Source organism: Zingiber officinale, chromosome 6B (genome assembly GCF_018446385.1).
Source record: "Zingiber officinale cultivar Zhangliang chromosome 6B, Zo_v1.1, whole genome shotgun sequence".
In the NCBI taxonomy this organism is placed as follows: Eukaryota; Viridiplantae; Streptophyta; class Magnoliopsida; order Zingiberales; family Zingiberaceae; genus Zingiber; species Zingiber officinale.
Genome location: NC_055996.1, coordinates 129,019,856 through 129,090,603, shown reverse-complemented (window position 1 = coordinate 129,090,603; position 70,748 = coordinate 129,019,856). Strand labels below are relative to the sequence as shown.

At 38.8% G+C, this 70,748-nt stretch overlaps 6 protein-coding genes across 7 annotated transcripts; 1 reads left to right on the top strand and 5 right to left on the bottom strand.

The window, feature by feature from the left end:
• Window positions 1–15,100: 15,100 nt before the first annotated feature.
• Window positions 15,101–17,519, bottom strand: LOC121991522 (auxin-responsive protein IAA17-like). The gene is made up of 5 exons (XM_042545515.1): window positions 16,975–17,519; window positions 15,992–16,221; window positions 15,588–15,729; window positions 15,357–15,418; window positions 15,101–15,162 (listed from the first exon to the last, which is right to left on the bottom strand). The coding sequence occupies exons 1-5, from the start codon at window positions 17,445–17,447 to the stop codon at window positions 15,101–15,103; spliced, it is 969 nt and encodes a 322-aa protein (XP_042401449.1). The 5' UTR covers window positions 17,448–17,519.
• A 13,619-nt stretch (window positions 17,520–31,138) lies between these two features.
• LOC121989491 (formin-like protein 16) lies at window positions 31,139–35,016 on the bottom strand. Its single transcript, XM_042543575.1, has 2 exons — window positions 33,518–35,016; window positions 31,139–32,651 (listed from the first exon to the last, which is right to left on the bottom strand). Exons 1-2 carry the CDS (start codon window positions 34,690–34,692, stop codon window positions 31,346–31,348), a joined length of 2,481 nt encoding a protein of 826 aa, XP_042399509.1. The 5' UTR covers window positions 34,693–35,016; the 3' UTR covers window positions 31,139–31,345.
• Window positions 35,017–36,142: 1,126 nt separating this feature from the next.
• On the bottom strand, window positions 36,143–42,903 carry LOC121989492 (pyrophosphate--fructose 6-phosphate 1-phosphotransferase subunit beta-like). Its single transcript, XM_042543576.1, has 17 exons — window positions 42,603–42,903; window positions 42,335–42,496; window positions 42,099–42,220; window positions 41,654–41,707; window positions 41,414–41,520; window positions 41,211–41,316; window positions 40,705–40,768; window positions 40,279–40,367; window positions 39,616–39,747; window positions 39,315–39,485; window positions 39,091–39,206; window positions 38,608–38,719; window positions 37,962–38,046; window positions 36,952–36,996; window positions 36,799–36,867; window positions 36,570–36,704; window positions 36,143–36,480 (listed from the first exon to the last, which is right to left on the bottom strand). Exons 1-16 carry the CDS (start codon window positions 42,787–42,789, stop codon window positions 36,628–36,630), a joined length of 1,698 nt encoding a protein of 565 aa, XP_042399510.1. The 5' UTR covers window positions 42,790–42,903; the 3' UTR covers window positions 36,143–36,480; window positions 36,570–36,627.
• A 4,833-nt stretch (window positions 42,904–47,736) lies between these two features.
• Window positions 47,737–51,347, top strand: LOC121989490 (endoglucanase 7-like). The gene is made up of 6 exons (XM_042543574.1): window positions 47,737–48,473; window positions 48,557–48,769; window positions 48,859–49,059; window positions 49,178–49,432; window positions 50,306–50,743; window positions 50,891–51,347. Exons 1-6 carry the CDS (start codon window positions 48,267–48,269, stop codon window positions 51,122–51,124), a joined length of 1,548 nt encoding a protein of 515 aa, XP_042399508.1. The 5' UTR covers window positions 47,737–48,266; the 3' UTR covers window positions 51,125–51,347.
• Window positions 51,348–51,681: 334 nt separating this feature from the next.
• Window positions 51,682–64,365, bottom strand: LOC121989487. 2 transcript variants are annotated; one of them, XM_042543572.1, is made up of 12 exons: window positions 64,094–64,365; window positions 63,946–64,008; window positions 62,303–62,444; window positions 61,924–62,220; window positions 61,664–61,817; window positions 60,618–61,589; window positions 60,273–60,511; window positions 60,122–60,195; window positions 57,768–57,876; window positions 52,106–52,134; window positions 51,938–52,026; window positions 51,682–51,859 (listed from the first exon to the last, which is right to left on the bottom strand). In XM_042543572.1, the coding sequence occupies exons 2-11, from the start codon at window positions 63,996–63,998 to the stop codon at window positions 51,960–51,962; spliced, it is 2,136 nt and encodes a 711-aa protein (XP_042399506.1). In that variant the 5' UTR covers window positions 63,999–64,008; window positions 64,094–64,365; the 3' UTR covers window positions 51,682–51,859; window positions 51,938–51,959. The 2 variants fall into 2 exon arrangements, with proteins under 2 accessions (XP_042399506.1, XP_042399505.1); XM_042543571.1 differs by having other exon boundaries at window positions 51,682–52,026.
• Window positions 64,366–66,336: 1,971 nt separating this feature from the next.
• LOC121989488 (UDP-glucuronic acid decarboxylase 2-like) lies at window positions 66,337–69,467 on the bottom strand. Its single transcript, XM_042543573.1, has 6 exons — window positions 68,761–69,467; window positions 68,223–68,370; window positions 67,973–68,052; window positions 67,782–67,865; window positions 67,623–67,697; window positions 66,337–67,037 (listed from the first exon to the last, which is right to left on the bottom strand). Exons 1-6 carry the CDS (start codon window positions 69,388–69,390, stop codon window positions 66,693–66,695), a joined length of 1,362 nt encoding a protein of 453 aa, XP_042399507.1. The 5' UTR covers window positions 69,391–69,467; the 3' UTR covers window positions 66,337–66,692.
• Between the last annotated feature and the right edge of the window lie 1,281 nt (window positions 69,468–70,748).

The window sequence follows — 70,748 nt, the reverse complement described above, 5'->3', positions numbered from 1 at the left end:
AGATTTTGAACTCGATTTTAGAGCATTTTCGGGCATCTTCAATGCAAGGTTTATGAAAGGTTTGTAAAATCTAAATAGCTGAATAAAAAACCTTGAACCATTATAGAAATGAGGTTTGAGGTTTGTAGTTTAAAAGCAGTAGTGAAAACTCAAACCTACTCTTTTATCTCGAAATTAATGCAATATGCATGAAATCATGTAACTCATGCTATGAATTGGATCACAAAAAAACATATTTAGAGCTCTATCCAATGGATATATTTTAATAAGCTTTCATATTATTAATGTGACATATTGAGATCATTAAAAAAAATTCATTTAGAATTTTAACCATTAGAAATACCCTAATCATGCTAAGTTTCTTGGGCTTAGCATCTTTTTAAATACACATAGCCCAACCTCCTCTTTCTTTGGACCCAACTCAATTGGTTCATCCCTAATAATCGTAAATTATTATAGAGTATCAATTTATTAGAATTCATATTTGTTTTCTAAAATATTTCTTCCTTCATCCACTATTACATCAAACTAGATTTAATTAATTCTCAGCCCCCATGGGTTTAACTAAATTGGTAAGTGGTTATTAGTTTGTCACATAAGGTCCAGAGATCAAATTTCGGGGCTCATGGGACGTCAATCCTTGCAACCCTCCTCCCCTTTCCATTTGTCGCTTAGTTATCATAATTTACCTTCTTCGTATTGGTTTTGAGACGAGTTGACGAGGATGCTGGAGGTGAACATAATCACCTTTGGACATATAGATCTAACCAATTCTCTTTATTTAAATTGAACCAAAATAATTTCTCATAGAATTTCTCTTCTAGTTGTGAAATTATGCCCATTGTAATTTTTTAAAGCTCATAATAAAACTTGTGACTATAAAATTATGATTACCACATCGATTGTCTGGTAATAATTAATTATAATTTTGTCCGTTCAATTAGATTAAAAAAAACTTAATTTGGTTTGAGAGTGTAAAGAGAGTATTTTAGAGAATAAATATTCATTTTAATAAATATCAACGTTAAATATTAGTTTTGAATATTTTTTAAATTTAAGTATGATAAATTACTATTTAAATTTATAAAAAGAAAGGCACATGTAAATTATTTCTGTGTCCAACGCGTTTGGATAATTTCATCATCATCCCAATCATTAGATGATAACTGATTATATTAATTAAGTGAGATATCAATTTAACTAAAAACGACTTCAATTGAGTTAATGTGATTTTTAATTAATTAATGGTAGTCAAATATCATTAACTCAAAATGTTTAACGATTATAAAATATATATTCCCATCGAGCAGCCACCTCTGTATCCTTCCCATGCGGTCCAATTATTCCCCTTGCTTCTAGCGGAAGCTTTCTTGCTGAGTTAGTTTCTTCGACCTTGATCTCCGTTAATTCTTGGCAACCATAGCCATCGCACTTAGTTGCCAGAACTGTCCTTAGCCCGATAGATGAAGACGAGGGTGATGTTAGATATATGGAAAAGGAAAAGATAAATGAAGCGTAGAGGAAAGAAATTTTATTGTGCATAGGGGTGTTAAAAATAAATCTGATCTGATAATTTGATCCAAGTCGATTAAAAGAAAATCAAATTCGGGTTAGAAATCTTTGAATTCGGATTCCAAGGATTTTGGGTTGAAAATTTTCTCATTGAATTCGGATTCATCCGATTTGATTTAACCTGAATTTAGGGTTTAATCACTTAGTGAGTACTTTTTAGATAATTTTATTTTAAAATTTAAGATGATTTTATATATAGTGATGCGGATAGATGGGGATGGCTTAGATGTAATAAGGAAGGGGAGAAAGGGCAGTTTGGTCTTGCTCCTCTCCGCTGCCAGCCACTAGGGAGAGGCTCTCTCCTTCTCAAGCTCTCCGTCGGCGCTCCCTTCTTCCTCTCCTCTACCCGCCATTACTCCGACCTTCTCATTACAGTCGGCCTTCTCCTCTCGCCGGCAGTCACGACCTTGACCCGAGAGTCGCCTCTCTTCAGTGTTCCCAGCGCTGGCCATCTCCAGCGAGGCCACCCCTGCTTCTTTACCTTCTCCTCGTCGATCCAGGCCATCGTGAAGAAGACACCTCACGTCCTCCTCCTTTGTCAGTCGTCACCTGCCGGAACAGAGGCACTGCTTCTCTTCTTGTCGGAAATCTCCTTCGGCGTGGGCTTCCTCGTGCCCGACCAGCACGATAAAAGTGTACACAGATGGTATATTCACTGCCGCCGACGCCAGCCATGTCCAGCAGCCGCCGACATCACCCTGCAGTGGGTGCCGCCTCCGGCCACAGCCGCCTCTAGCAGCCAGCGCCTCCGGCGTCCAGCGTCGTCACCCTCCGGGTCGCCGCCGTCCAAGGGTTCAGGTATCGTACTATGCATATATTCCGGCCTGCGAGCCGAGAGCGTGTCCGACCTTCGTGCCGCTATTGTATCCTGGCCTGCGAGCCGATGGAGTTCGTGCTGCTGTTGCATTCCGGCCTAAGAGCCGAGGCTGTAGTTGGACCGTGCGTCGTCTTACGGATCCATATCGCATCCGGCTTTGAGCCACCGGAGCCAGCTACTCACCTGGTGGACCTTCACCTACTATTCAAGGTCGCGGCGACTCGATCAGCTCATCCAGCCATCCGAGGGCGCCCCCTCCCCCCGGGCCAGGGTACGTTACCGTACCTTTCCTGCATTTATTTCACTATTTTGTTATTAGTATTCGGCTGCTTATGTATTCGTGGGATCCGCCTCGAGCACCGAGGTACCAGAGACCAGGGTAACCTGGTGGTCGCTGGCTGCAGGTACGGTTGACCGGAGGATTTCTGACGACTCGGTCGACACAGGAGACAGCTCTTCAGCCGGGTCATGGGGATGCGGTCAACCTTCCATACACGTCGTTTCGACAGGTCCGTCTTCTCAGCTCCCGAGAGGATCATATAGTAATATTAATTTAGTATAATAATGATAAAATATTGAAATAAAAGTAAAGAATTATAGGAAAAATAGTAAAAAAAATAGTTTTGAATTGAATTTTCGGATTATTCGGGTCAGGTTTGAGTTGATCAAGTTCAGGTTTAAGGGTTTCGGGTTCTAGTCAGTTCGGGTTGGAACTTAAAAAAAAATTCTAACCCGAACCTGACCCAATCCACCTAAATTAACACCCCTAATTATGAATGAAACTTTAAACTCACATTGAATTTTAAGATATGTGTTGGGTTCGGCGCAACGGAAGACATATATTGATCATGGATCTTTTCGTGGTATATATAGTTTTACACAAAAGTAGCATAAAAACATATCTTGAGTCCTCGATAGGTGTGAATGATATCACAGACAAATAGACAGATAAGAGCCCCACGTGTGACTCCTCTAGCGGTATCCACGCGCACTAGATCACGAACTTGACACGATCCGTTAGGTGCTAACCTCTTGAATCGACAAAGCCTTGGAAACACTACGATCTCTTCCTGAACGAAGAAGAAGTTGACGAGGGAAACTCGGAGAGAATCAATCTCTTCTTGCATTTTTCCGAGAATGACTACTTATAGCCTCCAAGGAATACGAAGAGTTAAGTTCTTAATAAATTCATCATTTTTTATCTTCATTAATTAGGAAGATGAAGAGTTATAGGCTCCATAAATTCTTCATTTATAACATTCATTATAATGACTCTTCAAATTCTTCATTAATTATCATTATGATGACTCTTCGAATTCTCCATTAATCATCATGTTTATGGCTATTCGAATTCTCTCTTCTTTGTATCAAATAAATCTATATTTGATCTTGATCTCGACTAGCTTCCGATACCATTGTTCATGTCTACTTGTTATGCGTGTGACCCACTAGGTTTTATACACGAAGGCAGTGTAAATCCATACACAAACTAAGGTAACCATCTAACAACAGTTTTTAGCCACCAAATGCGATAAAATTAACATCAGTCATAAACTGTAAACAATCATAAATCGATTACTATGTAATTCGATCTCTTCATCTAAGCCTGTATCACAATTAATTTGATATATTATGCATCATTACCAAATTAATTGTTTTACTTGATTTTTAAGATATAATAGACTCCTCTTGAATGATAAATCATTCCTCCCATAGCCATGGATTTCGAGTCACTAATATCTCTATCAAGCGGCCAGGATGTTAACTCCTAATCCAAGAGAGCGATGAATCCTCTATTGACTCAACACTATTCTCTTTACGCTTTGTCATACACCCAACTACCGTATTAATCACAATCCAATTAAAGATTGCTTTTAATGACGTCAAAGCACATAACTCCACACATAGAATAAATGAAGGTCTCGAGTCAAAAGATCAGTTACACTCGTTTATAAGAGGAATAACCAATGATGTTTAATATGTGGTATCCTCTTGAGCGGGTCGTGTCCAGTGTACCTCTAAACTCAAGGCACCCCCAAGTACAACTTGGATATTCATCCCTCGGTCTATCTCGGCCTAGTTATACTCAACGTTGATTTAGATATCCATGCCCCCCCTAGATATCTGTCCGATCAAGGACTATTTTTAGATTAATATACTCATTAATCTGTAGGACTTTATCATTAATTATATACGTATAGAAAAGTAAATAATTAATGATAAATACTTGACTTTATTAAATAATTATCCACAAAATACATAAGGAGTGTCTTGACATAGAAGTGCACACACTAACAATATGTTGGTTGATTTATATTAATTCATAAGCATTTATGTCGTGAACAAATATATGGGGAGAAACTCTCTCTCACGCGTGGACATGCATGAGTGTAAACCAAGGTCTATATCTCACGTGTAATCATCAAGTGAAACAGTTGACCATTAGTGGTCAACGATTGACATTTTCAACTCAATGTGTAATGACGATTCGCTAATTTTAATGTTTGGGTACTCACTCAGCTCTACCTCGGAGCACTGGGGGACTCATAACCTCGAAGCACTACCGGAAGGAGGAATCTACTTCAAGAAAATTATGTCAAACACGTATGGGAGAATCAGATACAAAAATCTGATTGTGATTTGGATTTTGAAATTTAAACGTTTGTATTTTTTATATAGTTTTTCAATTCAATGGAAACAACATAAGGAATTTTTTTTTATCAATTTGTTTTGCCCTTCATGGTATCAGAGCTCTCAGTGTTTTTTTTTTTAATAAAACCCTAATTTCTTCTCTCCCTGCTCCCCATGCCACTGATCAAACTCAGGTGACCATCCACAATTCTGTCAATCCGGCCTTCCCTCTCACCCTCATCAATATTTTTCATCAAAATAATGTTAAACTTACTTCTACCAATTCTATCTCATAGAAACTACAGATTACAACTATCCTCATTAGATATGATCTCTTCAAATTTCTTGATAGTTCTCACCCATGACCACCACCCACCACTTGTGTGAATGATGTTAACATGCCAAATTCCAATGAGGTATAGTGGCTAGCGCATGAGGTGTTGCCATAATGAGGTCTGGGTTCAAATTTCGACAAAGTCGAAGTAAATACCTCCCTTATGTGCTAGTCACTATTCCAAAGGCTAGTAACCGCCTGTGATTTACCTCCTCCGTGTTGGCCTTGGGATGAGTTGGCGGAGGCGCTGGCGGTGAGTGTATTCGCCTTTTTTGCCACAATGTTAAAATGCCAAATTCGAATTAACTTCCTTAGAATCAACAGGACAAGCTTTTTTTTTGGTGTTCTTGTGGGCTCCATCTCTTCTCCTCTAATGCCTCTCATTCAAGAAGCAACTACCTCTCATGATGCTTGAACTATTCTTGCTAATACTTATGCTTGTCTGTCTCATGACCACATTAAGCAAATCAAGGATTAGCTTAAATGGTGTGTTAAAGGTGTTGGGTTGTATACCCGTTACAATCGTCAAAAGCTCTGTTTCACACTTCTGAGTTTGTGACAGATGCACAAATACGACTTACAAACAAGTAGGTTTGAGCAGATAATCTCAAGCTGTCGGCTATAGCAAGCCGAGCCCTGCGCCGAGTTGATACGTCGCCTTCTTGAGCGGACACCGTGAGTTGTTGCCCGTTCTTCATCGAGAGTCGAAGTTTGATGCTTCCTAGATACCGACTGGATGCCGAGAGCTGCAACACGAACACTGAGTGGATGCCGAGTCCAGCAGAATGATGTCTCCTTAAAACAGATTCGTCCCCTCCGCCGTGCTCAGAGGATTAGGTGGACGTCTGTTTCCCAGGATAAAATGACAGGATCACGAGCACAACCGAGCACTGGTTGTCGTGACGATCTGAACTATACCTGAAAACTCTCACAGATATCTACTGGGCAAAAGATGCACAGTAGAAAAGAAAGAGTACTTAGAGGGGATTCTTGCTCTCAAATTGTTTTGCTCTTAGACAAGAATGGTGGAAAACGATCACAAAGCACTCATGCTCTACTCTGCTTTAAGTCTTCTCCACCTTATATAGACAAGAGTGTTGCAAGCTCGTGGCTTGCATGTTTGTCAAGCAAACCACAACATGGCTGCTTCACAAGACCACACCGTTGCTTAGTTTCCAAGCCACAACGTGGCTTCTTCTTAGCAAGGCAAGCCAATGAATCATGCAACCATAGGTGCTATGCATGCAAGCCAAACATGTGGCTTTGCTTCCAAGTGATACACGTGGTTTTGCATGTGTCAATTGAGCAAATGAAAGCGACACATGACCTTTGCCAAAAATGAAAGAGACACATGACCTTACTTGGCAAACTTACGTGGGCATCTCATGTCCCGATTAGTTTGTATGAGTATTCCAGGCCTTGAATTCTCACTTCTTTTGCTCGATTTAATCGTAAAGCCGCTCTTTCGTTGTGGGACTACAACCCACAAGTCACGCTTCCATTCAACGTTTTCCAACAATCCCCCACAGGAATGGAAACAAAGATTTGTGATAGTCTTCAACAGTTGAGTCGAGTATAGGATATGTAGGTGTAACCCTTTGAACCTTCCCTTGTAAACTCTGTTTGCTCACTGGCAGATTAGTAGACGTGATGCCTTTGAACTATTCGGCCGTTGGTGTAAGCATGGACAGATCTTACCCAAGACTCTCCCTGATATAGGTTAGGTCTTATGAGTGTGTTCGTTCTTGGCCATGAACACGCCTGGTTCTGTGAGAACTTCTAAGACTTGAGCCTCAAATTCTCTTCGAAGCGACCCCACTTCTTTCTCACATAAGTGATCCCTCAAGAGTTGTCATCTACTCTTCTTGATGGTTAAGTAGAAGAACATCTTCTGCTGCCACCGCTTGAAATTCACTCCTGTGAACTTTTCTGGCTTTCCCCCATGATTGATTCGCACATTCCCAATCGGGGCGGAGGAGGCCGACACATGTTAAGCCTGTTGCATCTCAACATTTTCTGCCGCCATGGCAACAGGACAAATCTGTTTTAAGTTTTGTTGGGTTGTATACCCGTTACAATCGTCAGAAGCTCTGTTTCACACTACTGAGTTTGTGCTAGATGCACAAATACGACTTACAAACAAGTAGGCTTGAGCAGATAATCTCAAGCTGTCGGCTATAGCAAGCCGAGCCCTGCGCCGAGTTGATACGTCGCCTTCTCGAGCGGACACCGTGAGTTGTTGCTCGTTCTTCGTCGAGAGTCGAAGTTTGATGCTTCCTAGATATCGACTGAATGTCGAGAGCTGCAACACGAACACTGAGTGGATGCCGAGTCCAGCAGAGTGATGTCTCCTTAAAACAGATTCGTCCCCTCCGCCGTGCTCAGAGGATTAGGTGGATGTCTGTTTCCCAGGATAAAACGACAGGATCACGAGCACAACCGAGCACTGGTTGTCGTGACGATCTGAACTATACCTGAAAACTCTCACAGATATCTACTGGGCAAAAGATGCACAGTAGAAAATAAAGAGTACTTAGAGGGGATTCTTGCTCTCAAATTGTTTTGCTCTTAGACAAGAATGGTGGAAAACGATCACAAAGCACTCATGCTCTACTCTGCTTTAAGTCTTCTCCACCTTATATAGACAAGAGTGTTGCAAGCTCGTGGCTTGCATGTTTGCTAAGCAAACCACGACATGGCTGCTTCACAAGACCACATCGTTGCTTAGTTTCCAAGCCACAACGTGGCTTCTTCTTAGCAAGGCAAGCCAATGAATCATGCAACCATAGGTGGCATGCATGCAAGCCAAACATGTGGCTTTGCTTCCAAGTGATACACGTGGTTTTACATGTGTCATTGAGCAATGTCATTGAGCAAATGAAAGCGACACATGACCTTTGCCAAAAAAGAAAGAGACACATGGCCTTACTTGGCAAACTTACGTGGACATCTCATGTCCTGATCAGTTTGTATGAGCATTCCGGGCCCTGAATTCTCACTTCTTTTGCTCGATTTAGTCGTAAAGCCGCTCTTTCGTTGTGGGACTACAACCCACAAGTCGCGTTTCCATTCAACATTTTCCAACAAAAGGTTCATAATCAATTTCAAAATATATGCAATTTATTAAATGTTGTTTTGATGAATACTTACATGAAAACTTGATTAATCAGAACTGTCTCAATACCATTCTCAGTCCTCGGCCTATTCTCTTCCTGTCACAGCCAATATAGCAATTGGCCGACCTTGATCCAATGCCCATGATTTTTCTTGGTAAAATTGACAGTTGTCACGATAACAGTTTGTCTTGTCCAATTCTCTTCTCTTCTGGCAACTCTCAATAGCACCAACCATGTTTATTTCTTGGAAGGTGTCATACACAGGGCACACAGTTTCTCAATATCCATTTTTTCAAATTGTATCAGTTCTCATCACAAACTCAGCTTACCCTCAGATATATTCCAATTGGGCAGCCTTGGCCATCTCAAAGGCAGTGGCAACCAAAGGCCAATGTGGTCATTGCTTCAGTCTCCGTCTCTTCAACCTAGCTTCTTGGCAATGTGCATCTCATCATGTTATCTTTGCCCTGAACAATCTGTCATTTCATTCTCCATATAACAGCCCTCATGACATTGTAATTGATGACGGTACTAGGTTACATATCACTCATACTGATTCTACTACCTTAAACATTGTCTCTCGTAATTTTAATTTACAGAATGTTTTATGTATTCTCACTATGAAGATAAATATCATCTCTATTTCTAAATTTTACACATCCAACAAAACTTGTATTGAATTTTTCCACTTATTTTTTGTGTGAAGGATTTGCAAACGGGGGCACCACTAGACACGGGCAAAGTAGATATGGTGTTTATGAGTGGTTTGCCTCACTAACTTCCTCGTCTTCCATCATTGTAATGTTCAGTGTCAAAGCTTCACCTTCTGAGTGACATCGTCGTTTAGGACATCTGTTTGAGTCTGTTTTTAAACATTTAACTACCAACTTTAATTTAAATTTATCATCTAATTTATCACATTTGTTTCATTGTCATGATTGTCATTGCAATAAAACTCACAAATTATTGTTTTCTAAATCTTCTATTGTCTCTACTGCTCCTGTGCAAATTATTTTTTCTTATGTCTTGACCTCCCATATATATTTCGTTGACAAATACAAATATTTTATTATTTTTGTTGATCACTTCACCCATTATATCTAGCACTGTTCCCTTCAACGCAAATCTAATGTCTCTTTAGTTTTTCCACACTTCAAAGCTCTTATTGAAAATTATTTTAAATAGAAAATTATCACACTTTATTCTGAAAATGGGGGAGAATACACAACTTTATCTTTGTTCTAGGTCAACATGGCATTTCACATCTCATATCACCACCTTACACTCCATAACACAATGGTTTCTCTAAGCATCACCATCCTCACATTGTTGGAACTGATTTTGCTCTCCTACTCCGTGCCTCTTTGCATCTTACCTTCTGATCATATGCCTTCTCCATTGCAAGTTACCTCATTAATCACATGTCCACTGCAACTCTTCATATGATATCTCCTTACCATAAATTGTTTGTCTCTCCTCCCAATTACTCCAAACTTCTTACTTTGGAGTGTCTCTGCTACCTTTGGCTTTGTCCCTACTCTTCTCACAAACTTGATCGTCACTCTGTATCTTTTATTTTTCTTAGGTATTCTCTCACTAAAAGTGTTTATATGTGTCATGATCCTACCACCTTGAAAGTTTATATCTCTCATCATTTTCATTTCGTCGAGTCTATTTTTATGATGTTTGGTGGTCAACCTATACTTCCTCATCCTGATGAGTCTACCAGTTCCACTTGGCTTTTGGTTTCTGTTCTAGTTTCATCCTTATATACACCATCTGTGGTTCGCTTAGGTACAACACCTTTGTCTTCCCCTCCAACACTATGGTACCTATCCAGAACCCACAACTGATACCACCTATCCCACATGTGCCTTCAACCCAACCATCACCCATCACCTGTTGGTGCGGTTAGCACTAACGGTCTAACTCAGGTTTTGATAAATGATAAAGTAGATTAAGTTAGTTTCATTATGATCTAACACTTTTACTAATTATGCAGGAGAAGCCCAGCTAGGTCGACAGACCGATCAGATAGCTGGCACGAAGTTCGGTTAGGTCGACGGGCTGACCGGATAGCTGGCACGAAGCCCAGATAGGTCTACAGGCTGACCAGATGTCTGGCACGAACCCAGCTAGGTCGACGGGCTGACTTGATAGCTGGCACGAAGTCTAGACGGGTCGACGGACTGATCGGACGTCTGACAGGCAAGTTAAGGTAAGTCACTGGAGGAGAGTGACTGTGAGGACGCATTCTCGGATAGGGAAATTAGGCGTCGATCCAACTTAGATCCATTTCAAAAATCTAAGTTAAGATCGTGACTAGATTCCAGTCTCGAGGAGACGGAATCTAATTACTACTCTATTTGACTATGAATTGTGCTAACCTTTATTTTGCAAGGTAGTATAACCTGTATTTTACCTTGGACTAATATTTTCTTGCAGAAAAAGGGATTTTCTGGAAAATTGTGGTCCGGGCGCCTGGAAGGGATCCAGGCTCCTGGAAGGGATCCAGGCTCCTGGAAGGAAAATTTTATCCATCGCACCCGTCGCAATGTGGAGCGCTCTGGTTGGCCGGGTTACGTCACACTCCAGGTGCCCGGAAGGGATCTGAGCTTCCGGAGCCTCCTATATAAGGAGGGTGAGCCCTGGAGCAAAAAACAACAATGTCTTCCAACGACTGCTCTACTACGTTGTGCTCCTGTGACACTGCTTTTCCAACAACATGCTAAAGTTTTCTTTCTTTCATTATTGTCGGTATTTTTTTTAATAGTTCTTGTACTCAATATTGTAATCTGACTTTGCGAACTATTAGTGATTGTCCAACGAAAGTACTCGATGAGTGCGGGCCTTGGAGTAAAAGTCGACCAAGACTTCAAACCAAGTAAATTGGTTTGTGTTAGCATTGTTTTGCTTTTATTCTTCCGCTGTACTTACTCTAATTCGATACGATAAGTTTTAGATCACTATTCATCCCCCCCCCCTCCTCTAGCGACTTTCACGATCCAACATCACCAAGCTCAACCGTTCTGATCAACTAGCTCAGGAAATTGAATCAATCTTTGTAACCCAAGCTCTCAAGGATCACAAATGGTATCAGGCCTTGTCTATCGAGTTTGATGCTCTTATTAACAATGACACTTGGGGATTGGTCCCTCGGTCATTGATTCAAAATATAGTTGGTTGACAATGGATTTATCACATTAAATGACTAGCTAATAGTTCTCTTGACAAGTACAAAGCTCGGTTAGTATATTAGGGTTTTCATCAACAACCAGATGTCGACTATCATGATACTTTTAGCCCTATTGTCAAACCAACTATAGTTCATCTTGTTCTCTCTCTTGCTGTCATCCATAGTTGGTACATCCGCAAACTTAATGTTAAAAATGTCTTTCTTCAATGCACCTAAACAAAGGACATTTATATGATGTAATTGTCATGTTTTATTGATACAAGTTATCATTAGTATGTTTGCAAATTGAGAAAAGTTATCTATGGTCTCAAACAAGTTCCTCATGCTTAGTACAATAAATTATGTCAATTTCTCGTCACTTCTAGCTTCCACAATTTCATTGCAGATACTTCTCTCTTTATCATCAACTGTACAAGTTTCTCTCTAGCCATCACTATATCTTCTTGTATATGTTGACAATATTATCATCACCGAAAATGACATAAGAATTGTTCAACATTTCATTGATCTACTAGCCAAGCGATATGCTCTTAAGGATCTTGGCACCTTGACTTATTTTCTTGATGTCGAAGTACTCCCTCATCTACTGGGTTTATCACTTTCTTAGCGTTGTTACATTGCTAACCTTCTTGTTGGGACCAAGATGACAAATGTTCGTCCAATTTTCACACCACTACCTACCATGCCTACCCTTACACTTTGTGAAGGCACAACCCTCTCTTATTTGTCTAAATACTGTAAAATAGTAGGGAGCCTTCAGTACTTATCTCTTACTCATCCTGACATTACTTATGTGGTTAAGAAGCTATTTCAATTCATGCATTGCCTAACTAATGAGCATTGGAATGTTGTCAAATACTTTTTAAGATACATATGTGGCACCAAGATATTTTACTTCATTGTCAATCATTTCTTGCTCTACGTGCCTTCTTAGATGCAAACAAGGCTCGAAACAAAAATAATTGTTTTCCACTAGAGTGTATATTGTTTATCTTGGATGAAATAGTATTTCCTGCAACTCCAAGAAACAACACACTATTGCTCGATCCTATACAAAAGTAGAATATCGCTCAGTCATGATCACGATTGCCGAACTGTGCTGGTAATCTTCCCTTCTCAATAAGCTTGGCTTCTCTTCCTCCTAAAAAACTAGTCATCAAAAATCCTCATAGACATCGGTTTTCCACCGGTGTCTATTTCATTTTCGACCGATGTCTATGAAGCCGATGTTAAAAGTCTGCCATTTTAGACATCGGGTTAAAACCGGTGTAGTATCACTTAACGACACCGGTCTTCAAATCGGTTATTAACCGGTGTAGTATCACTTAACGACACCGTTTCATCAACGGTGTAAAACCGATGTAATATTGTATGCTAATAACACCAGTTTTGGCAGCGGTAAATGACCAATGTAATATTAGTTAATAACATCGGTTTTGCAGCGGTGGAAAACCGATGTAATATGTATATTTTTTAACAGCACAAATTTGATTTCCGAAACAATGAAAAACCGACAATAATAAAAAGATACACAAATATTCACAAATTATACAAATATTCTTCATTCAACAATATCCATAAAATACACAAATATTCACAAATTATATAAATAATCTTCTTACAACAGTATCCATAAAATACTCAAACATTTTTTTTACATCAAAAGCTAGCTAATAGATATCAAAATCAAGGTAGAACATTCTTTTAACACATCAAGGTAGAACCGCACTTCAAATGTAATCTTGACATCTACATACTGAAAATGGCTCCATATCATATCTATAAATGGGATGTCCCTTGCTGTCAGATTCTAATTGCTTTCTCTCATAATTCCTTGGTCGAATTACTTCTTCTTCAAGTAGTTTCCACCTTTCAGAAAACGGCAACTACACCACCCAGAAAAAGCAACATGAGATAACTCTTGACACACTTAGCATATACAGTGGAAATTCATGACACAGACATGTATTGAAATTGTAATCACTAGAAAAGAATAGGATTTGAGCTGGTAGAGAAGGATAAAAATGAAAATTGTATGGCACGAGACTAGATGATAACTAAATAGGTCATAGGCTAGAACAGTAAGGTCATAGCAAAATATAGTAATACACAAAGTTACAGACATCTGGAGATGTTTTAAAATACATCTTTTACATCAATGTTTCAAAGGGAAGGAATGATAAAAGCTTTTGGTTGCTCATTCTAAAATGCAAACCAGCCAAAACATGGTTACATGGGAATTTAAGATGGAAACACAATATTAGATGGAAACACAATATATGTAAACCAATAGATTGTTTGTTCCAAAAATCCAAATATACATTCATAATTTTGCAGATTTGAACATTGAAACACAATGAACTACTAGCTGTCTTTCACGTCAGGCTAAAGATGTTAAATAAATAAGGTATGTATATATATATATATATATATATATATATATATATATATATATATATATATATATATATATATATATATTGACAAGGATAAAGACACACCTGTTAAGAGAAACTGGATGTGAACCAGGAAATTGTGGGTTTGTTCTTCCCTAATAACCAAGAATAAGAAACAGAGAACTAATAAGAAATAAAATATAAATGAGTTAATACGATCAAATAAAACCACAGCAACTAAGACCAAATCGCATTGTGAAAATGTGACTGTTAATTGAAAATTTTAGTAGGACTGGATCTAAAGTATAACTATATTAGTTACCAAAATAACAGGTATTGTGAATCAATAAATAACATAGGCTCCTTGACTGATTATGTATAACAGATTCATAAAGGTTTGAAAAATAAAATTCATAAAGAAAGACCATAAAAGAAAAGTGGCAAACTGAGAAAAAACTGAATCATAAATCAAGAGGTGCTAGAAGAAGGAAAAAAAAGTAGAGCTTATGATCTAAAATTCCAATGTAATTGCAGCAACTTCCTATTACAGATGTAGTATTATTTAATGACCATTTAATGTGGATAATATAATTGAAAGAAATAACAACTATTACAAGGTGAAGTATCCATACCGTAGGCGGCATTAAATCAAGGAATTGGTAACAGAGGTGGCGCATTGCATCTTGCTAATCATAAGGTATTGCATCACCTAGAACATCATCATTTGTTAAAATTTTAATATCCACATTCTCCTGAAAAAGAAAACAGGTGTAAACTTCAACATTCACCAAAATTGAAAAGATTATTGATAGTACAGTGCCTCTATTGACTGCTAAACCCACACAAAGAATAATAAAAATAGAGTCTTGTGTAAAGGATATCCATGACATGTATACATACATTTTATAGCTGACACGATATGATGTCAATACCTCATCAAAGGTCTAATTATCCATGTAACAATTAACATTCTAGAGTAGATAACAAATACTAAAACCCTTTCAACTTCCATTCTCAAATACACTTACAGCTATCTGATTATTGTGTCCATGATAAAATACTCTTTTTCAGGTTCTTGCATTTCTCCAGGGCCCTTGGGGCTACAGAAACAATCATAGTTTTGTTAGTCTTGAGGTTGCATGGAAAATGTGAACAAAAGCAAGCAACTTAATTGTGGCACAATAAACTCAAACTTCATTTAAGGACACACTAAAACATGGAATGAAGGGATGCTTCTTTACATATCAGATCGAAAATCCAGAAAATGAAATGTGAAGGAAAGGATTTTACTGACCAAGTCCAATAGCATCTGAACCTTTCATGATCCTCAACCTCCTGCATGAGTTTGTGAACATCCTGAAATATTTCATTTAATTAGCAGAAAAGAATGTGAATGGAAGTTTCAGGGACAACAAATAATTCATGACCAGAAAGACAAATTGATTACATTACGTCCAAATAGAAATATACAGAATTAATGAAACAGAAAACACATGAACTATGAAAAGCAAATAAGGTTACTTACGCCCATGGCACATCACCGACAATCATCCAGTCTCCATCCTTGTCTTCATAAGTAATGACATACTCAGAACCATTCAGGAGATCCATCAAATGATTCTCAGATAACTCCTCTCTGCCTGGTATTCCATGAGAATCACACCGACCTGAATTCGAATGGAAAGGAGTCAATCATATGCACCATATTAAGTTTCAGCGAAATTAATTTGATTTGGATAGACAGGCTTCCATCCATGATTTAATTTATTTTCTCATGGGAAAAAATTGAATTAAGGTTTTGATATTTGTTAAAATGAGTATTGTTGCACATAATGGCATAAAGAAACATATATCTGAACAAAAAACATTCTTCGTTATTTTCTATTTCATTTAAAAAAAAACAAATAATAAGGAATAATTAAATCTCACCAATTGTGAAGCCGCTGAACATTTTCTCAAGTGCTGATGAAAGTTCCTTATAGTTTTTGTATATTTTGAGATCAACTTTCCTCAGATAAGGAGCTCCATCCATGCTAACCTTCACATAAAGACACCCTTGCCCTTGTATTCCATCAGCATCATCTTTAACCTTAGATGGATTTGTAATCATAGTATTCTTCCGATAACTACGGATTGGTGGCCAACCAACCACCTGTGCTCTGCCATATGCATGCCCGTTACATGTTCAATGTTCTAACTTCTTTCAGCATAACAGAAACAAACTAAAAATCCCATCTATATAATTAATTACATCTGTATCGTACATGATCAATTAAGTAGAAGATAATTTGGCAGTAGGTCTATGGAAAAAATATGCATCTCATGTCTGTTCCAAAGTGTTATGGTTTACAATTGAACATAAAGTAATTGATTAAATTACTTTATGATTTCAGTATCAAAACACTCGAGTCTAGAAACCCAGAAGTAGACAAAACTTGAATACATATGTTAACGTTCAAGGGAAGATCTTAGTCTCTCAAAAGCATACATAATATTTTACATAAAGTAATTGATTAAATTCCTTGCTTAGTAATGTCATTTCATGGATACAAAGATCTTGGCGCCGAGAAAAAAATCGATTCTTCCTATTAAATGAATGGCAGAGTTTATACCATTGCAAACCCTTGTTGAACCACAAACCACCAAACGGATGTCACCCAGATTCTACGTTTGTGCACCCAAAAAAGACTCTATTTTCACCGAACGTAAGGAAGAAGGGGAAAAACAGCGAAGAGCAAACAAGAAAAAGAAAAAAAATCAGTGAAACGGCGAGGGAAATTATAACAAATTCGATTAAAAGATCCAACCTATGCCAAAAGGGGGAAAAAAAGAAACAAAAAATAGAAACCAGAACGCATGAAGATTTATGAATCTATGAAAGAAAAATCTAGGATCATTTTTATCACACTTACTTCGCTGCAGGAGCTACCGGACTATCATTCCCAACAGAACCACAGCCCTTCGGGGTGACCTTCCGCTCCTGCCCAGCCGCTTTCACCGCTAGGTCCTTCCCCACATTCCCTTGCCCAGAAAGCTGCCCTGCACTGCCACCGGACGCAACCTCCCCTCTCCCCGAAAACAAGCCGCCACCTTTTACCGAGTTCACTTCAGATCTGCCACCTTCGGCGGCAAATCCCCACATCCCGCCCCCATCGTTGGCGTCGGAGAACCCCCTCTTGGCACCGGAGACGAAGCTCTTGGGGAGCAAATCCAGGGTGAGCCCGATCTTCTCCACGCGGTGGGGCGACTCCGACCCAGGCAGCCCCAACCTGAGTTCCGTGGCCTTGAGGTTCAGAACCCCTCCCTCGACTCCGCCGGCAGAGGAGTTCCGCTCCGACAGACCTATGTAATCATGCTCCACCGTCGACGACATCAACCTCTGCATAGAGAACAGGAGATCATCAAACTGCTGAAGATTCAAAGGTAGTCGAACAAACAATCGCAAAGGGCAGAGGAGTAAAAACAAAAAAAAAACGGAGACACCTTTGCGTCTGGTTTTGCTGATCGTTAGCAGCTTCCTCTTCCTCCTACATTAGACACTTTGGGCTTATCGTTAGCCCATATCTGTCGGAGAGGGAGGCGACGACGACCGACAAGAGATCAAGGGACGACACCTTCTCGGAACCTATCTGCATCTTGGCGGATCGAGCGGTGAATCGGAAGCACAGATCTCCGATCTCTGTTTCTGTCTGCTTCGAATTGGGAGAATAAAGGAGGTCGAGATTGGGTCGGCGATGGGAGGGGAGGAGAAGATAGAGGCGGAGAAGGTGAGTCGCCCGAAGACGGCTCTCTCTCTCTGCCTCCCGTAGACGACATCATATAGGGTTAGGTTAGAGGGAAGAGTTGAAAATTTTAGCTAAGTATTGGAGGGAAAATTATCATAGACATCAGATTTTAAAAACCGATGTTAAAATCGGTGTCTATTAACGAAAAAACGGACGCTTATAAACATCGCCTAAAAAACCGATGTCTATGAGCGAAAATCTGCGCTCATAGACACCGGTTTTTGGAAAAACTGGTGTAAAATACTCAAAGAAATCGGTTTTTGCTTAAAACCGTTGTTGTTCCACTGATGTCTATGAGGGTTTTTGTTGTAGGATCTAATCTAGTGTTCCACTCTCGTATGAAGCATGTGGCTCTCAACTATAATTTCATTCATGGATAAATTCACAATGGTGATCTCCGAGTTACACATATGTCTTCTAAGGATCAACTAGCAAATACTCTCACCAAACTATTACCCCACATACGTTTCCGACAGTTTATGACTAAGATTGGTCTCTCCTCCCAGAGGTCTATCTTGTGGAGTCATATTGGAGAATCAGATACAAAAATCTAATTGTGATTTGAATTTTAAAATTTAAACATTTGTATTTTTTTATATGGTTTTCTAATTCAATGGAAACAATATAAGGACATTTTCTATCTATTTATTTTTTTCCTTCATGTAGGACTCAACATCATCCTTTCTCACCACGACACTCGGCTAACTCAACACTTAGAGCACTCGGCTGACTCAACAACTTGGTCATACAAGATAGCTCAGTAGTCATCCAAGTATCTCTTCCTTCCCTGCTTAGCAGTCTGAGATTATCCGCTCAAACTACTCAATAGATAAGTTGAACTTAAATTATAATATTAATTCAACAATTTCTTCTCCATCTCCGACGACAAGATTGTCAATAGGAATCACATGGCCAACGACCCAACTACGCCAAATGTACGACACAACCATTGTCCCTTCTAGCGCTCGACCGCACATCATCCCACCAATCGACTCCCCTCCTCACGTGTGTGTGTGTGGGGGGAGGGGGGGGGGTACATGATGCGTACGACAACCCGCGTGGCCAACGCATCAAACCATATGAATATTCTCTCTTGTCAGCTATATAAGACTTATTGGTACTGGGAACACAACTTTTAACTTAGAAGTTTAGATATATAACTAAGGTTAAAGTTAAGTTTGTTATGATCTAATGAATTAATATCAAGTGTGCATGAGTAAGTTACTGGACAAATAGAAAAATCCTAGTGAGTAAAGCTAGGTACTGACAAAGTCCTATTGAGTGAAGCTTAACGTCTGAAGTCCTGATTGGAAATTAAGTATATGTTGAGTCTTTGTTGGAAACTAGCAAGAAAGTTCTAGTTGGGAGTTAGGTGAATGAAGTCTAAGGAGAGTAAGCTGGAAGCTGAATCTTGGCAAACAAAGTCTAAGTGGAATAAGCTAGGAGTTGAAACTTAACATATGAAGTCCAGGTGGAATAAGCTGGGAGCTAAACCTTGACAGATGAAGTCAAAGTGGAGTACGCTGGGAGATAAAGCTTGGTATATGAAATCCAAGTGGAGTAAGCTAGGAGCTGATGTTTGGCAAATAAGTTCAAGTGGAATCAACTAGAAGGTGTATCTTGGCAACTCAATTTAGATGGATCAACTATGAGCTGAACATCTAGATCCAACGTAAGTGCATGTAACTTTAATTTTGTTTTATTTTATTCATTACGTGTAATCATTGAAGGGAAGCATATTCGATGGTTCAAATGACCGGAGGGAGTTCGGGATGACTGATTGGTAATAACTCTTGATGAACATATTTTAAAGGGTCCAGGAGACCATATCTGGATAATTGGGGCGACTGAAGAATATAGACGACCAGAGTAATTTCCAAGCGATGGAGATAAAGTTAATCAGCAATTTGAGTGAGTTTGGTTAAAATCAAATTTCACCCTTTACCAGGTAATCGAAAGGCGTCTGATCTATTGGAGAACTTTGTTAGCATTATCTCATGGATAGAAGTTGTAGCTACGTCAACATGAATACATGTGACCAAGAAGTCTTCAAGCGACCTGACAAGCACTATATAAAGAGCTTCGAATAGAGTTTCAAGATAATTAATTCACTCTTCTCTTAATCTCTTATGCTCGTGCACTCTCGTCTTCTGTACTATGACACGCTACAATCCGCACTTCATTTATGATCATCAACACCTAGAGTAATATTTTTATTTGTTTTTGTATTGCCATATTTTGTTTGATTGTACTTATCTTTTTAGATTCTTTTTCTATAAAGTTTCTGTTGGTGCAATATCCCTCAGGTCAAGGGTGACCTGGTTAACCAAGCTGAGTCTTGGTTAGGGTTTAGATGTTTGACAATAAGATATTGATTGAAGAAGAGTCAAGTAGGTCAAGGTTGACTGGATACTTGACTGGGAAGTCCTAACTGGCAAGTTAGGCAGATGGAAAGTCCTAGTGAGTGAAGCTAGGCAGAAGGAAATCCTGGTGAGTGAAGCCAGGTGAAAGTCCTAGTGAGTGAAGCTAGGCAGATGGAAAGTCCTAGTGAGTGAAGCTAGGCAGAAGGAAATCCTGGTGAGTGAAGCCAGGTGAAAGTCCTAGTGAGTGAAGCTAGGCAGATGGAAAACCCTAGTGAGTGAAGCTAGGTGAAAGTCCTGGTGAGTGAAGCCAGGCAAGGAAGGAAATCCAGATGGATCAAGGATGATCGGACATCTGGTGTTGGGAAGTCCAAGTAGGTCAAAGGATTGATTGGATACTTGGCAGAAGGAAGTCCAGATGGGTCAAGGTTGACCGGACATCTGGTGGAAGTCCAAGTAGGTCAATGGAGTGACCGGATACTTTGCACGACGAGTAAAAGTCCAAGTGGGTCAAAGGGATTGACCGGACACTTGGTGGGAGTCTGGCAGGTCAAGGAGTGACCGGATGCGAGGCATGATGTACCAACGGTCAAGGTTGACCGGATGTTGGTTAGGAGGTTTGGGACTTGGTTTGGGCAAAAACCAAGTCTTGGATCGATCCGTGGATCGATCAGATCGTGGATCGATCGGTGGATCGATCCGTTCTTCTCAGAAGCTCGGATCGATCCGTGGATCGATCCAGGTCGCGACGTGATCGGGCGATCGATCGGGACTGTCGCGCGATAAGCGCCGGATCGATCCGTGGATCGATCCAGCGCTTATCGCAGGCCGGATCGATCCGTGGATCGATCCAAAGCCTCCCCGATCGATTCGGAACATTCGAATCGATCGGGATCCGACCGTTGCGTCGGGTTTAAAGCCGCAGGCGAGCGTGGTCTTCGGCATCTCTTTACGAGCTCTTCTCAGATTCATTCCAGCTCCTCCACAGCTCTCTACAAGCACGTGATCGCCAGTTCTTGAAGGTTCTTGGAGGCTTTCCAAGTCAAGAGGCGGATCTATTGCAAGAGGAAGAAGTTAGGGTTAGGGTTTTTCACTGCATTTCTTGTAAGCTTTTACTTAATCTTTACTACCCTTTCTTCTTCTTGTACTGAGAGTCTTGTAGGGCTTCTCCGCCCTCGGTAGTTACCGAAAAGGAGTGTTTCATAGTGGAGGGTGCGTGCGTGGTGTGGATCCTTGGATTAGTCACCTCCTTTGGAGGTGGATACCAAGTAAAATCCTAGTGTTAGCGTGGTTGTATTTGTTTCTGTATTTTCCGCTGCATATCCTTGAAGAAACAAGCAACGCCAAGCGACGAGCACGCGACGAGCTATTCACCCCCCCTCTAGCTACTTTTGGTCCTAACAAGTGGTATCAGAGCAAGGCCGCTCTTCACCGGAATCATCGCCGGAAGGGTCAAGCATATCAAGAAAAGCTAGAGGGTGAAGAAGTTGGAGCAAATTCTTCAAGTTCAAGACTTCATCAAGCTCAACTTCAAGATGCAATTCCAAGATGGACTTGGATTTGACACAAGGGTGGCTCCACCATACACTTCCACAAGTTTTGATTCTTGGAGATCAAGAATCGAAAACTTTCTTATGATGGAGATAGAGCAATGGTTTGCTCTAATGGAAGGCTTCAAAGCTCCAACGAACTCCAAGGGCAAGCTTCTAAAGAAAAGCAGATGGAGCTCGGAGCAAATTCAAAGGGGCGAGGCAAATGACAAAGTGACCAAGCTTTTGGTCAACTTATTGCCTAGCCACATCTTGGCTCAAGTTGGAGAATTCGAAGATGCCAAGGAGCTTTGGAGCAAATTGGCCAAGCTTCATGAAGAGATCCCCTCCACTGTACGAGATCAAGAAGAATCAAGAGAGGGAGACTCTTTGGAGCAAGACCAAGAGGAGGATTCCGAGGTTGAGAGATGCTCAACCTCCGAAGAAGAAAAAATCCAAGAAGCTTCATCCTCAAGGGAATGCAACGAAGGGAACAAGGAGAGAGCATACTCCTTGTTTCATATTCAAGATGATGAAGCCTCCACCTCTAGGATTGAGGGGGAGCAATCCTTGGTGACGCCGGATCAAGAAGAAGGAGAAGCTTCTACATCCGGGTCAAGAGAAGAAGAGGAGGAAGAAGCTTCTACCTCCATAAGTCAAGAAAAATCAAATGGAGGAGAATCAAGGTCCGATCAAGAGGAAGCTTCTACCTCCGGATCCAAAGAAAAAGATTCCACCCCTACAAGCAAAGGTATAAATATTTCAATTAATAATAAAAATCATATTATATGCTTTGAATGTAGGGAACATGGGCACTACAAGAGCAAGTGCCCTAAATTAGCCAAGAAGAAGGGCCAAGTGGCACAAAAGGGCAAGGTGAAGCCCAAGGAGACCATCCCCAACACAAAGAAGAGCAAGGAGCATATTATATGCTTCTCTTGCAATCAAAAGGGGCATTATCGTAGTCAATGCCCCAAGGGGAAGAAGAAGGTCAAGGCTCAAGGAGGCACTAGTCAAGGGGGAGCCTCCAAGGTAAAAAGGAAGGTAACTTTCATTGAGCCTATTCCTTTGCAAAATGGTAAAAAGCATGATAGTTCTAATTTTTATCATTTTAATGCAATTTACCATAAGAATAGAAAGCATGAGGGCTTTAAGGAAAAGCATGTGGCCCTACATGCTAAGACTATCACTCCTAGGGTTAGGAATGTAGGTAAAAGTCTAGGCAATAACTCTAAGGATTTTAGATACAAGCCTAGAAACCAAAATGCTCATGGACTTAATGAAAAACCAAATTCTAAGGATTTAATGATAGAAAATCAAGTCTTGAGATCAAGACTTGATAAAATGGAAAAGGCCTTAAAAAGGATGGAAAATATCCTAAAAGGGCAAAATGAGCAAAACCTAGGGCTAGGAAAGTCAAAGCCATCAAATAGCCATAGAGGTTTGGGATACAAACCAAAGGCTAAGAAGGATGTGCCTAGTTATCATAGGGTTCCATATAGTTATGGAACAAACCCTAGGTTTAGTGGTCAAGTCAAGAATACTAGGAAGTCATCCCTAGAGTATTTTTGCAACCAAGTGACTAAGACTTCTAAGAAGTCTAAGAAAGTCACTAACAAGGTCACAAGGAGGCTATCCTAGGGTTGACCTAGAAAATGTGACCAAGGCTTCTAAGAAGCCCAACAAGGTCACTAGGAAGGTATCTAGGGAAGTTATCCCTAGTGAGTACCTAGAGCATCCAAGGAGCACCAATAGGTGTTGGGTTCCTAGGAGCATCTTCTCTACCCCATAAATGGGTTAGAGAGTGTCAACTCCAATTAGAAGGGTAGTTAACCCAACTTTGAGGAAATTGACACTCAAGGAGCATTTTCAAGGTTTTTGTTAACCTTTGAAAATGAAATGGAACTATTATTTACTCCTTGAAAGAGTAAAATGTGCCTAGTGGTGAAAATTTGATTTTAATCTTAAAAGGCACATATTGGGAAATTCATAAGAGCTACCAAGTTGGGATTTTGGTATGTTCTTAGGAAATTTAAGGCAATCCGGGCCTTAACTTTAAAGTGCTACTCTTGTGGAAAAATGAAATATGCCAACATTTGAGGAATATGCTTAATTTCAATTGGCATAAATTAATCAAGGGAATTAGAAATGCCAATTTAGGTTTTGGCGTTTTCTTGACGCACTTAAGGGCAATCTAGGTTTAAGTTGTAAGTTTAGCTAAGGTTTTAAGGATACTTAGATAGTTAATCTAGGTATATTTTATTTATGCTAAATCTTTCCATGATTGTTTGCCCATCATATGCCATGACATCATGTCTACTTTTGCATTCATGACTTATTATGAAAATACAAAATACCATGTCATGACATTCATACATCATGTAGTTATAGGATATTTTCTTTTGAAAATTATTTCCTTTTGATGTATGCCATAACATTATCATGCATTAGTTTAATTTCTTGTAATTAAGGATAAATGGCATTTAACAACACTTATTAACAAGTGACATCCTAGGTGGATGTCTAATATCTTTGAAATGCCTAGATAGATATGCATGATCCCTAGAATAGGGCAAAACCAAAATCTTGCATCTCACAAGGACTATAAGATGACTTGTATGTGTTTTAGTGCACATTAGATACAAGTGAGATGTTAGGAAGATGAACAAAACTCAAAATGTTGATTTAGTGCATTCTTTTGAGTTTTAGGTTCATCAAAACACATAGTTATGTGTTTTCCCATCATTGGGAAAGCTAATGTACAAGTCATGTGCATTATGCCCAAGGAACATGATGGGATATTGGTTTTGAAAATGTTGTTAAAATGTTTTTGGAAAACCTTGGTGAAGGCTATCTTTTGATAGTAATCACCATTGAATAGTTAGACACAAACTTGAAGAAAACACTAAAGTTTTTGCAAGTTTTCAAGTTTGTGTCAATCTTTGAAAATATGATGTATTTTCATAGAAAACTATTTTCCTTGATAATATATGCCCTAAACAATGTCTACACGAAATTTCATAATTTTTGGATTTTGTAGAATTTTCTAGGGTTTCTGATGACTGAAATGGAATTTCAGCAACTATCGAGTCTCGATCGATCCATGGATCGATTGGAGTGCTGAATCGATCCATGGATCGATTCGGAAGCAATCTCGCACGAGTGGCTCTGGATCGATCAGCCGATCGATTCAGTAGTCTGAATCGATCGGTGGATCGATTCGAAAAGGTTCAATCGATTGGAACCCAACTCCAATCGATCCAAGTTGCTGATTTTGCGAAAGCCTGATTTCAGCACTTTGAACCTATTTTAGTCTAGGTAACCATTCCAAACCCTTAAAATACATTTGTATACATAAAAAAGGGTGTTTTCGTGTTGAAAACAAGGATGGAATGGTAAAGGAAGACTTCATTGAAGTTTAGGTTGAGGTTTGTTTCAAATTTTGAACATTTGAACCTCAAAACTTCTAAATCTGGGTTTCCTAAAGGTTTAGGGATTCCAAGTCATTGTTGGTGCAATGACAGAAGTTACCACCATGTCTTTAGGGGGAGGGACTCTTTAAAGACATGAAAATTATTTTTCATGAACCTTGGAAGGTGGTTAACCTTCTGTTGTGAACTTGCTCAAGGTTGAGCATTTAAACTTGAAATGGGGATAAATGGGGAGTGGATATCCTCATCATTTCAAGTGGCAACTCAAGTGGTTGAAAATGCTCAAGGTTGGGTATTTGTCAACATTGAGTGAGAAGTTAAGGATAATGAAGGGTATGGGACCTTCAATATTGAGTTGATCACATGAGTGAAATTGTGATCACGATGAGCAACTCTTCAGGGGGAGAGTCTTCAACAAATGGAGTTGTTGAAGTGTGCCCAAAATTGGAGCATAGGTTGATGTGTGTCCAAAGACGGGTTGATGTTTTTTTTGTAAGGGGTTGATGTGTGCCAATAGGGGGAGAATGAAAGGAAGTAAGTTAGGTTTTCATTACCTAGAGGGAGTTTGCCCTCTTAGGAGGAGAATGAAAAGCTTAATTTATGGGTTCATTACCTAGTGGCATGAAGAAGGAGGCTATAGGATTAGCCTAACTTACATGTGGGATTGTAAGTGTTATTGTGGTATTGTCAAACATCAAAAAGGGGGAGATTGTTGGTGCAATATCCCTCAGGTCAAGGGTGACCTGGTTAACCAAGCTGAGTCTTGGTTAGGGTTTAGATGTTTGACAATAAGATATTGATTGAAGAAGAGTCAAGTAGGTCAAGGTTGACTGGATACTTGACTGGGAAGTCCTAACTGGCAAGTTAGGCAGATGGAAAGTCCTAGTGAGTGAAGCTAGGCAGAAGGAAATCCTGGTGAGTGAAGCCAGGTGAAAGTCCTAGTGAGTGAAGCTAGGCAGATGGAAAGTCTTAGTGAGTGAAGCTAGGCAGAAGGAAATCCTGGTGAGTGAAGCCAGGTGAAAGTCCTAGTGAGTGAAGCTAGGCAGATGGAAAACCCTAGTGAGTGAAGCTAGGTGAAATTCCTGGTGAGTGAAGCCAGGCAAGGAAGGAAATCCAGATGGATCAAGGATGATCGGACATCTGGTGTTGGGAAGTCCAAGTAGGTCAAAGGGATTGACTGGATACTTGGCAAGGAAGGAAGTCCAGATGGGTCAAGGTTGACCAGACATCTGGTGGAAGTCCAAGTAGGTCAATGGAGTGACCGGATACTTGGCACGACGAGTAAAAGTCCAAGTGGGTCAAAGGGATTGACCGGACACTTGGTGGGGAGTCCTGGCAGGTCAAGGGAGTGACCAGATGCGAGGCATGATGTACCAACAGGTCAAGGTTGACCGGATGTTGGTTAGGAGGTTTGGGACTTGGTTTTGGGCAAAACCAAGTCGGATCGATCCGTGGATCGATCCAGATCGATCGATGGATCGATCCATTCTTCGAAGCTCGGATCGATCCGTGGATCGATCGAGGTCCCGATCGATCGGCCGATCGATCGGGACGATGCTGCGATAAGCGCCGGATCGATCCGTGGATCGATCCAGCGCTTTCGATAGGCGCCGGATCGATCCGTGGATCGATCCAAAGCCTCCCCGATCGATTCGGAACATTTGAATCGATCGGGATCTGACCGTTGCGTCGGGTTTAAAGCCGCAGGCGAGCGTGGTCTTCGGTATCTCTTCACAAGCTCTTCTCAGATTCATTCCAGCTCCTCCACAGCTCTCTACAAGCACGTGATCGCCAGTTCTTGAAGGTTCTTGGAGGCTTTCCAAGTCAAGAGGCGGATCTATTGCAAGAGGAAGAAGTTAGGGTTAGGGTTTTTCACTGCATTTCTTGTAAGCTTTTACTTAATCTTTACTACCCTTTCTTCTTCTTGTACTGAGAGTCTTGTAGGGCTTCTCCGCCCTCGGTAGTTACCGAAAAGGAGTGTTTCATAGTGGAGGGTGCGTGCGTGGTGTGGATCCTTGGATTAGTCACCTCCTTTGGAGGTGGATACCAAGTAAAATCCTAGTGTTAGCGTGGTTGTATTTGTTTCTGTATTTTCCGCTGCACATCCAAGAAGAAACAAGCAACGCCAAGCAACGAAGCGCACCCCCTCCTCCCCCCTCTAGCTACTTTTGGTCCTAACAGTTTCCCCACCTCCGGAAGCTTTGTGGAAAGGGAAGACTAGAAATAAGATTGATGTGCATGTATATACTTCTAGTTTGGTTAATGTACTACATGCATGCTTAATTTATAGATAAGTTCTTTGCATGCCCACATTGCTTTACTATTGAATCTGTTCAAGTAATTTATATTTTTTGTTGTGCTACTTTGATTGATTCAATTATTTTTGTTATTATTTGCTTATAAAATTTGTAACGCTATTGATCTCCTTGCATTAAATATGTAGAGTTCCATCGTGTTTTGCAATCAAGTTCTAGTTTCTTTGTGCTTGGAACTTTCAATTGTCGAGCTGTTTCAATAAATTTTTCATCTCTTTTTGGTGTTGTTGTCCAAAATGCGACACTATAACGAATTGTTTCAATGCTATCACTGATTAATTCTAATCCATCCCTCACAACAAAATTCAAAATATGGGCACAACGCCGCATGTGAAATAATTTTCCTTCTAAGATAAGTGAACTCGGAGGAAGCTTGTCCAGAATAAGCTTGTCCAGAATAAGCTCAATCATAGCATTATTAGTTGTGCAATTATCAACGGTTAAAGTAGATAACTTACGATCCAAGTTCCAATCCAAGAGGCAATCAACAAGTGCATTTGCGAGGATCTAAGCAATATAATACATTGTAATGATAATAGTAACACTATTAATGGTAAATGCAAGTATAAAGTTAAAGAGAAAAAAATTTACCTGACAAGCCGACCTTGTAATTTCCATGAAACATCGATGAAGTGTGAAGTGATGGCCATGAATCCTCTTTTTTGATTACTTGTCGTCCACATATCAGTTGTCAACGCTATCCGACTAGCATTTGAGTCTAATAATTTTATTGTTTTATTTCTTTCATACTCAAATATCTTCATGATGTCAGTCTTGATGTGTTCCGGAAAACAACTTTAAATATTGGTTGCAATGCATAAGAGTATCTTCTAAAGCCAACATGATCAACCATAGATAATGGGTACTCATGCAATATAATCATATTTGCAAGCTCTGCCCTTGCTTGATCTTGGTTGAAATGGTATGTCCCAAGTTGCGTTGTCCCATCATTGGATTTTGTTGGCTGCAATAGAGATTGTTGTACGGTCTTCTATTTTTTGTGCAAGCATGTTTTCATGTGGTCAAGTAAATGCTTGGTACCATTCTTAGTCTCACCACCTAAGGTCTTTTTACAATTATTGCAGACCGCTTTCCATTTTCCTTCAATTAATTTTTTCTTGAAATGATCTCATGCAATAGATCTAAATTTTCTTTTCTTTTCACCATCTGTACCCGAAATTTCAATATCTAAAGTGTTATTTAGAGTTATTTCGTTTGCCTCGATTGGAACACTCTCATTTTGCGAATGTGATTCAGTCGCTGCATGAACTTCACTTCCCACAGTTGGAGTTGTTTGCATAGTACCCTCAACCTCGTTATCATTAATTTCCATCTGAAAGGATATATCATAATATCAAAAAATCATATTCTACTCATTCACATAATCCCTACATTAATAAAACAAAGTAATGTTATAGATGAGATTTTTTTAGGAACATACTTTTAAAGAAAAGTCTTCTTAATTGATTAATATCCTTAATCATTATAAAAGCAGCACAATCTTAATCTATCATAGAGTATATATCCTTAATTAATTGTCTTCTTTTATCAGACAAGTAAAAGAGAAAAAAAGACATCATTAATTCACTACCGTTGCCACGCTTGTTTGCGTTCCTAGCTGTGAAAGTGGTTGAGCTACTAAAATTTTAAATAAATAAAGTTTAGCATAACCATTAACATCATGTTTTTATGCCAAAGCAACATGGATTGATTATTTAATTAGCAATAGTGATTCCTCTAACAAAGCAAAGCCATTAACTGCTTAATTTGTGAAACATTCAGCAATGAGGTCTTATTTCACCCTTGATCAAGATGGAAAGAAGGAAAATCTTGCTAGATTCTCCTTTCCATCTGAAAGAACATGTGCATCGAGGTGAGAACAATGATTCTAACGACTTTGGCTAACAAGTGTTGATGACAAAAACTTGAAATATGACTCACCTCACTGACGACTGGAGCAAGTGTTGATAATATACAAGGATCGGAGGATGTGTAGGTTGACGACGTCGATGGGAAACTAGAGCAAAGATCAAACTTGGACGGGAGGTAGGGAGTGATCAACGATGACGGGAGACTAGGGAGGCTGAAGGCATTGCCATGTCGAAGGGAGCGACGTCGGCGGAGATCGACACAATGAAGGGAGCGGCGTCGACGGAGATTGACGCGACGAAGGGATGGCGGCGTCGAAATGTAAAATGGGTGAATGGTGTAGGTTTACTGTTTAGGAATTAGGGATTTTATTTTTATCTCACTTATATTATTATTATTATTATTATTATTAAAATCGGGGCGGGTTCGGAGATGGGATAGCATACTCATACCCACCCCGATTTAATTTCGAGGATTTTAAAAATCCCTAAACCCGAACTCGAACCCATACCCAAATTAACTCCCCAAACCTATCCCCGTTTCGGGTTTTTCCCACGGGGCCCCGAACCCATGGGGAAAATTGTCACCCCTAATCTGGGGTGACCAATTCGACTCCACAAAAGTTTTCTACCGGTCGGTAAATCGAAAAGTACTCATGATGGATGACCTAAAAGTACAGTATCTCTTAATTACAAATCTTATTTAGGAAAAGATTTCTATAAAATGCATCGTAATTGTGAATATCTAAATGAAAATTGAAGCACAGTGGAATAATTATACAGTGGAATAAAATATTTTTTGATAAAAAAGTTATTAAAATGCACATTGGAAAAAATCTAAAAGATAAAGGCGTCCTTTTAATTTTTGCCAAGTGTCCATTTGCTTTAATAAGTTTTTTATATAGAATTTTATTATTTTTATTATTTATTGTTGGTAAATTGTATATAAAAAAAGTAAATTAAAGAAAAATATCTAATCACAAAATTAACTTTGCATGTAATCTTCATTTCTAAAAAATTTTATTTCCATTTAATGTATATAAAATTTTATTTACTTTAACTCCTTACTACAAATATCATTATCTAATTGTCCCTCAGATTTTTTTTAAGTACAAAAAGTTAAAAAATGAGTATAATTTCTTTTAAATTCAGCATTTTAAATTAGAATCAAGTATATTTTCTATCAAAATTGTTCTTCATATTTTATTTTTTAGTTACAAAATGCCCAAAAATAGGTATAATTTCTGTTAAATTTAACACTTTAAATTAGAATCGTATATATTTTCTATTAAATTGAGTATGGCTTTTTAGGTATATATTTTCTAATTGTCCTTCAGATTTTTTAGGTACAAAAAATCAAAAAATGGGTATAATAACTCTTAAATTCAACACTTTAAATTAGAATAAAGTATATTTTCTATCAAAATTGCCCCTCATATTTTTTTAATATAAAAAATCTAAAAATGAATATAATTTCATTCAATTGAGATGGAAAAATAGTCCTGTTAAATTTGATAGAAAATATACTAAATTAATTTAATATGTTGAATTTAAGAAGAATTATATTTATTTTTTAATTTTTTATAACTAAAAATATTTAAGATAACTAAATAAATTAGTATCCATTATATTTGATTAGAGTAAAAATAAAAAATTTTATTAATAGGATTGGATGCAAAATTTTATTACTCATTAGACGTTGCATACAAATTTTCCAAAAAAAAAAATGATTTTTTTTACGTGACCGACTCATCCCGCGTATCAAATAAATCAAAAACCACAAATAAATTCTGAGGACAATCCATCACAAGTTCGTTTTAATCATATTGGGAATTGATGTACAAATGTACAAAATTTATATTTTAATCACGGCATTAATTTGCATGAACAACATTCGAGACGAATTTAAAAATTTCTCTAAAAAAAGAATCAATGCTGCCAATAATCGAATGCTTAACAGGCCTTTGTCCTTGTGATCGTTGTCTCGATCCCCTGTCACGATCCGGCCTCATCGTCGTCGCTGCTCGATTCCGACTTGGGATTTTCCGACAAGAAGTTCGGCGGCAAGCAGGGAAACCGCGCCACTGGTTTCCTTTGACTCCCCGACGCTTCCGCCTGCTGCGGCTTCTTCTTCGTCTGCAGGTTGCGGGCGATGTCGACGCAGGTCTTGTCGACCATGTTCAAGAAGTCTCTCACGATGACGAACAGCAGCATCGGGTGGCTTCCCTTCGCCCTGGAGGATCCCGGCTGGTAGTAGTCCGTGACGCCCCTCACCAGCTCCATCACCCGCCCCTGCTCTGCTCTCGCCGCCCGCAGATCCTCCGCCGCCGCCGCCGCGAACTCCCGCATCTCCCTCGTGAACCCGTCGTTGCCGCACGTGCCCAGGAACTGCTGAATCTCAGCCAGGCGGGCGGTTAGAGAGGAGCAGGTACCTGCGAGGGCGTCGGGGTCGATGCTGGCCGCCTTCTTGACGCTGGAGAACTCGTCGCTGATCCCCCCGACGATGGGCAAGCCCAGCTTGATGTACTCCTTCTCCCTTTCCTCCCTCGTTCCGGAGGCGCCGCTGTGGCTCGTGGTGCGGTCCAGGGTCGTCGGGCCGAAGCTATGGTTGCGTTTGACAACAAGCCGCTTGCCCTCCGACCGGACGACCTCCTCCACCACGAACTGCAGCAGCGTCGTGCTCCCGTCGGCGCTCTTCACGTCGGAGAGCTTGCAGAGGGCGGAGAGGTTGAAGGCCTGGGCGTTGCCACGGGCCGTGCCGGCGTTCATGAGGTTGCCGGCTTTGAGGACCGCTTCCAGTAGCTTGAGCAAAAGGCCGCGGGTCTTCATTTCCTTGCACGCCGCCTCCATCGTCTGGAGCGACTGCCGCAGCTGCGCCACCTCGTGCTCGTAGTTGGCCCGGAAGAGCATGGCGTTGAAGCGGGCGAACGGGGAGGGGACAGCGCGGAGGATGTGGAAGAGGAAGGAATCCGCTTCAGTGAGCTTGCCGGGGTTGCCGTCGTAGCTACGGATCAACGCCGCCTCCTCCTCGGTAGGGGCTACCTTGGTGAGGCGCTCGAGGACTTCAACGGGGAGGCCGCGGCCCTCGACGAGGGCGTCGAGGATGTCCGAGCGGCTCAGGGACAGTGAGCGGAGGACGATAGCGATGTTCTGCGACCTGCGCGGGTCCAGAAAGGAGATCACGGTTGTCTGCGTGCTGGGGCCGGAATTGCCGGAAGCACCGCCAGCTTTACCGCCGGCGGGGGACTTCCGGTTGGTGGCCATCGTGCCAAACAGGACTTCCAATATGTCCTCATCGAATCTGTAACAGAGTAAAAAAAAAAAAAACATATATCAATGTAACAGTGCTGTTACGGGTACAAAGAAATTAAACACTTTTTCTAAGTCGAACATTAACGAGAAGAGTTAGAAATTTAATCGTTGACTTAGATGAACACATCGACTCAGTCGAGGGAATTGACTTGGTTCCCATTCGACTTTAGAAAAACGGCAAGTCTTGACTAAACAAAATGCAATCTCCAATCACACAAGCAGTTCATATAAATATTGAATGCACTTCAAGTTTTCAACTCTCTCAATCTACACATGCACCAGACTGGTACATGTAATTTAAGTACGCAAGAAACACAACTTGTCCCTGCACAATCTTATGGATTATAATATTCTACTAAACCAGCTCAACATCCAAATAATAATGAAAAGATTATCATTATCATGCAACAAGCAGGACATTCTTAATGTTATATCAGCCTCCTGTCCGCTGGCGCTAACACCAGGTCTTAAGAGGATTAGGTCAAAAACCATGTCAGCTAAGCAATATGAAATCTTCAAACTTGTAGAGAATTAACAAGAAACAGACAGGCAAAGATGGATCTGTTCGATCAGTTGAATTCTTCGATTTAAAAGAGAGTAAATCATTTCCATTGCGTGTTGGTTTACTTTTTTTTTTTTTTTTTGAAAGCAATTCATAGTTTGTAATTGTAGGTTGTTGAGACATGAAATTTTTCCTGATCCAGATTTGTTCTCCTAAATCAATCGTAAGTTGGTGGTTTGTTGTACCTAAAGTGAGGTCTCCTGTTCAAGGTTGTACGTATGACAAATGTACTGGAAACTGAGTGGGGCATTTCGACAAACAGATGATTGATCATTCATTGAGCGAGTGTTTACCTGAATGAACCGTCCGTGATCTTGTCCCAGACCATGGAGTGTTGGGCGTTGTCCGGGTTCATCTTGTCCCAGTGAAGCGGTTTCAGCTTCTTCGCCGCCGCCGCGGCCGACGACTGCGGCGGCATCGCTGAGGGGCCGATGGCTGTACGGCCGCCGCCGGTTGGTGGGGCCGGCGGAGGCAATGGAGGGCGTGATGGAGCTGCGGGTGGGGTTTTCCCTGGAGGAGGAGGTGGTGGAGGTGGGCCCGCGGGAATTGATTTCGCGACCGGTGGGGGAGGAGGTGCTGGAGGGGCCGCGCTCGATTTGGTCGTCGCCGGTGGTTGTCGAGGTGGAGGCGCGTTTGATTCCGAAGCTGGCAGGGGCACAGAGGCCGCGATTGATGTCATCGTCGGTCGATGGGGAGGAAGAGACGGAGGCGGTAGCGCTGCCGATGATAACGAAGACTCCGAATTCGATCTTCCCGCTGACCGAGTGGCTGATTCCTGGCGGGAAACACCCATATGCTTCGCGCTCCCAGCGGTTCGGACGGCGGCAAAGGAGAACACAGACGGCGTGCTCTGCTCCGAAGAAAACGACTGCGATGAGCTGATGCTGCCGGCGGGAAGCAACGGCCTTTCTTGTACCCTCCCCGGATTTTCCGGGGACGATCCATCAGCATCCCCACCGCCACCGCCACCGCCACTATCGCCTTGTTCCCGGACTTCAGAGGCATCCAACTCGTTATGGCAGAAGGGGCACCTCTTCTCGTTGAACTCGCGCCAGTAGATGGCGTCCAGCCCATTCTCGTCAACAATTCCGCCCGACGCGGTCTGACCCTTAGGTGCCGAATCTGAGCGCTCGGGGAGGGCGCCATCGCCGACTCTGACCTGGAGGCGCTGGGCGAGGAAGAAGAAGCCCGCAAAAAGAAGAGCGCAGAGGGCGATGCTGCTGGAGGCGGTGATGGCGACGGCGACCCTCACTCTGGAAGTGCTGGATTGTGGCAGCGGGGGAGTCGAAGCCGGGGCCGGAGCCTGCGCCGGCGGCGGAGGAGGGGGGATTTGGAAGGCGGGGGCGGGGAAGGAGGGGAATTGCACCTGGATGTTCCTCGTCGACGGCGCCTGGGCGGCTGAGGTCGCGGCAGAGATGAGGGAGAGGAGGAAGAGGAGGAGGGAAGAAGGGATACGTCTAGCGGCCATGGATGAAGAGAGAGAGAGAGAAAGAGAGAGAGGAAGGGAGGAGTGAGCCGTGAGGAGGTGGGTGAGAAAGGGTGGTGGTTGTTAAGCGGATTTGGTGTGGGAAAAGGGGACGTAGTTCAGGGACATCAACGCGGTTTGAATGAAATGACGGCGTCAAGGGATGTCAAGTGGTGCGTCTGTGTTGGGCCATGGGAAATGGAAACTTCTTGGCCGACGAATTAAGGAGGGCTGCATTGAGAATATTTGAACAATTAAGGGCAAACGGGTAAAATGAAAGGCATGGCAAGGTTGAGAATGAAAACATGCTCTGTTATCCAGCTTTTCATAACCGACACCAGAGCTCTGTTTTTAGAAAATTTTCATATTAAAAAAAATAGAGAAAAGGATATTTAAATTAATCATGAACTATATTTTTTAAAAAAAATACTCAATAGATTATGTAGCAGAAATCCATCCGTGTTTTATACACATTTATTTAGCATGAGTCAATATTAGAAAATTTTAGGGTAAACTGTAAAATTAAAAAACTTTGAAAACGAATAAAAAGAAAAAGAAAAAAAAGAAAGAAAAATGTGTGGTATGAATTGAAATCTCCAGGGATGAGATTTGAAAATCATAGAAAATTAAAGAGTGAAGCATACTTTTATCAGTGACACCTGCGACCTGTTTCTGAGACAGGCGAAAAGGACACAAAAAGTCGTTTATTCTTGACTTTAGTATAAGACAAACAAATAAATTCAGTAAAATCTTAAATACATTTTATTCCATTCCATAACAATTATAAATGCAATAGTCGTCAGCTATAATCTTGACTATTTCATAATTATATCTGATAAAATAACAATTCTTCAGAATTCAAACTGTTTTATTACACTATCAACAGTAATTAAGATGACATTATAAATTTTGAATCAAATATTTAAAGCCATGAGGTAACAGGCTATCTATATAAAACATGAGCATTTTTGACAGGGTCTATTACCTTAGGCTTTTAAATATCCAATTCAACAATTTTGGATAATGGCATTGTGATATCAGACATAGATTATGAAATAATCAAGATTATAGGCAGATGACCATTGTAGTTATATATCCAAAGCACAGTAGTATATTTATATATTTTCAATATATATCTTCCAACAAAAAGGCAACTAAATTTTGTCCGTAACTGCTCCATTGCTAATTTGACCTAGTTGTGATTTGGTCATCATTGCAATTTTCATTTACAAAAAAAAACAATTCGACATGGTCAACTGAGAATGTAACACATGAAATAGATTAGTAATTTTAACACAAGATTTAATTCAACTTATGCTATAAAAGAATTGACATGGAGGGTAGGTATTATAAACTGTTTAGGAGTATTTAGATTTAAAATTTTATGACACAGAGTGATCTGCAAGATGATCTTGGGCTATGAAAAATAACATACAAGGTGTCACAATCAGCATAAAAAAAAATATTTTTGGACACAAGAAAGCTAGAATGATCAACAATGGTATCTCAAAAAGACACAAGATACAACGATAACTAAATATCAAGCAAATTAAAAAAGGAAAAACAGAAAACACAAGATCTACAGAAGGAACAGGGCTGGTTGAATTGGCAAAACATGCAATGAAGTAGATGGCATGATTTGACACAAACTGTTTGACCCAATTAGTCTGACCATGTTAGGTAGGAAAAGGTCAACTGTTATTGCCTTCTGCTCAAGCTATATGTCAACGACAATTGGAGGGTACGATGGAAATGCTTTCTCAAAGATCTCAAGTTTCACGTAGCTATCACCTGTTGCATTTGTCGGCAAAGAAAATCTCAAGCACAAAAATTGTGTTCACCTTTTGTTTCTAGGACAAGGAGAAATGCATGAGAAATACCTTGTTTGTGTTCCCCACTCTTGGGGTTAACATTAATTTCAAAGGCAGCTTCAGACAATTAAGCCCAGGCTCCCAGTTCCAAGAGCAGGGTGTGGTTAACATCGTTTGATCCTGGACCAATAAATTGAACTGGTCCTGCAAAGTTAATTTTTTTTTAAAAGAAAATGGATATTTAGCTGGAAGAAAATAATTCAAACAACAGAATAGTCATAAATTTGAGAGATCATACCGGGGCTGATGTATCTGTTCTTGATAGCCCACTCATCTCGCATTGATGCAAACTTGCTAAATGGGCCACCTGAATAATAATAATTTTAAGATCAGAAACTACAGCTGTAACAACAATGTTAATTAAATGTTATAAAACAAGAAAAAGATTTACCATCCAGTTCCACCATAGCCTTCTTGATCACTGGCTTGAATTTACCTGGAGGCAATTAATAATTTATGAGAAATAAGCTGGAAGTATCATTTGTCTTAGTCATAACTCGGCAACCATACAGCTATCATATTGAAACTAATAGATATAAATGGAAGATTGTAGCTTTATAACTTTGACTAATTGTTATTTACACTGAAAGATACTGCGTATTAATCTATCTAAAGCACTTGTCTTATTCCCATGTTTGTTATGGACATAAGAACTGGAGGATTGGCAAATAGCCATTGCTGATAATTTTAATAATTTTTCATTTAAAAAAATAAAATTGAGTGAGAGTTGGCCCTACATCGTAAACAGGTTCATTCCTCACACATTAATGGCAAATCATTTGAATCTAACTTGCTTACCATTAGACCAAATGGTGATTTTTTAATCTTTTGAACTGTAAACAAAGCAAAGCAACCAGTCATAGCTTAAAAATGGCTGACCACTCAAGGACTGGTAGCTCTAACTTCTCCGGGCAAAAAGAAAGCATACAAACATATGGAGAATGGAAGTGTGACAGCTATGATAATGACGCCTCGCCCAAGCTCTCCTTATTTATCCAGAAAGGGAACATAATTGCAATAATCTAGGCTTGACAAGAATTTTAAGGTCATAACTTAATTCTGACTACTGAAGAACTAGTCGTTGTGGCTTCTCCATGCAAAGAAGAGAGTATATTGAATTGTGGATGGACCATGTTGAAGCATATCTTGAGGATACCTAAAATGCTGATGGAATAAAAAAACTGAATGCAGCATTCACAACCATATAAACAGTAATGACCATAGAGGACAGATAAAGCAAGTCCAAATTATGCCACGGCGAAGTTTCTCCTAACCAAGTTAGATTTCTCTAACAAGTAAAGAAAACACAAACAGATATAATAATTGAGTGCAAAACAAAAAACAAGCAATGAATGTATCAGCTATGTATGAACGGCGAGAAAATAATCAAAGATGGCATACCATGTCTCCTCTCTACATCCATCAATGAAGTCAATGCAGTTCCACCAACAGTCCATTCATCAACAGGAGCACTTAAGTTACCAACCTGGAATTGTCGAGCCAAAAAAAGAATTAGTTACTAAAACCTACAAAAACTTTTTATACCATGTCTTCTTAATCTTTAACAAAGACATTGTTTAACTAGATAGAACAGGCTACTTATTTTCAATCTAATGAAAGCATCACACCAACTATTAGTCAAGCAAGAATAGTTCAAAATTTGGCATAGTTATCTTCTTCTGCAACACCACTCAGTGCTAGGACAATTGTGATAAAAGTATACTCGTTCCTAGCAACATGAACAATCACAGATCATTTGATAAGTGAGCATATCAAATGAATTTTTAAAAAAGCAACAGAGAAATCATTGATTCACCACTTTTTGCAAGTTAACTAAAATTACAAAAAAAAAAAAACAGTGGTTTGGGAATGATGGCATGAAACTATACCATGAATAATAACAGACACACACACCATGCAAGAATTGATGCAGCATGCACATGCAAATGCAGAAAGATTTGTACAAATAATTTTGATGCATAATCTGTAATTAAAAGTTACTAGTGATACAACATAAATCATAACAGCAAGTGATGAAATAACAAACCGAGGAAATGAGCCCTGTCTTTCCTGAATGTAGCAGAGCTCCTGCAGCATACCCCAGTGCATAGCAGTAGTTGGCATCAAAATTTGTTGGCAAGCCACATCTTCCTTCATATCTGCAAATGTAAAATTCCAAACTGAAACTATATAGCATAAAGGAAAAAACTAAACACTCTAGTATAGTTGGGCAAAATACAGCTAAGAACTTTAAATTGTGTGAATGCGATAAGGGTTAAAAAACAACAAAAAGGCAGGTCATGCCAGAGAGTGTACCATAATAAGATCCAAATCCAAAATCTGAATCCATAACAGAACAGATGTATTCCTAGATGCAAAGATCACCAATAATTCTATGTTGATGTCTAGAGAAACCTTAGCATGAAATCAAGCCTCACCCAAAGTAGTTAATCAAAAAGGGAAAAAAAAATATAGAGAGATGCACTAGAGAGCTAATGTAGACCAATTGAAGTAACATGGCTATTCTTACCCAAAAAAGTGGGACTGTCCTTTAAAATTTCCAGCATATTTACCCTCCAATTTTCTATTCTGCAACTCTGTTTCAACCATGGAGATGAGCATTTTTTCAGTTTCAATTTTGGCAACCTGTGCAAGAATATAAACAAACCATAAAAAAAATGACTAACCAACCATTTTAAATATACCAGTTGAAAGGGAACCTCCATGGCATAATCATTAAATAATTAGCATCACCTGTACATTTCCATGTGGATCTCTTTCCAGCAAAAGTTGATCTTGGATTGCCTGGGGCAGGAATTCAAAGAGAACTTTTGATTGTTGTTGAAGTTTGGTTTTCCACAACCCCTCAGCATCAACTACATCATGAGCTAGGATTTCATTTAGTTCAGCAATAAGTTGTTGGACCTGAAAGACCAAAAGAAAATATCGATTCAACAGTTATTTTTTGAACCAAAAATGAAACCAACAAATTCCTTATTTAGTGATTTTTGTACCAAACATTATGATTGTAAGATAAGAAAATAATGCCACAAACCTCAGGAATAAAGTCAATCAGTCCTTCAGGAATAAGTACGACACCATAATTGTAGCCAAGTTCTGCACGCTTGCAGATAATGTCAGTAATGTAATCTGTAACATTCTTAAGTGTTTGCTTCTTAGCAGCCACCTGTAAACAAAAAGGATAGTGAAGCCAGAAGAAATAATGAATAATTGATATTGTGATGAAGAAAAATACACCTTGCATCAAAAGTAGTGTGACAGTAATTACAACAATGTCATTTAATTCAGTTTCTCTTACCGATGCCTTTTCCATTGATCAAGCCTACATTTTGCTCAAGTTTCTCAACCCACACACAGTTCAAATGAATAGTCAGTGAAAGTATACGTAATGAACGTCACACAGATATTCATTCCCATGTTCAAAGACAAAAATGTATAGATTTAGGAAAGTTTAATTTAATTCAACAGAAATAATTGTCATTTAATTTCAACTTAAATCCTAATGAAGCAATACAAGAACCAGTTTTCTCAACCTAAATGCAAACATCTTCGATCATGGAGAACAACATCATTAAATAACAAACAAGTTCATGAACCAGATAGTGGCTTGTAGCAAGACAATGAACACTCAGAAAGATGCATTCGTGATTATCAAATAGATCCTTCAACAAAGCATTTAACTTAACAAGACAATTACCTCTTCACCAATGATGGCAATGTTAGGATGTGTTTGCAAAGCACATTCCAATGTTATATGAGAAGCAGCACGACCCATCAACCTCACAACTGTAGAAGCAGAGCCATAACATGAGAAAAAGAATATATAACGTAAATAAATAGACACAGTGTATTCATAATAGCTATTTAAATTGCCGGAGATTTAGGCAACTGATGTGACTGTTTTGGGGAAGAAATTCATCCACATGAAGGGCCTAGGTTTGCACAAGAAGGAAATTTAACCACATCTGTTAAGTGGTCTTAGGTAGTGTTGGAAAACTATTCTTTAGCAACTAACCAATCTATTAAACAATTGAAGCAATAGAGCAAGCTCCTATGATACACAACCAAGAACTTTATGCCAAATCCTGAAGTATCTGTTTCAGAGTAGCAGCTTTGAACTTACAATGGTAATATTTGCCAGTTGAACGCGCATCTATCATTACATTTCCAATCATTTCAGAGTAGATCTGCAAAGCAAGAATGATCTCAGGGAAAACATTCAATAAAAATCATGCAGTACTGAAAATTAGCATTTTATATATAGAATACAAACAGAACCTGAGAAAACGGATTAACTGATGAAAGTTTTCATCTGAAAGTATTTCCCAACTTTGAAGGCACAGGTTATATATATCACAACTAATAAACATTGTAAAGGGATACACATTGAGAAGCACATACCCACTGGACCTCTTGCAATCATATGAATCATAAAGGTCTAAAGTCATAAATTTGTCAAAGTTTTTCTACATAAGATTTTTTAGCAAGTCAACTGTTTTATACGATCCAAATATTTAAAACTGCATACTCATAGGTTATATGAATAATTTTTCATGTTTTATCACTCAGCCTTTGTGACCATTAGATGCCAACTATAGCAAACAACCAACACACAAGTGAGGAACAAACCTTGCATGCAGTATCAAATCCAAAACTTGTAGGAACTTCCTTGCATTTGAGATCTCCATCAATTGTTTTGGGGCATCCAATCAGCTGAGTTTTCATTTTCTTTTGCCTAATCAAATGTGAAGTTCAAGAATATAATATGATCAGTAATCATCAACATCAAAATGAGTACAATATTGGTTTAATGAATTGTCTCAAAGTTCAACCTAAAATTTTCAGCAAGCAGGCATGCATTAGTATTGGAGTCATCACCACCAATAACAACAAGTCCATCCAAATCAAGTTCTGTCACAGTATCTTCAGCTTGCTTGAACTGATGAACACGGAGATGAATGGTATGTCAGAATAAAAGACAATATGAGAAAAACAAAGTTTTTTGTAGTGAGCAGACATAATTAAGAAAAGTACTGATTTTAGATAAACTAGAAAAGGATGAGAGAAAATGCCTGCTCTGGAGTTTCAATCTTGTCCCTTCCACTGCAGATCATGTCAAATCCACCCTATTCAGGAGAAACCACAAGATATGACCATAGACTTCTCCATGAATTTGCGAATGTAATCGTTGATTATTTAAATTTAACGCATAACTTCAACGTGTAGAAGTATAAGGAGGCAGGTAGCCTCAATTCAAATTTCTCGCTTAGCTGAAAAAATGCAATTAACGGTCATTTCTTGACAGGATCCCGTTAAAAGACCACCAACCACGTCACTTACATACTATTATGAAACTAATCATAAGTAAATTTTAACTCTATCATCTGGGAACTACTTTTAGAATTTGATCCACCAAATCCAGTATACCTCCGTCATGGAAAAACTAGTACAATAACCACAGGAATCCCGGACAATTTTTCAGTATCTTTTACTAAATAGTGATGGAAGAATAGATACCTGGTTTCTGTAAGGATAGACAAAATCATGAGTCAGCTCCACGTACTTGCGCTTCATAATACCTGCCGGTCCCCCCCTAAATCCATACAGGATGCTACCTTTCGTCCTATCCTGTAAGTAATCTAACAGAAGGGGAGAAAAAACATAGTAACAGATTATTTGGATACGAGGAAACAAAGGAGGAGGAGGAGGAGTAGGAGGAGGAGGAGAATGAGTTCTAGATCTGATAGTCATACCGAATATCCCAGATATCACATTGTGTCCACCTGGAGCCTGGCCGCCGGACAGCACAACCCCAATCTTCAGACTCCCGGGCAAATCTGAAGGACCCGAGCCAGCCGGCACTAGCTTTGCCGACGGCTGACCAAATAAATTAGGAAATAGCTTCGCAATCTCGTCTATCAGATACAAGCAACAAAGACAACATCAAAGACGCGAGTGACATAAGCTAAAAACAGAACCGATAAAAATCCAAGTGAGATAAGATGGCTCAAAGAGAATGACCTGGGTTTCCGGCGGCAGAGCTACGAGGGCCATCGCAGAGCTCGAAAGGGGCCTTGAGGATGGAGGGGAGAGGGAGGGAATGGTTGAGTCGGCTGGTCTGCACGTCGCTGTACACGGAAGTGAGGCGACCGGGGTAGGGTCCCTTGACGGCGGCGCCGTTGGGCGGGAGGGAGCTCGCAGTCGCCATGGGCGATGGCTCCGGCCGACGGCTTTGGCCTTCCGAGCCGAGCAGAAGAAGCGAGCGTCTTGGGATATTTCGAATTCGCACCGCAGGTCGCACGAGCAAAAGATCTCGAGTCGACTCGAAACCGGTGGGTTTAAATAAAAAGAATTAAAAAAATTAAAAGATAAAGAATAAACTTTTTTACTATTTTTTAAAAATAAATTGATCCACGCATTTTTTTTCTTCTTTTTATCCATTTTGAAAGACAACTTATTTCTTCCACCCAATTTTTAAAACTATTAATTTTGAAAATTAAATTAGTCACTATCTTATCTGGAAAGGCGAATGCGATTCGTCACCCTTCTCTTTCTTACTTACTTCGAGCAACCGCTTTCGCTCGTGCATTACACGTAGAGCAATCGCTGATTTAAAATTTTGAAAATTACTTTTTTTCTCTCATTTGATTTCATTTTTTTTAATTAAAATCTATACTTAGATGGTGAGTATTAAAGAAATGAAATTAGTCTTCAGGATAACCGAATTGATTATCATATGAAAATAGGAGCCGAATTGATGGGAGAACAATCTCCTATAAAATAAAATCTTTCCCATTTAAATGTCTTAAGATGAACATAATTTTTTAAAAATAATATTTTAAAATGCTCTCCCACGAATTAAAGCAAAAGTGACCATTAGCCTACCACACAGTTCAATTGAATATTGAATGAAAAGGCCTGAAACAAATAAATCATATTGTAATTTTAAAATCAAAAAAATATTAAAATTTATTTTGTGGTTGCATCCTGAAAACTGCAATTATGATTACGTAGGATTGTAAATGAGCCCAGGTGGAATTGTAAACAAGCCCAAATGAGAGGAGATTTGTAGTAAAGTCACTAAGCCCTTAGCCCAATAGAATTTAAAATGAATCTTGAAATAATATTGTTTTGATTTTTTAACTTAAATTTAATTTAGGTGTTATTGATCTTTCAAATTAAACTCGTTTGATTGTTTAAAATTTATACATTTTATTAAATTTAATAGTACTTTATCCATTTTGAAAGTTATTTTATTTATTTAATATATTAATAAAGGTTTTATTAATAAACATGATTTAGTAGATTATTGATAACCATCTGAATATATATATATATATATATATATATATATATATATATATATATATATATATATATATATAAATTAAAACGGAAATTAAAAATTAGATCCGCTTTACTATCGACACATTAAGTTACATATATAATTAATTTAACGACAAGCCTCCCTCAACCCATTTCCTTGGGTCTCAAATATTATTGTTGAAATTGGGTTGGGCCACCCTGATTTTTCAGCCAAGTAAATTTATACCTAAATGATTGAAAGGAAGGCTTTGCCTATCCAACGTTAAGGATGAGATTAAAAATCGAAATCGAATTAATTAATTTATTTATTTTTAAATAAATCCATTAATCAAACAAAATCTATACAAAATTAATTTTGAATCAAATGAACCGAATTGTATGTACAAATACTGTGATTTGGTTGGGTACAATTTACACATTTAGCCGAATACTTTAAAAAAAAAAAGAAATATAATAAATATTTTTTATGTTAAAAATTATAAATAATTTTAAAATTTGAATGTCCCTGTTGTTATCCCTTTTTGTTTTTTGTTTTTCTTTTTCCCTTCCTTTTTGCAATCCTTTCTCATATCAAATACACCCGACAGCTAATCTCCTCTACCTACTTTAGGAAAAAGAAATTAAAGCTCTTGACTTCAACACTCAATAATTAATCAATAATCATACATGCCTTTTGCCTTTCTTCTCTTCACAAAACTTTCTCCACCGCAAGATTTTTTAAAAAGTTTATGAAACGAAGAAAAAGGTTATATGAAGATTTTTGGATAGAGAAAAGAGTAATATATTTTTAGATTTTTGATATGATATTTTTTTTTTTTAAAAAAAAAGCACTATTAAAGATGTCCTAAATATTCAGTTTGGCTTCTTGGGAATTCGAATAGAACTGTATGCAATCTTCTCAAGTTTAGTTTTGGTATCAAGGGGCTCTAATTAATTAGAACAATAATTAATTAATTTTGGAAGATAAAAAAAAAAAAAAACAAGTTTAGCAAGATAGTAAAATATGACAAAATCAGTCTGCTGGAAACTGATATTTGTTGAGGTGTGTTTTATGTGTGATCTAACTTGGTAGCTTACCAACACAGCTCTTAATTTTGTCTCCTGAGATTAAAGAAAACCCAACCACTTCTCTTAATTTAATTGTTAAATATGGGTTTTCCCATTAAATTAATGAGAATTTTAATTTGATAATTTCGATCATCTTGTGCTGGTTTTTAACAGCTAATGTACCGATTATAAAACTAATTAATTGCGCATGCACCTCGACTAGTGTTTTAACACTTAGTTCATTAATTTTATAGAAGTTTGTCTCAATCAATTCCATGTTAATTAGTTGACTAGTGACTTAATTTGTCATGTGTTATAATTAGAGAGGAAATTAATAGTGTCACAATTCAATTTGAATTGTACTACTTCATTCAATAAATATTGCGAAGGTGCATCATGAGATATTCAAATATAATTATAGTGTAAAATTTAAGATTACCTGAGGAAGAATTTTATTTTTTATTTTTTATTTTTTTTTCAAAATATCATTTATGTATTTATATATATAATAATAACAAAGTATTAACTTTCATATTATACAATTTAATTATTTAGTGATATTTTTTAGAGATCTATATGTTAATTGATATGGTTTAGAGAATTTAATTGAATAGGTATCATGCTCAACATTCATTCCATTAATTTGTTTGGTGAGCCGCCTTTGGCTGAATATGGTCGAAGGAAGCCAAGTTGGATCCACTCCAAATAGGGTTGGAGGTTATTCTCTTTAATCATTCAATAGATTACCCAAATTATGATGACCGAAACAAGTCATAGCTAGATTAGTGTCACAAATTATTATCGCACATTGATTTATCCTTGCGGAGAAGTGTTGATTAACTATGAGCGGGTATAGTCATTGTTTGTCGCTTTAATATTGTTTACCTAAACACAGTGTCACAATAGGGTTAGTTCCATATCAAGTAAGTTCTTATTAACAATGAAGTTTTATTGCTTTCTCATGTTTCCTAATTCATTTCTAAGCCTTGCACACCTTAGACAATTAAAAATTTGATAACATCTAAATAAATTAAATTAAGCTCAATCTAAAACATTCGGCCTCTGCACTAAGGCCTTAATGGAGAGATGGTAAGAGAATATTCTCTCCAATTATCTCCTTAAATGAGTATAAATCAATATTTTTTTAATATATTCTATAGCTGTTAATTAGCTTTAACATTCCATTTTGATGATAGAATGCTTAAATTTATCTTTTTATAAAAAAAAATAAGAAGAAATAAAAAAGATTCTTCTTTTTAACATTTTTTTAAAATTATTTTTTGATTCTAGTCCACCATTTGTCTTGTGGGATTTTATTCCATAATTTGGTGGAATTTTTTATTCCATGTTAGGACGTCATGATCTCCACTCGTGGCATTTTTAATCCATATAAATCAAGAGTTTCAAAATTTTAAAGATCTTGCTGATTTCCCCTTTCAACTAATTAATAAATTGACCATTTTAAATTTAAAATTCAAGTACTTCATAATAATTCCGTGAAGAACACTAATTTAAATTACTTGACATGATTCAACGACACAATCTATACTCTCCTCTCATTCTTAACCATCTGACGATTAACTCTAAATTGATTTTGTAATTATCTCTATTCATATAATTTAGGAATAGACGATAAGAGACACCCGAGTTAAACGTAATTTTATTTTTACTACAACTACACAGCCTATACTAATATTATATTTATATATTGTGCATATTTTTTTGTTTGATTTTTATGCTCGACTGAGTGTGCGGAGCGAAATATTCAAAAATGATCTGAGTGCCCAAAAATATGAGTCAATCACAGATGAAATCATAGACAAAGTCATGCATGGGGAGTCGGAGAGTCCGACAACATTTTTATATATATAACAATAATAATGATATCCTGCACAACATACCTTGTATAACAGTGGACGACATCTAACATGGATGATCTGACACGGTCAAAATTGATTTATTTTTTTTCTCTCTCATCTGCCTGCAACTTCTCCTTTCTCTTATATGTAAGTCTTTCTCCTGCATATAAGATGGTGCTGATTTTTACAAATCGGTATCAAGGTAAAGCTGATCTTTAAAAACTAATACTAGCACATTGGCACGCGTTTACACAAACTAACACTACTGTTGGTGCTGATTTACGTAAACCAATACCATGTGGTGCAAATTAATACCAGTAGATGGTGCAAATAAGCACAATATTATAACCAACACCAACACCAACATAGTATTGGTATGTATAATTGATCTTCTGTTGCTGTTGATGTTTAAAACTCAACACATTGGAACTGATTTTTAAAAATCAGTATACAAGATAGAGATTTGTATGTAGGAAATAAAAAAGCGTTACATGCAGATGAAAGAGAAAAATAATAATAATAATAATAATAAAAAAGAGTTTTGGCCATGTCTATCATCCACATATGCTATTGTCCACCATTGTGCAGCATATTAATATTTAAAATTATGAAAATATATAAAGAGCATATTTATTTCTCATTTTACCCTCTCTTGTGTGGCATCACTTCCTCTAACTCGTCCATAGACCATAGACCATAGACCAATAGAGAAGATAAATCATACATAATTATTAATTATTAATACAAATGATCAAAGTATGAAAAAAAGACATACTCAGGCGTGCCAAGATTTTACCTCTCTTATCCATTATTATTATTATGGTGTGTATTCAATAACAACACTGCAATAATACTGGATTTCAAACATAACACCGCTATTATATCAACAATACAAATTCTAAAATCAATACAACGCTGTATTTTGAAAATCAATTACCAAAATTAAACACCACAACACCGTTGTTCTTTAATTCCAAGAGTACAATGGACATGCTCTATGGACCCATTTGTATTCGACAAAATGCCCAAACCAAGAGAGTGTGCGCCGACAAGTTCGTTGAAGGCATCGACTCCGGCGGAGCCAAAGCCCATGGATAGTGCCGCCTGGCAGTGGACGCACCTTCCATGTACCTCCCCTCCTCCAGCCCCCCTTGCAATCCACGTCTCCTAATTAAATACCTCTCCACATTTTTAGTTCATCCCATGTACATAATATTTATTGTATTGCATTGTGTGTTGTATTGTATTGTATTGATCCAAACTCCTCTCTTCTTCCTCCCCTGAAGCCGTGCTTGGATTAGGTAGAACCCTGTCCATCATGTAGCAGCTAAACATTGACCTACATGTACAAATCATTCCCACAAATTAAGGAGGAGGAGGAGGAGGAGGAGGAGGAGGAGGAGGAAGTGTGATTGACTCAGAGTTTCATGCATTATCGTAGCAGAAGCAATTAATGGAAGTGGAGAGCTTTATGGCCGTCGTTTTGGTGGTTCTCTCCGCCGTAGTTAGTGTTGGTTCTGGCGCGAAGGAATTCGATTACAAGGATGCTCTGTCCAAGTCTCTGCTTTACTTCGAGGCGCAGCGCTCCGGCCGGCTTCCCTACACTCAGCACGTCGCCTGGCGCGGTCACTCCGGCCTCACCGACGGCCTTCAACAGGGAGTGCGTGGTTTTTGTAGAGATTTTTTAAGTGATTGATCGAGTAGTAGTGCTGGATCCTTGTGTATCATTGTATATGCGCGCAGGTGGATTTGGTTGGGGGATACTACGACGCCGGCGACCACGTCAAGTTCGGCCTTCCCATGGCCTTCACCGTCACAATGCTGTCGTGGAGCGTGATCGAGTACGGAGAGGAAATCGCCGCCGCCGGCGAGTACTGGCGTGCTCTGGAGGCCATCAAGTGGGGCACCGATTACTTCATCAAGGCTCACACCCACCCCTTCGTCCTCTGGGCCGAGGCTCGTCGTCTTGCTCCTTCAATCTTTGATCGGTTTGATGAAGGATTGAATTTTCGTCGAGGGATTAATTTTGTTTAAAAATGTCTCAGGTGGGCGACGGCGACACCGATCACTACTGCTGGCAGCGGCCGGAGGACATGACGACGTCGCGGCAAGCGTACAAAATTGACAAGGACAATCCCGGGTCGGACGTCGCCGGCGAGACGGCGGCTGCCATGGCCGCCGCCTCCGTCGTGTTCCGGAAGTCCAATCCCAAGTACGCCCGCCTCCTCCTCCATCATGCTCGACAGGTGATCACCCGATCGATTAATTAACCATCGAATGAGCAGCTAAACTCTGCCTTTCCTCTGTTTCGGACTCGCCGATCGTTTCCGGAAATCGACCTCAAATACGGAATCATTTGCCCAGCTGTTTGAGTTCGCGGACACGCACCGGGGCAAGTACGACGGCAGCATCAGGGAGGCGAGGAGCTACTACCCGTCGTGGAGCGGCTACGAGGACGAGCTGCTTTGGGCGGCGCTGTGGCTGCACAGGGCGACGGCGCGGGCGGAGTACCTGCAGTACGTGGTGGAGAACGGCGGCGCGTTAGGGGGCACAGGGTGGGCGGTGACGGAGTTCAGCTGGGACGTCAAGTTCGCCGGCGTCCAAATCCTGGCGTCCAAGGTCCGTTCATTTTTGGTTAAATTACTTACAATTACTTAATACTTTCTTCTTGAAAAGTGATTAAAATTTCGTTTGGTTAAACGATGGGGATGACTATGGGTATGAGTTTAATAGTAGGATGGAATGAGAATATGAATGGAAATGAAACCCATCAAATTATATGTGTTTGGTAATCATTCCCAAAATGTCATTTCCAAACCCACAATCCAAACAATATTTTTGATAATAAGTTTGACAGCTCAACTCTCTACCACGTGGAACATGAATCGTCAGCTGTCCACGTCAACATACTAATTAAAAACACCTACTTACCTATTCATAATTTAATCACGGAGGAGACAAATTTTTTTTTCCTTATTGAAAGTACAATTTTATACAGTCAAGTATACTTTAGAGGACAAAAAAAATTAAAGCACTCTTATGTTGTTTTAAATCACTGCTCACCAGTCCCTATGAGAATGAGAATGGCACAATTAATGACATTATTATTCTTATAATACACATTAAATTATAAATTATCCATCAATTGTATGAAAAGAATAAATTCATAAAATATAAACAAAAAAAGTTTGGATGGTAGTAGTTACGATAACGGAAATGTTATGAAATGATAAGTCTAAATTATAAGAGTTATGGACCCTATAATTTTACCAGTATTGGTGGGTTTTTTTAATAGAGTTTCATGATGGATGTTTTTTTTTATTATTATTCTTATTATTGTCCAAATATATATTTAATAAATGAATAAAAAAATTATTTATCTTCGGAATTAATCTATTGAAATTCGAACGCTTGAATTATAATTTTCTTTTTGTCTTTTGTTGAATCCGTTGCTAAAGAAATCTTTTTATCTTTTAATTTGAGATGCGGCAGCTGTTGCGCGATGAGAAAAACCTAACCAAGGCTCAGACGGCGGAGCTGCAGCTGTACAGGTCGAAGGCGGAGCACTACGTGTGCGCTTGCCTCGGCCGGAACGCCGGCGCGGGCAACGTGCGGCGCTCCCCCGGCGGAATGCTCTACGTGCGCCGTTGGAACAACATGCAGTACGTCACCGGCGCCGCCTTCCTCCTTGCCGTCTACTCCGCTCAGCTGGAGGCGGCGGGCGGCCGACTCCGCTGCCCGGGCGGCGACGCTGGGCCGGACGAGGTTATGGACCTGGCTAGGTCGCAGGCCGAGTACATTCTGGGCTCGAATCCGATGCGGATCAGCTATTTAGTGGGCTTTGGGCCCAAATACCCGGTGCGGGTCCACCACCGTGGGGCCTCCATTGTGGCATTGAAGAGGAGCAAGGACTTCATTGGGTGTACACAGGTAGACAAAAATAAACTCTTTAAACATAAAAAAACAAGATAATAATAAATAATATTCAGATTAGTTCATGTACCCCTTATATGTTAGGTTAGGGATGTATTTCAAATTTAGTTGAATTGTGTTTAACATTGTCGACTATGAGTATAGGGGTACTATGATTGGTACGGGCGACGAGGGGCAAATCCGAATGTGTTGACCGGTGCTATCGTTGGCGGTCCAGATGATCGAGATTGGTTTAGGGATGACCGAGAGAACTATATGCAGACGGAGGCATGCACATACAACACTGCACCATTAGTAGGATTATTCGCTAAGCTACACCACCAATCGATGACATTGTCACTGGATTCTCAAAAAATGTCAGAAATCCAAGTGGAATAAGAGGGAGAGATCGAGAAAGTTGATCGATTTGAAATCTTTATAAGATGAAGGTTAATTCCTTCTATGGACGAGTCATCAAGGCACGCAGCATGTAGAAATGGAGTTATTATACAACATTGATCATTTTTTGTATCGATGTATAGGCTTAAGCTTGTCGAATTGTGAGTCCTATACTAGAAGAAAGAAGAGAAAAATACAATAGATATATACATAATAATGAAGAATTGAGCATTCGCTCCTATTTCTATTATTATAACTTTTTTTTTTTTTTTTTTTTTTGTATATAAAGGGGTTGATCACTTTCTTAAAATACTTTTAAAATTATTTATTTTTTCAAATGTTATGTCTCTTCCTAGTCGAAGACCCTTTATCGTAACTCCTACTCCTTGCTTGAGCATCGTAGGGCATCCCTCTTTTTGGGCCTTTGAATTCAAAAGTACCAATAGAGGCTCAAGAAATCTATAATAGTTATAATAAGATTGCTCAAACTTGCTTAACATTAAATTACTTTTGGTACTCTGTCTATTTTTAGATGAACCAATACGCCTGCTCCTGCATAAACCAAAGTCAATAATTTAATTTTCCTCTCTGGTCAGTGAGGTGACAGATTTTGATAGTTTTGCACTTGAAGTCAGCAACAAAGTCAATTTACTCTTCTTCTACGCTAATGTTCCTAACACAGCCTATAGTTAGATCTTTTATCCAGTCGGAATACCTACAGCTCCTCTCCCTCTCCTAACCCCAAAAGAAAAGGGAAAGAGATCAGTATCCAGCTTCTCCAAGAGAAAAAGAAACAAGAATCAAGGAATTTACATTTCCTGTACAATCCAAAGTTCTATGATGTGGAGGTTAGTCTCCTTGCGTGCCTTCTTCGTAGTTTCTCCGGTGTTTGCGAGCCAGATCTGACATTAAAATATCAGTCTGTTAGTCAGTTTGCTTAATGTAATTGACTTGTGTTAAAGTAGAACATTGTGTACTCACTTAGGTATTGGTCTATCACTTTCTTGAACCTGCATAGAATAAAACATTGTTTAGCGTTGCATTATGCTTGATAGATACAAATTTGAGAATCAAATTCCATAATATATTTAGATGACAGAAAAATACAAAAAGTGACAAAATACAAGATTCATAGTATTAACTCCGCCTGCATCGGAACCTGCTAGTGCAGTAATCGAAGGGACACAATCTAATATCGTTTAGATATAATATTTTATATTCAACTAGCTGTTAATCTCCACTGTGTATAAATAGGTTTCCTTTGTAGTGAATATGAGTAACCTTTCTGGAATAAGAAAGAGTTTTTTTGCTAAACTAGCTTTAACATGGTATCAGAGCAGAGCAGAGTGGCTCTGATTTGAATTTCTTTTCCTTCTTCTCTCTAATCTGCTGTCCCTCTTCTCCCATGCATGGCTGGGGCTTCTATCACAACCGAACAACTCTTTGAGCTGTTCAAAGCTATAACCAGGGATTCTCATGCAGAATCATCTTCCTCCTCAATTCCTCTTCACTATAGGATTCTGCCAACTGAAACCGGAGAAATACAGCTTACCACCCAGCTGCTCAACTCTACTAATTATTCTACCTGGTCTCGACAGGTCCAGCGAGCACTTTCTATTCGAGACAAAGAAGCTTATATTACTGGTGAACTTTCGGCACCTGAAAATGCTGATCCTCAATACAAATTATGGCACAAATGCAACAATCTGGTCGTCACCTGGTTGCTTCGGTGCATTGAACCAAATATTGCTGCATCCATCCCTGATAGTGCCACAGCTTACGAAATTTGGACAACACTGCAACAACGGTTTACAAAACCAGATGACACTCGGGTAGCTCATCTTCAACGAGAACTTGGCTCACTCACACAAGGATCTCTGTCCGTAGATGAACTTTTTGTGAAATACAACGCGCTACTCCAAGAATATAGCATCTTCCGACCAGTTCCCCAATGTTCTTGTGGAAAGTGTGATAACTCTTGCTTCAAACCGTTCAGAGAGCAAAAAGACAAAGATAACCTATTCATGTTTCTTAATGCTCTCAACTCAGAGTTCAACATCACCAGGTCACAAATGATGAATCAAAAACCGCTTCCATCCCTAGATGAAGCTTATCACTCGGCATACCAGGAGGAACAGAGGCTTAAACAACCAGTATTGCCGCTTTCGGTTGAAGCGTCTGCCCTCCTTGCTCACAAATCTGAAGCTTCTCACCCCAATAATGGTGCTCCTACCAAATACTGCACCTACTGCCATCGCAAAAATCACAACATTGAGCAATGCTACCTCCTCGTCGGTCTTCCACCTAACTACAATAAAAAGAAAGGAAAAGGAAAGTTTAATCTTCAAAACCTTCCTATGCTCACAGTGTCATTGCAACTGCAGGCACTACCTCTGGTGGCAATGATGATGAGATTCTTTCATTATCACGAGGGCAGTTGAAGCAACTAATGCAAAATGGGCAGAACTCATCTACAGTTGCGACGACTACGTCAGCCATTCCCAATCCTGAGAAAACACAAAACTTCGCTGGTAACTCTTCTTTCTTAGAATCACATACACACAAAGCACATTTAATTCCAAAAGATACTTGGATAGTTGACTCAGGAGCCAGTGAACATATGTGCTCAAATTTTTCTTTATTTTCCTCTACAAAAACTGTCACAGCTCGTGTCCAATTTCCTGATGGTAATGGAGCACCTGTGACTCACATTGGACAAGTTACCCTTGGTCCTAATTTAATACTCAACGATGTTTTATATATACCAAGTTTTACAGTAAATCTGATTTCGGTTCATAAACTGCTTGTTAGAAACTTGATTCAACCACGTTTCTTTCCTAATGCTTGTTTCCTTCAGGAATTAACTTCCAGAATGATGATTGGGAAGGCTGAGCAAAAACATAGTCTATACCTTCTGCAGCAACCACTCATCAAAAATTTTGCTTTCAATTTACAATATGTATCTAAAACTCTCATGCCTAATTCTGTTTGCTTTGATTTATGGCATTTCCGATTAGGCCACACATCTCATCGCATTATTCCTTATATTTCTAAATTTTATCCACAAATTCATAGTTATCCAAATAATATTTGTTTGACTTGCCCCAAGGCAAAACAAAAAAGGTTACCCTTTACCGAACATGTCGACGCACGACCTTTGTTTGATCTAGTTCATATAGACACATGGGGTCCATGCCACGCTCCTACTATAGGAGGACAGCGGTTCTTCCTCACCATCGTAGAAGATCATTCACGAGCCGTTTGGACATACCTTATGCATCAAAAATCTGAAGCACCAAAAATACTGCAATCTTTTATCAACATGGTCCCTGTTAAATTCCATAACATTCGATCTGATCAAGCAAAGGAATTCAACTTCTTTAACTATGACCAACAAGGAATTGAGCATCAAAAATCTTGCGTGGAGACACCAGAACAGAATGGAGTTGTGGAAAGGCGTCACCAACATCTTCTCAATATGGCTCGCGCACTTTTATTTCAGTCCAATCTACCAAAGAAATTTTGGGGCTATGCCGTACTCACAGCAACACACCTAATCAATCGTATACCTGTTCAGCGACTCCATTTCGTAACCCCATATGAGAAGCTCACTGGAAAAATGCCAAAATATGACTACTTGCGGGTCTTTGGATGTCTGTGCTTCGCCTCAACACTGAAACGCAATCGCACGAAATTGGATGAACGAGCCCGACGTTGCATCTTCATTGGCTATCCAGCCGGAATGAAAGGATACACTATCTATGATCTTGAAACTGAAGAGATTTTTGTCTCCCGAAACGTCGTCTTTCACGAAGATGTTTTTCCCTTTGCTTCAGACTACATTTCTCGTCTAAATGCCCCGCCTCCTGAAAGGGGGCTTCCAGAAATCAACAACCCCAATGAGTCCATTAAGGAATTTCTACCTGCAATTGATAAGCCTGAAACTACCATGACAAGTCCAGCCCAACCAGAAATTCCCTCTCAAGCTATGGACAGTGAGCAGACTGAAGAGCAATCTGCAACAACTAAGAGTCATGATAACCAAGAACTTACTCCTGAGACAATAACAGAAGATGTCATAGACCTTAGACCTCGATCTCAGCGGATTCGGCAAGTACCCAAGTATCTGAGCATCTATCAACACGATATATCTGATCCACAAGCTAATCATAGCATGGCTTATCCCATTCAAAGATACCTGAGCTCCATCCGATTAAGCCCTTCCTATGCAGCTTTTACCTCTGTTCTTTCCACAACTATGGAGCCACAATCATATGAGGAAGCAACACAACATGCTGAATGGATATCAGCAATGGAAGCTGAGTTAGCTACGCTCGACGCCAACCAAACTTGGAAAGTAGTTTCGGTGCCAAAATCAATACACACGATTGGCTGCAAGTGGATCTTTAAGGTAAAATGAATGCCGATGGAACTATAGAGCGACATAAGGCACGCCTCGTTGCTAAGGGCTATAGCCAAATCAAGCACTTCGATTACAAAGAAACTTTCAGCCCCGTAATCAAGCATACTACAGTTCGACTATTTTTTGCACTTGCTGCGTCACAGTCATGGTTTCTCCGGCAACTTGACGTCAATAATGCCTTCCTCAATGGAGAGCTTATCGAGACCATTTTTATGGATTTACCACCTGGCTATCCATCTACAGTCCCGCACTCTAGTCAGGAGAAACCGGCTTGCCAACTCACCAAGGCATTATACGGCCTCAAGCAAGCCTCTCGACAATGGAACACAAAATTCTCAGAGATCCTTTTTCGATATGGCTTCCAGAAGAGCTCTGCTGACCATTCCCTTTTCACATATACTAACGGTGATCTATTCATTGCTCTTTTAGTATACGTCGACGACATTATGCTCGGCAGTACTTCTGAAACAGCGCTAGAACACCTAGTTGGATATCTTAAAGGAGAATTCAAGCTCAAAGACCTAGGTGTCCCTCACTACTTCCTTGATCTAGAGATAGCCCGATCAAAGAAAGGGATTATCCTATGCCAACGGAAGTATACATTAGACCTTCTTCATGAGTATGGTTTGCTGGGTGCAAAACCGTTTCGGACACCACTCCAGAGCAATGATCATCTTCATCATTCAGATTCAGAGAAGATTGATCCTACCATATATCGGAAATTAGTAGGTAAGCTCATCTATTTAACATTTACCCGTCCTGATTTGTGTTATACCGTGCAGGTTCTGTCTCAGTACATGAGTCAACCTACCATCGAGCATTTTAAAGCAGCACTCCGAGTATTACGGTACTTAAAGGGATCCCCTGGGTGTGGCGTTTTCTACTCTAGCACCTCACCTCGCACGTTAAAGGTCTATAGTGACAGTGACTGGGCAAAGTGTCAAGATACTCGACGTTCTGTTTCGGGATACTGTGTGTTTCTGGGCAATAGTATTATTAGCTGGAAAGCAAAGAAGCAAAATTCTGTGGCCAGGAGCTCAACTGAGGCTGAATATCGAGCCATGTCCACAGCGACATGCGAAGTTCTTTGGATTCTCAATCTACTACGATCCTTCCATATCCCACATAATGCTCATGTCCCACTACTATGGGATAATAAGTCCGCCATTCAAATAGCCGTCAATCCAATACAGCATGAACGGACAAAACACTTCGACATAGATTGGCATTTTGTGCGTGAACAAGTTGAACGTCAGAAAATCCAAGTTTTATATGTTAGCTCTCAATGTCAATTGGCGGACATTCTCACAAAAGGTTTAGATGCCAACCAACATGAATGGATTATGGTCAAGATGAGTATGATTAACATCCATTCTCCTCTTGAGGGGGCATGACAAAATACAAGATTCATAGTATTAACTCCGCTTGCAGTAATCGAAGGGACACAATCTAATATCGTTTAGATATAATATTTTATATTCAACTAGCTGTTAATCTCCACTGTGTATAAATAGGTTTCCTTTGTAGTGAATATGAGTAACCTTTCTGGAATAAGAAAGAGTTTTTTTGCTAAACTAGCTTTAACAAAAAGCAACATGTGAAACATTATGTGCAGTGGCTTATTAGTTCCTCTTCCTCTGGTTCAACAAGTAGAAGTTCAATTGTCTTAAGTAGATTGAAATAATCACAATACAGCATAGAAATCAGTTATATTAAAAGGAACTTTTCAACTCCTAAAGTAGGACAGGAAGGACATTTGTGAGGAAAAATTTGAACTCTCACAACCTAGTTTCACTGGTAAAATAATTAGATACTCCAGTGAAACTATAAAAACAAGAAGCCATTCGTTGGTTGCTAGAGCAGATTTGCATTCTATTGTGAATCTGGAAGCTCAACCCATATTGATGCTTGGGGAAGAGCACATACCTAGTACATTGCACCTCAACGTCTGATTTCAGTATCAGTTGGATGAACATGTATCAGTAGATTAATATTATCAGTTGGATGAACACTGTCAGGGAATTATGAATAAATGTCTAAGGGTCAAGTGTGTAATATTTCCTATTCATCAATAATATATAAAAAGGTAGAGAAGGCTATCTTAGGATTTCTTGAGAAATCCTACTTTTCCCTCAACATGCTATTAAAGTGTGCTCCCTTCTCCCTTGAGGAATCTTGATCATCCACGAATTTATGAGAAAGGTATTTCAAGAAACTTACAGGGCTTTGATTTCTTTCTTTCTGCCTTCCACGGTCAGACTTGGAAAGTCTCCAAGGGTGGATGACATGAGAGAAGCGACGGAGAAGCACCAAGATGTGATTGTAGATGCTATAAAATAGAAAGATGAAATAAAAATAATAATAATAATAATAATAATGTTGTAATCTATAAGAGCAAAACAATAGCTACAAACTTGGAAATGGAAGCAATCTCTGAAGGAAAATTTTAAAGGTAGACAGAATTATAGATAACACTAAAAAGAGAATAATCTTTCTGATAATTTCCTTTCCCAGATAACAAATATTAATATTTGTTATATGGAAAAAAATATTGGTCGCCAAGAAAATAATATTGTTCCAAGGATGAATGATGCCTCCATATTATACTTCAGCAAGGTCAAGTAGTTATGTTTTTCATATTAGCATTATATCATCAATCATCAAACTGTGTAACCATCATCATCGTCAAGTCATGTCTTCCTAATTATTTATGGTTGATGACATAAATCTTATTCCTCTCTTGACCTGTATACGAATCAATATCCAAGGTAATATTCAAGTTAATTAAAGATTTTTAAAAACTACATTGTCTTTGAACATGTCCAGAATTTATTTCTCTCATCTTCTCATTTAATACAGCTAATTGTTTTTGAATATAAATATTTTTATTGTATCGTGTTTAGTAACTCCACACATTCATCTTACCGTTTTTATTTCAACTAGAGACATTAGCTTTTCTAAATGTTGTTTCTAACAACCCAACAATAATCCATGAAGTATGATAGATGGTACCACACTGCTATAATTTGTTTTTAACCCTTGGAGGACAAAATGATCAGATAAATCTTTAGAAGCCTCTTTTTTTTCAAGCATTCATTTGTTTTTTCTGATTGATGATGTCTCCATCGATATCCCTTATTAAATAATAGATCCCAGATCCCTAAAACTCAATATCCCCTTCAGGATTAGTGCAGAAGAATACAACAATATAGTAAGAATAATATCTCATACAAAGAAAATATAGAACTTGGAATTTAGTTATTGTTTTTATATAATACTAAATTAAGCCAAGCAATCACTCGTCATTCCTAATGCCAAGGTACCACATAGTAAGAATAGAGACTACAAGAACTAGCATCCATTTAAAATAAAAAAAGTGTGAAAAATCCTTTCCAAGAAAGATTCTAATAGAAAATTCTTTCCATGTCTGTTATGCAATAATCCAGCTAATACTGGAACAAGACATGAGATATGTGATACTGAATACGCACTGCAACAATTTTAAAATCCTTGAGAGTTTCTTATGAATAGCTCAGAGCTTTCTTCTCTGGGATAAGCTCATTCCAGCTCAACTCAGTACATTACAAGCCAAACTCAATCTTCAAATTGGGTTTAATAAAAAAAATCTGGGAATTTACAAACAAAACTAGTTTGTAAACAACCTCATTCTGCCTTCATGAACAAACAATGAAAGCTTGCTGAGAGCGACAGATTTGATGTAACTTGTACACTGACTCATTAGCGAAAACTCTATACATTAGCTCTTAAATAATTCTAGGATTGTGCATAGACTCATATGCAGTTTTAAATAAGCTCATTAATAACTAGTATGTGCCAAAAAATAGCAATATATTAGAATTTAGTAGTGTTTTTTTGGACACACTAAGAATATTGACTGCAAGTCCAATTTGAGCGCAAGATTTAATTGTTTTGCTACAAAAAGTGACCAGGTCTGAATGGAAATTGATCTTAAATTTTGTAGCTGAACAAAATTAGAGATTTTGAGGAGAAGACGATATACATTCAATGAGCCTGAGTAAACCAAACAGTCAAGTTTAGACTGATGATATTGATTGAAAGCAAATGGGCCACATCATGCTAATGGCACATCATACTGAAGGTGGGATTTGCTCCCAAACCTTACGCTGTCAGGAAGGACCTTAACAATTGAGTGAGTGGGTATATTTACCTAAGTTAATTTACACTGTTATAATTCTGTAAATTGTTAAGGGACAAGATATAATTAACTCAAAGGCATCAACTGTATAAGAATAATAATATAGGAGCTACATTGTTAAAATTTCTGCATTAGGACTCAATTAGATCCATGTGGACTCAGAATAGTTTGACTCACAGCTTGTTATTATAGACAACTTAAAATGAGAGAATCATTTAATTGTGAGATGATACAAAGATAATCCATCTAAACCACATTTAAGGATATTGCTAGACAAATTTAAACAACTAGAAAGCATGGTGTTGAATGACAAAAAAAGAACCATATATCTGAATCAATTGAGCTATTTTCTGCCATTTGATTTATTTAATAAAAAATAGCGTAATAGATAACATACCTTAACCTATGCCTATTGCATGCTGTGAAAAATGCAACAAAACCATAAAAAATGCTTCGAATTGCACGGAATACCTGAGAAGAACAAAAACATAACTTAGGAATCAAAAGGATGCTCACTTGTGTATCACCGAACAACATTAGTACATTACCTTGGAAAATAAATCATTCCAAAGTGACCGCCAAATCGTAACTTCATAGGCAACTGCTGTTGCTTCAGATGGAGATGCAATCTGAAACAAAGCCCCAATAGCTGACCAGGTTCCTTGCAGTAGATAATAGACATTGATGAAGAACATTCCAAGGAAACTAGTCAATGCAGCAATCAAACGAACAGGAGCACTGACTATCTCCAAAAGCAGCCAAACAACTGGGTATATTACATATGCCACTGTGATTACAAAAAGATAGTAGAAGTAAAAAGGTGAGACATTGAGGAAAGATGAACGCACCACAAGACAAACATAGAAAAAAACTACAACTAGCTGATATCCCACCTACACTCCATAAAGTTGAAAAGGCAAACCAGAAAGGCCAAATGATAATTTCCAATATACTTGAAACCACGTTGCATGAAGATGATAGCGCATTCCAAATAACCCAGATGAGGCTCTCCAAAGTAGAAAAGCATGCATTCCATATAGGACAAATCAATTCAAAAAGTTCCATGATAGGACCAGCAATTGGCTTCGTCAACACTGAAAACAATGGCTTTGTAGCACGTGCAACCATTAGGAACCACATCAAAGCTTTCTCAAAGTTATGAAGAAAAAGCATAGTTCCCAGGTATCTGATTCTTGAAACCATTTCCCATGATTCTATCCAGTTAAAGAAGGGACCAAATAAGCTTGCAGCAGTTGCCTTCAGTATAGGAACATTCTTATAAAGGTCATAGAATCCTATGAGCACAGTGATTATAGATATCAAAATGTAAAAAGCCCTGGCTAAAGGGCACATCCATGGACGATATATTTGACAAAAGACTGGGTAGGATTGAAGAAAAATGACCCAAGAAGGAAGTCCATACTCCAATAATGTAAGTAGCCTCAGGTCAGACATAATTATTTCCTTGAGCTTAAATGGGAGATCATGATCGTCAAATCTGAATAAAAGGAGTACATCCTTGTATGTGGTAGCCTCATAAACCAAACACCCATCATCACTTTCACTACCACTCAAAGAAGGTGAGGATACTGAATTTGATGGGGATCTAACAACTTCACTGTATGCTTCCTCAGAAAGTCCATCCACATCAATGAACATGCTTGATTTTATTATCTTTCTTCGTTTGTAAGGGCCAGAAGCAGGTGGTGTGAAAGGTGAATCTAAATCTTCCATTCTTCTAGGAGAACACGAAGAGTTGGAATGCATGCAACAATGTTTTTCCTCGTGAGACTCAACAGCAGTGAACAACTTTTCACTGGCCTCACAAGAGGATGAAATATCTTCCTGAGCATCGTAAAACACATCTGCAAAAGATGACAATGTGTTATCCAGAAAAAGGAATTTCTTGGATGTGCATGAAAGCTCAAGTGTGTTTTACCTTTGCTGGAGATACTTTCTAGATAATCTTGCAGGAGATAGCACTCATTGCATATACCTGTAAACCATAGATAAATGCAGCTAGAAGCCTGTTCAATACTATCAAATTCCCACCTTTTCATCAATTTAACTTCCAATGCTAAGGATGTATCAGTCTACATAGGCAGTCAAACAATTGGGGAAAATCTAAATTAGAACAGATAGAAAAAACAATTGAACACTATATAATCCTACAAATGAAACTGAGACATAAGAAGATACCTGCAGTTCATTGATGTAGTTGATGCCACGCACATACTTCCATTCTACTTCAAAAACAATGCATCCATACAATGGACAATGCAAATCATTACTCAAAAGGAAAGAGTCTTTCAGCTTCTTGACATGGTGCAAATTTTTCTTATAATTGCGAGCAGCATCAATCAAGGAGAACCAATTACGTAATCTGTTTCTTCTGAAGGAAACAGACCTAGAGCTTTTGGTAAATCTTAAAATCTTCCCAATATCACTTCCTGTGACTCTAGCAGATCTTGTGTTTGCAAAAGGAGATAGCCTAGACTGAACATTGTAAAATGTAACCAGAAAATACAAGGGGTACTCTCATCCTTATACAGTGAATTTGAACTCTTTTCACCTTTACCTTGGTAACCATTAACTGCCACAAGTGAGTAGCTCGTGAGTCCTGGTGGATCACCCATGGACGATTATCGACAAGGATATAGAATTTCTCACTTCTTATAGCCAAAAAAAGAGTCAAATGAGATAGATAGGACTGAAGATCCCTGCAAAAGAAACCCAGAGACAGAGTTTGTTTGATAAGACAACTTCTATAACAGAAGTTAGATGCACGGTAGGCAGAAATAGGTGGCAAAACTGTCATAATGCTAGCTGGAATTTAGAATTCAGATCCACACTCTAAGCAAAAGTAAATGGGAATTAATAGACAGATGCAAAACTAAAAGCTCATCAGTATAGTGCATCACTAAAAAAAATTAGTCGGCGACAGTGTAGTTGGTTTTCTTGCATTGACGTGGATATGTTAAATCATTTCTCCTAGACACAAGAAAATTGAATAAAAAACATCAACACAAAGGTAACAGATACACATATATCATCAGCCACTCAGCCTTCATTTCCTATAAAACAAAGATCACAGATACAGAATAGTGATGATGAAGAGCAGCTTAACATAACGAAACTATAGATAAGCATATGCTGCAATGTCATCCACAATTAAGCTTAATCCTAAGATCGCATTGGAAGAACACCAGAAGCATAGAAGCAACAGCCAACCAACAAAAACAATTAGCTGTACAGACAAAACTGTGACAAAAAAATAGGCTTTATAAGTGAGGAGAATAAAGGACTGATATATCTTACTTATATTCCTACAACACTCAAGAGGTTGATGTGCAACTACAGCATCTAAATGATGGATTTTTATCACCATCAACCAATTGGGAATGCTAGCAGTATATTCACCAGACTAAGTTGACTATTTTAAGATCGACAGAAAACCCCTTGGAGGATCAGCCCAAATTCCATGATTAAAGAAAGGGATTGTAATTGGTCGTTGCTTTTAGAAGTTGTTAGTTACTTAGTTGAAGTTATGCATTAGTTATTGGATTTTCGCATAATTACGAGATTGCCTTTAGTATAGGGATTCTCTCTATTTCTTATTGTCAAAAAGTAACCTTTTAGGTATTGTATTTTCCCATAATTATGATATTTGCTTTTGGTTTAGGAATTCTCTTGATTTCTTATTGTCATGTTTCAAAACAAAGTCGTATGCTTATTCCTTTCAGAATGATGAGTAACATCACTGATTAATTTTCAAGATTTTTCCTTGTTAAAAGAACTACCAAACTCTCTTTCCAACCAAAAGAAAGCTGCCCAAACTGTGACACTAGAGCAAGATTTAGCCAAGTATCTGACCAACTAAAGTTGAATATTACGGCCAATTGAACAGCCAAAATAAAGCTGAAACATGCCTCCTATTTGTAGCAATGTCTTTCACACTATATCTTCTACTAGACGTCAGAAGAAAGAATATAAGATGAATTCAATTTCAGAAGGGGCCTCCTTGTTGCAGATGTAAAAACTATTGATTTCTTTTCTCGCGATTTCATAATGGAGAACGGTCACATAAATCAAATGGAATGCGAAGAGATCGCAACAAAAACCCACTCTCAATCACACGGACACACGGAAACGAAAACGCCGGGATAGCACAACAGAAATTTTTTTAAAAAAAAAAATCAGACGGAACTTGTTCTAACTTACCCGATCTGCAAGCTCGTTAGCGGGAAAAATCTACGATCCTCCCATTTCCCCATCGCAGTTCCTCTGCAAGATGATCTTTTTCGTTACAAAAACTGCTCCAAAACCAAAATTCATCCACCCAAAACAAACAATCAGAAAAAAAAAGTACCGCAAAACCACCAATCGACTCAAAACATCTCCATTGCTTGTAGTTTCCGGTTCCGCCAAGCTTCATTACAGCCCTTTAATCCCGCTGTCCGAAGGAATTGGGAATGAAAGAGACAAACAAGTATGGAGATCGAGACGCGAAAAAGGAAGCCGGGAGAAAAAGATCCAGAGGAAGGGTTGCCTTGGTCGGGCGAATCACCAGGCTTCGTCGCTTTGCTTGCAAGAGAGGTGCGATCCAGATGCCTCTCGACCACGCCACATGTTCTCATCACGCACACGCCACCTCACGTTGACGCCGTTATTTACAGCCACTTGTCGGTCTCTGCTATTGGATATGGTCCTCCGCCAACGACTGACGCGCCGATGCCAGTCCAGTTTCCAGAGGAAGAAACCAGTCGAGACACAAACAAGCAGAGGAGGTAACGTAACCGAAAACGGAGTCACAGTGACCAGATACGCTGCCACCCAGACGGGAGGCTCATCAATTTTTGATCTTTCCCTTACTTCCTAGAGTTTTAATAAGTAAATTTTTTAAACTAATTTTTTATTATTTCAGATAAATAAAGTAATGTTCGATTTGATGGATAGGAATAGAATCAAAATTTTATATTTGGTTGATTGAGGGTTGATATAGAAGTTTGAGAAAAAAAATAGATTCATTCTTAAATTTTATATTTGGTTGATGAAAATATAATTAAGATTTTAAAATGAAATTTAAAATTTTGAATATAAATGATATTCATCTCTTTCCTTGAATTTTGATGGAATGAGAATGAAAATTAAATTTTAGACAAAAATATCCTTAGTATATTTGTTTAATTATTTTTTTTATTTCACTCTCTCTCCTTATTCTCTTTTATCACATTTTCTCTCTCATCCTCTCTCATCACACATTTTTATCATTTTCTCTCTGTATTCTTCCTCATCACATACTCTCTTTCATCGTTTTCTCATCATGATTTCTCTCTCCTTAATCTATCTTATCATACTCTCTCTACATTTTATCTCATTTATATTTTCTCTCTCTTCATTTTCTTCCATCGTACTCTCTCTCTTCATTTTCTCTTATCACATTTGTCCTCTCTTTATTTTTTTCCATCACACTTTCTCTTTTATTACATTTTCTCATCATACTTTCTCTCTTCAATCTCTCATTTTTTGTCATCACACTTTCTCTCTCTTCATTTTTTTCCCATAACTTTTTTTCTCTAAGCACACTTTCTCTCTTATTATATTTTTTTTATCTTCTCAATCTCTCCTATCACGCTCTCTCTCTCCTCATTTTTTCATCACATACTCTCTTTCATTATTTTCTCCTCATTTTTTCATCGTGCTTTCTCTCTCCTTAATCTATTTTATCATACTCTCTCTCTACATTTTCTCTCTCCTTAATCTATCTTATCATACTTTCTCTCTTTTCATTTTCTCTTATCACATTTGTCCTCTCTTTATTTTTTTCCATCACACTTTCTCTTTTATTACATTTTCTCATCATATTTTCTCTCCTCAATCTCTCATTTTTTGTCATAACACTTTCTCTCTCTTCATTTTTTCCTATAACTTTTTTTCTCTAAGCTTACTTTCTCTCTTATTATACTTTTTTTCTCTTCTCAATCTCTCGTATCACGCTCTCTCTCTCCTCATTTTTTCTCATCATACTTTCTTATTCATGATTCTCTCATCATATGTTTCTCTTACATTTAATTTTTTCTTTCATCTAATTTTTTCTCTTATTTTCCTCTAAGATAAAAAGGAAATTTAGATTTATTCCGATTGAAAATATTCAACTAACCAAATATTATTTTTAAAAATGATATTTAAGCTCATACTCATTCTCATTCCACAATACTATACTATGATATTCATTTTCATTCACATTCCATAATACTATACTATGATACTCATTCCCATTCCGATTGAGAAAATCAAACATCACCTTAATTTTAAACTATATCTGTTCAACTTTCATTTCCTTTTTATTTATGTAATATAATTGTTGAACCTTGATGATAGTCGTGCATTATTTGGTATTCATGCGTCTTGCTGAAAAATGCTTTAACCGAACTCTCTAGTCGTCGGCGGTTTAACTTGCGATCGATCGTTAGGCAAACGAGCAGACGGCAAGCTCATAGCCGGCCGTTGGGGCTCATAGGCAGAAGGGGTGTCAGACAACAAAGAAGAAATACTTGATATTTTGGGAGATGGAAGGAAAGTGTCTTCTCCTGATTTTTGACAAACCAAATGTTACACAATGAAAGAACGATCTATGCATTATCTTATTGTATCTTTTAAACAGACATTAGAAGTTTACAAACTGTAAATTCATTGAAACCGATTGTTCTGAACTTTATGATCCAAAATAATTGAGAAACTATAACAAGAGAGAACAAAATTACACTGCAATCCCACTTCAATGCAGCTACTGCATCCCTTCAGCAGCAGTTATAATGCTACAAATAAACGAATACTTAATATGAAGGAGATCTCACTGTTCAATGTGCTCATTTTTAACTCCAAATTGAGGTTCCTGTGATCTTTCTCTTGGACGAAACAGATTGATCAAATATTGATAATCAATAGCTAACACGAGCAATGCCAACTTAAGTGGATCCAACACTGGTGCCGGTGCCAGTGCCGGCGCCAGTGGTGGCAGCGGTAACCGATTGGTCGCCAAAGATGCGTTTTTGGAAGTCAGTGACCATGAGAGGGAGACCCTGTCGGAGGGAGATCTTGGGCTCCCACCCGAGCATTTCCTTGGCACGGGTGATATCTGGCTTGCGCTTGTGGGGGTCATCCTCTGTGTTGGGGCGGAATTCAATCTTTGCATTGGAATCAATGGTTTCCTGCACGACATTTGCCAGCTCAAGCATGGTGAATTCGCCGGGGTTGCCCAAGTTGAAGGGGCCGATGTGCTCTCCTTCCATCAACCTCATCAGACCCTCCACCTGTTGGATGTTACACAATTTTAACTTTGTTTAGTAAAGATCAAGACAATGAATCAAAAAGCAATTCCGAAATTTGACCTAACACAACTCGTATGCATAATTGCTAAATTTGAAAGCTAAACTGGCTGTAATTTAAAAGAAGATAGTTCTTTTTTCCCCTTCTTGGTTCTCTGACAAAGGAGAAATGCCAACGAAGGGGCTGATAAAGTTGTCTTGGAACCCTAGAGTCATTCAAAGATTTCGATAAAGTTGAGAAGACTAAAGAATAGTTCAAACCTAGTCGACTAACTTGTGGTCCTGATTTTGAGTTTCTCGAGTTATTTTTAGCACGGTTTTCAATTAATTGAACATATTAGAGTGGTTGAGCCCTTGACCTAGTCTTCCATCTAGGGCATTATTGAATGAGTAACTCATCTTAGTGATAATATAATTAAATTCAAAATGTGAAATTTCCACGTTATACAAGTAGAAAGGAAAATCCATTAAGCAAAGTACTAACTGGACATGAGTTGGCCTTGCAAGAAGTCGTATAGCAAATTGACAAAGGTAAGACATTTCAAGAACAGGGTGAAGTTGATGGCCTACCAAATCAGATACGTATTGGAAACTCCTAGTTTGCTTCCCATCGCCATAAACCGTCAATGGCTCCTTCCTCAGGGCCTAAATCAACGCACCAAGCTTCCATCAATAAACCGTTGATATCGTTCAGTGGACGAATACCTCAACAGAATTTAAGTAGCAAACCTGAGCCACAAAGTTGCTGACGACTCGACCATCATCTATGCACATCCTAGGGCCATAGGTGTTAAAGATCCGAGCAATTCTCACCTGCAGAAGAGACACGAGATTTATCAAAACAAGCAAAGAAAAAATAGTTGAATCCTGAGTATGCTATGTAACATGGTGTTTGAGTAGATCAAGTAGAGCTTGGAGACCTCGACTTGAGCACCACGGTGGTAGTCCATGGTCAATGTCTCAGCGGTTCGCTTGCCCTCATCATAGCAGCTTCTAACACCTGCGAAGAACACATATAATATCTATATTGCTCGATGACTTAAACTAAGTACCTGATTGCAATTTCAAACCCAACCAGCAAAATGTTCTTTTTTTTTCAACAGTTTGTATAGCAGAATTCCAAAATGTTTTGAGCAGTTTTGATATGTTAAAGGAGAGGGCAAAGCATACCGATGGGATTCACATTGCCCCAGTAGGTCTCTACTTGAGGGTGCTGCAAGGGGTCCCCGTAGACCTCGCTGGTGCTGGTGAGGAGGAACCTAGCACCTACTCTTTTGGCCAGACCAAGCATGTTCAAGGTCCCTACCACGTTTGTCTTGTGAAAGAATAAAAGGGTTAAGGAACGCATTTGACAGCTAAAAATCCGGCAAAATTTAATAAATGCCGAAGAAGTATCATCCAAGCAACCTGGGAACAAATGAAGCCTAAGAAGAATTTATTTTGCTCGTGAAAACCTAGAAACAATAGTTCATCCATGAGAAGTTAGAAAAATTCAAAAATCCACTTGTCAGAACTGACGACGAAAAAACAGTGATGGAAAACTAAGGAAGGTTTGAATACAAGCAATTCGATTGAAAACTAGTTCGGAACGAGATTTAAGATTCACTTTTTTTTTTCAAAGAAGACAAAAGATCAGAATCGTAAGATAACCTAATCAATGGACTAGTCAGAGAAAGTGATCAGAGGCGAGAAAAAAACAAAAGGATATGATCGTCTTGACGGGGTTGAACTTGTAGTGCACGGGAGATGCGGGGCAGGCGAGGTGGTAGATTTGGTCCACCTCGAGGAGGATCGGCTCGACGACATCATGGCGGATGAGTTCGAAGTTGGGGTTCCCAAAATGGTGCATAATGTTCTCCTTCCTCCCCGTGAAGAAGTTGTCCACCACGATCACGCTGTCCCCCCGCGCGATCAACCGGTCCACAAGGTGGCTCCCGACGAACCCCGCCCCGCCGGTCACCACGATGCGCAACCCCTTCCGCTTCAGCCCCAGCGGAACTTTCCCCCCAACGAACCCCCTCCCCACAGTATCCATCGCGAACCGGTGGTAGCTGTGCCCACCATACGACGCCAGATGTCGGGGCTCCGTTGGTCTCCATCCTTTCGGATCGGCGGTCGCCAAGTGGAGAGCGCCGGAGGGGGGGCCGCGGGGGAAGAAGGCAAAGAAGAGCGCGGCGAGGGCCATACCCAACAGAACGAAAAGGGGGCGCTGCTCGCGTAGGAAGTAACGAACCGTGCGGGAAAGCCATACGAGGCGCTTCTCCGGCTTGGGGGTGTAGCGATCGCCGTCGTCCAGCGGCTGCGCATCGTGGCCGCGGTAGACAAGCTCCGAGGCCATGGAGACGCGATCTATGAAGAGGAAGAGGAGGATGGCGAAGGGGGAGACGCAGGCAAGGACGAGGGAGAAGCAGGGGAAGGGATGGGTTTATGTAGAGGAAGACGGAGGGGTAATCTAGTAATTTCCAGTATCCTGCCTATACATGGCTCCTGTCTCACGCGATGCACCGCTCCATGGAAATGACTTAGAAACGCGAGGGTGTGCGTCACAGCTAATTGACGGTGGTGATTGAGGCGATCAAAATTGACCGTAGAAAACGTTCATTAATATTAATAATAATAGTAATAATAAATCAATTTGTCCTTAAAATTTAAATTGCAAGTTATTAACAATATGATTAAATTTAAAATTTTGGTAACTTTTTTATGTGTTATATTTTTAGAGAGTTTAATTCTCCTTAAAAAAAATATATTTTTTTTTAATTATTTCACATATTGCTTCTATATTCCCTATAATATGATTACTATAATATAAATTATATAATTATCTTCTATCCATTGCCAATAATAAATTATATAATTAGTTCTTCACAAAAGTCGTCTAAACTCTCTAATGGCTCTCCACCTATTTGTCATGACGGCACGGACCTAATCACTTAGTCAAACCTTGATACGAGCCATTTATGATACGATCGATCCAACATGACACGAATTATTAAAATACTTAATATTTTCATAATTTTAAAACTTTGAACTATCTTCACAATTTAAACCGGTTAGTTAATCAAGTCAAACCTTTCTCAATCGAGTTAGGCAAATTCATGTCTTCACATTTCTACAATCCAAAAAATCTCATACCGGTTCATTGCCAATGTGTGGAAATTGTCAAAACTTATTGACAAAATCAATATCGACAAGTGTTAAATTACATATTTTTTTCAAACAACATTTAATTATGTATTTATTTAAGACAGAAGTATTTAAGAGCATACAACAATAAAATAAATAAAATTCCATTTTTTTAAAAAATAATTTTTTTAATATTTAAAAATCAATTTCAAAATATACCTAAGTTATACTTTAAAATTTAGAGAAAATTATATTTTTAGTCCTGTAATTTATATTTTTTTTTTTCCAATTTTAGTCCTGTTAGTCAATTTACATTTTTAATCCTTTAACTTGTAATATTTTTCATTTTCAGTCTTTTTTCTTCTAAAATTGAAAATTTTCAACGGAAAATGATGAGTTGTAAATTGAATTTAGGGATTTTGATTTTTTATGACCCATGTGTTTTTTATATTTCAACCACAAACTAGACATTTTCCGTTGAAAAATTTTAATTTTAAAAGAAAAAGGATTGAAATTGAAAAATATTACAAGTTACAAGACTAAGAACGTAAATTAACTCATAACAGGATT

Excerpts from the sequence above, each read along its gene's own strand:
- LOC121991522 (XM_042545515.1), bottom strand. The coding sequence starts at position 17,447 with ATGCAGAGGTTGATGTCGTCGACGGTGGAGCATGATTACATAGGTCTG. Across the intron at positions 15,730-15,991 it reads GTTCAGCGGCTTCACAATTG|GTCGGTGTGATTCTCATGGA; the intron begins GTGAGATTTAAT and ends ATTCGAATTCAG. Across the intron at positions 15,163-15,356 it reads TTCAGATGCTATTGGACTTG|CCCCAAGGGCCCTGGAGAAA; the intron begins GTCAGTAAAATC and ends TTGTTTCTGTAG.
- LOC121989491 (XM_042543575.1), bottom strand. The coding sequence starts at position 34,692 with ATGGCCGCTAGACGTATCCCTTCTTCCCTCCTCCTCTTCCTCCTCTCC. Across the intron at positions 32,652-33,517 it reads ATCACGGACGGTTCATTCAG|ATTCGATGAGGACATATTGG; the intron begins GTAAACACTCGC and ends ACTCTGTTACAG.
- LOC121989492 (XM_042543576.1), bottom strand. The coding sequence starts at position 42,789 with ATGGCGACTGCGAGCTCCCTCCCGCCCAACGGCGCCGCCGTCAAGGGA. Across the intron at positions 42,497-42,602 it reads CTCTGCCGCCGGAAACCCAG|ACGAGATTGCGAAGCTATTT; the intron begins GTCATTCTCTTT and ends TGTATCTGATAG. Across the intron at positions 39,748-40,278 it reads TTGCCATCATTGGTGAAGAG|GTGGCTGCTAAGAAGCAAAC; the intron begins GTAATTGTCTTG and ends TTTTGTTTACAG.
- LOC121989490 (XM_042543574.1), top strand. The coding sequence starts at position 48,267 with ATGGAAGTGGAGAGCTTTATGGCCGTCGTTTTGGTGGTTCTCTCCGCC. Across the intron at positions 48,474-48,556 it reads CCGACGGCCTTCAACAGGGA|GTGGATTTGGTTGGGGGATA; the intron begins GTGCGTGGTTTT and ends ATATGCGCGCAG. Across the intron at positions 48,770-48,858 it reads CCTTCGTCCTCTGGGCCGAG|GTGGGCGACGGCGACACCGA; the intron begins GCTCGTCGTCTT and ends AAAATGTCTCAG.
- LOC121989487 (XM_042543571.1), bottom strand. The coding sequence starts at position 63,998 with ATGGGGAAATGGGAGGATCGTAGATTTTTCCCGCTAACGAGCTTGCAG. Across the intron at positions 61,818-61,923 it reads ACTACATCAATGAACTGCAG|ACTGATACATCCTTAGCATT; the intron begins GTATCTTCTTAT and ends CTGCCTATGTAG. Across the intron at positions 61,590-61,663 it reads AGAAAGTATCTCCAGCAAAG|ATGTGTTTTACGATGCTCAG; the intron begins GTAAAACACACT and ends CATCTTTTGCAG.
- LOC121989488 (XM_042543573.1), bottom strand. The coding sequence starts at position 69,390 with ATGGCCTCGGAGCTTGTCTACCGCGGCCACGATGCGCAGCCGCTGGAC. Across the intron at positions 68,371-68,760 it reads TCAACCCCGTCAAGACGATC|AAGACAAACGTGGTAGGGAC; the intron begins ATATCCTTTTGT and ends TTATTCTTTCAC. Across the intron at positions 67,038-67,622 it reads TCCAATACGTATCTGATTTG|GTGGAGGGTCTGATGAGGTT; the intron begins GTAGGCCATCAA and ends AACATCCAACAG.